Consider the following 72,089-nt stretch of genomic DNA (forward strand, 5'->3'; position numbering starts at 1 on the left):
ACCAAGTGATCACTGAAGCAATCAAAGGGCAAATCAAAAAATACCTAGAAACAAATGACAATGGAGACACGACGACCCAAAACCTATGTGATGCAGCAAAAGTGTTCTAAGAGGGAAGTTTCTAGCAATACAATCCTACCTTAAGAAACAGGAAACGTCTCAAATAAACAACTTAACCTTGCAACTAAAGGAATTAGAGAAAGAAGAACAAAAAAACTCCAAAGTTAGCAGAAGGAAAGAAATCATAAAGATCAGATCAGAAATAAATGGAAAAGAAATGAAGGAAACAATAGCAAAGATCAATAAAATTAAAAGCTGGTTCTTTGAGAAGATAAACAAAATTGATAAACCATTAGCCAGACTCATCAAGAAAAAAAGGGAAAGACTCAAATCAATAGAATTAGAAATGAAAAAGGAGAAGTAACCACTGACACTGCAGAAATACAAACGATCATGAGAGATTACTACAAGCAACACTATGCCAATAAAATGGACAACCTGGAAGAAATGGACAAATTCTTAGAAATGCACAACGTGCTGAGACTGAACCAGGAAGAAATAGAAAATATGAACAGACCAATCACAAGCACTGAAATTAAATCTGTGATTAAAAATTTTCCAACAAACAAAAGCCCAGGACCAGATGGCTTCACAGGCGAATTCTTTCAAACATTTAGAGAAGAGCTAACACCTATCCTTCTCAAACTCTTCCAAAATATTGCAGAGGGAGGAACACTCCCCAACTCATTCTATGAGGCCACCATCACCCTGATACCAAAACCAGACAAAGATGTCACAAAGAAAGAAAACTACAGGCCAATATCACTGATGAACGTAGATGCAAAACTCCTCAACAAAATACTAGCAAACAGAATCCAACAGCACATTAAAAGGATCATACACCATGATCAAGTGGGGTTTATTCCAGGAATGCAAGGATTCTTCAATATACGGAAATCAATCAACATGATACACCATATTAACAAATTGAAGGAGAAAAACGATATGATCATCTCAATAGATGCAGAGAAAACTTTCAACAAAATTCAACACCTATTTATGATAAAAGCCCACAGAAAGTAGGCATAGAAGGAACTTTCCTCAACATAATAAAGGCCATATATGACAAACCCACAGCCAACATTGTCCTCAATGGTGAAAAACTGAAACCATTTCCACTAAGATCAGGAACAAGACAAGGTTGCCCACTCTCACCACTATTATTCAACATAGTTTTGGAAGTTTTAGCCACAGCAATCAGAGAAGAAAAAGAAATAAAAGGAATCCAAATCAGAAAAGAAGAAGTAAAGCTGTCACTGTTTGCAGATGACATGATACTATACATACAGAATCCTAAAGATGCTACCAGAAAACTACTAGAGCTAATGACTGAATTTGGTAAAGTAGCAGGATACAAAATTAATGCACAGAAATCTCTTGCATTCCTATATACTAATGATGAAAAATCTGAAAGTGAAATTAAGAAAACACTCCCATTTACCACTGCAACAAAAAGAATAAAATATCTAGGAATAAACCTACCTAAGGAGACAAAAGACCTGTATGCAGAAAATTATAAGACACTGATAAAAGAAAGTAAAGATGATACAAATAGATGGAGAGATATGCCATGTTCTTGGATTGGAAGAATCAACATTGTGAAAATGATTCTACTATCCAAAGCAATCTACAGATTCAATGCAATCCCTATGAAACTACCACTGGCATTTTTCACAGAACTAGAACAAAAAATTTCACAATTTGTATGTAAACGTAAAAGACTCCAAATAGCCAAAGCAATCTTGAGAACGAAAAATGGAGCTGGAGGAATCAGGCTCCCTGACTTGAGACTATACTACAAAGCTACAGTAATCAAGACAGTATGGTACTGGCACAAAAACAGAAATATAGATCAATGGAACAGGATAGAAAGCCCAAAGATAAACCCACGCACATATGGTCACCTTATCTTTGATAAAGGAAGCAAGCATATACAGTGGAGAAAAGACAGCCTCTTCAATAAGTGGTGCTGGGAAAACTGGACAGGTACATGTAAAAGTATGAAATTAGAACACTCCCTAACACCATACACAAAAATAAACTCAAAATGGATTAAAGACCTAAATGTAAGGCCAAACACTATCAAACTAAAACATAGGCAGAACACTCTATGACATAAATCACAGCAAGATCCTTTTTGACCCAGCTCCTAGAGAAATGGAAATAAAAACAAAAATAAACAAATGGGACCTAATGAAACTTAAAAGCTTTTGCACAGCAAAAGAAACCATAAACAAGACCAAAAGACAACCCTCAGAATGGGAGAAAATATTTGCAAATGAAGCAACTGACAAAGGATTAATCTCCAAAATTTACAAGCAGCTCATGCAGCTCAATAACAAAAAAACAAACAACCCAATCCAAAAATGGGCAGAAGACCTAAATAGACATTTCTCCAAAGAAGATATACACATTGCCAACAGACACATGAAAGAATGCTCAACATCCTTAATCATTAGAGAAATGCAAATCAAAACTACAATGAGATATCATCTCACACCAGTCAGAATGGCCATCATCAAAAAATCTAGAAACAATAAATGGTGGAGAGGGTGTGGAGAAAAGGGAACCCTCTTGCACTGTTGGTGGGAATGTAAATTGATACAGCCCCTATGGAGAACAGTATGGAGGTTCCTTAAAAAACTAAAAATAGAACTACCATACGACCCAGCTATCCCACTACTGGGCATATACCCTGAGAAAACCATAATTCAAAAAGAGTCATGTACCAAAATGTTCATTGCAGCTCTATGTACAATAGCCAGGACATGGAAGCAACCTAAGTGTCCATCATCAGATGAATGGATAAAGAAGATGTGGCACATATATACAATGGAATATTACTCAGCCATAAAAAGAAATGAAATGGAGTTATTTGTAGGGAGGTGGATGGAGTTAGAGTCTGTTATACAGAGTGAAATATGTCACAAAGAGATAAACAAATACAGTATGCTAACACGTATATATGGAATCTAAGGGGAAAAAAAAAAGTCATGAAGAACCTAGTGGTAAGACGGGAATAAAGACATAGACCTACTAGAGAATTGACTTGAGGATATGGGGAGGGGGAAGGGTATGTGACAAAGTGAGAGAGTGGCATGGACATATATACACTACCAAACGTAAAATAGATAGCTTGTGGGAAGCAACCGCATAGCACAGGGAGATCAGCTCGGTGCTTTGTGACCACCTAGAGGGGTGAGATAGGGAGGGTGGGAGGGAGGAAGATGCAAGAGGGAAGAGATATGGGAACATATGTATATGTATAACTGATTCACTTTGTTATAAAGCAGAAACTAACACACCATTGTAAAGCAATTATACTCCAATAAAGATGTTAAAAAAAAAAGAGGAATGTGATACATTTAATATGAACACATAAGAGGAAATTCTTAAAATTTCACACAATTTGGGTGTAATATTTAATTTGTTTTTGATATTATTTATTTTCAAATTGTTTCCATTATGCTGAAAATTACCATTAATTATAAAACACTTTTAAAAATTTTATAATAGATAATAAAGTGATCGTAATGTTCTCTTTGGTGGGATAGTGTTTAGATAATAGTCAACAATGCATTGTTTATTACAGATAACGTCTTAAATGTTCTTAGATTTCCTATGGTCTGAGTATTTGCATGAATGATTTGTTTTTCTTGGTAAGTGGTATTACTAATGTAGTTTAAAGGGTTTATTCTCTAACTTTTTTTTTTTTAGCAGTGATGGGGGGCCTCTGTGTTTTGTTTTGTTTTTTTAATTTATTTATTTTTATTTATTTATGGCTGTGTTGTGTCTTCATTTCTGTGCGAGGGCTTTCTCCAGTTGTGGCAAGTGGGGGCCACTCTTCATCGCAGTGTGCGGGCCTCTCATCATCGCGGCCTCTCTTGTTGCGGAGCACAGGCTCCAGATGCGCAGGCTCAGTAGTTGTGGCTCACGGGCCTAGTTGCTCCGCGGCATGTGGAATCTTCCCAGACCAGGGCTCGAACCCGTGTCCCCTGCATTGGCAGGCAGATTCTCAACCACTGCGCCACCAGGGAAGCCCCATATTCTCTAACTTTTTGATATACATATAACATAAAATTTACCATTTTAACCATTTCAGTTGTACAATTTAGTGACACTAAGTACATCCACATTTTTGTGCAATCTTCACCACCATGCATTCCCAGAACATTTTCATTATCCCACTATGAAACGTCTCACCCTAAGAACAGTAATGTTCTATTCTTTCCTCCACACAGCCCTGCTACCATGATTCTCTCTGTCTCAATAAATTTATTTACTCCATGTACCACATAAATGTGGAATCATGCAATATCTTTCCTTTCGTGTTCATTTCATTTCAATAAGTGTTCTCAGGGTTCATCTATTTTGTAGCATGTATCAAAATTTTATTGATTTTTAAGGTCAAATAATACTCCATTGTATGTATATATACCATTTTCTTTATGCATTCATCCTCCTTTAGGCATTTAGGTTTTTTCCACCTTCTGTTTATGAAGAATTATGTTGCTATGAACATTGGTGTACAAATATCTATTCAACTTCCTGATTTCAATTATTTTTATATATACCTAGAAGCATAATTTTTGGATCATATGGTTATTCTATGATACACTTTTAGAGGAATTGCCATACTGTTTTTCATACCTGCTTACCATTTTACATTCTAACCAGAAATGGACTAAGATTTCAATTTCTCCACACTTTACCAACAATTGCTATTTCTTTTTTTTCTTTATTTCCTTTTTTGTTTTTTAATAATAGCTCTTCAGGTGTGAAGGGTTATTCCATTGTGGTTTTGATATGGATTTCTCTAATGACTAATGATTTTAGCCATCTTACCATGTGCTTATCTGCTATTTCTGTACATTCCTTAGAAAAATGTGTATTCAAATTCTTTACGCATGTTTTAATTTGGTTTCGCTGCTGTTGCTATTGTTGTTGTTTTCACAGAATTAGAACAAAAAATTTTACAATTTGTATGGAAACACAAAAGACCCTGAATAGCCAAAACAATCTTGAGAAAGAAAAACGGAGCTGGAGGAATCATGCTCCCTGACTTCAGACTATACAACAAAGCTACAGTCATCAAAACAGTATGGTACTGGCAGAAAAATAGATATATGTATCAGTGATACAGGATAGAAAGCCCAGAGATAAACCCATACACTTATGGTCACATAATCTATGACAAAGGAAGCAAAAATATACTTCCTTTGGAAAATGGAGAAAAGACAGTTTCTTCAATAAATGGTGCTAGGAAAACTGGACAGCTACATGTAAAAAAATGAAATTAGAACACTCCTTAACACCATAACAAAAATAAACTCAAAATGGATTAAAGACCTAAATGTAAGACCAGACACTATAAAACTCTTGAAGGAAAATATAGGTAGAACACTCTTTGACATAATTTGCAGCAAGATCTTTTTTGACACACCTCCTAGAGTAATGAAAATAGAAACAAAAATAAACAAATGGAACCTAATGAAACTTAAAAGCTTTTGCACAGCAAAGGAAACCATAAACAAGATGAAAACACAACCCTCAGAATGGGAGAAAATATTTGCAAAAAAAGCAACTGACAAGGGATTAATCTCCAAAATATACAAGCAGCTCATGCAACTCAATATCAAAAAAAAACAACCCAATCAAAAAATGGGGGAAAACCTAAATAGACATTTCTCAAAGAAGACATACAGATGGCCAAGAGGCACATGAAAAGATGCTCAACAACACCAGTCATCAGGGGAATGCAAATTAAAAGCACAATGAGGTATCAATTCACACCTGTCAGAATGTCTATCATCAAAAAGAACACAAATAACAAATGTTGTTGAGGATGTGTAGAAAAGAGGACCTTTATACACTGTTGGTGGGAATGTAAGTTAGTGCAGTCACTGTGGAAATCAGTACGGAGGTTTCTCAAAAAACTAAATTAGAAGTAGCATATGACCCAGAAATTCCTCTCCTGGGTATATATACACAATGGCATACTGCTCCGCCGAAAAAAAAAATGAAATTTTGCCATCTGCAGCAACATGGGTGGACTTGGAGGCCATTATTTTAAGCAAAATAAATCAGACAGATAAAGGCAAAAACTGTATGTCATCACTTTTATGTGTAATCTAATAAATAAAACAAACTATTGAATATAACAAAAAGGAGCAGACTCACAGTTAGAGATAACAAACTACTGGGTACCAGTGGGGAAGTGTAGAGGGGCAATATAAGGGTGGAGGAGTGGAAGGCACAAACTATTGAGTGTAAGATTTGCTCAAGTATGTTTTGTACAACTCATGACATATACTCAATATTTTGTAATAACCATAAATGGAAAGTAACCTTTAAAAGTTATATAAAAATTTAAAAGAATTAATAAGAAACATATAGCAATCAAACAATATGACCCTGGCAATAATATAGACACATAGACCAATGGAACAGAATTGAAAATCCAGAAATAAACCCTCAAAGGATCAATTAATATTTGACAATTGTTTCAAGAATACTCAATTGTAAGAGGAGAGTCTCTTCAATAAACAGTGTTGGGAAAATTGGGTTGCCCCATATTGAGGAAAAAAACTGGACCCCTATGTTACACCAGTCACAAAAATTAACTCAACATGGATCAAAGATTTAAGCATAAGACCCCAAACCATAAATTCCTAGGAGAAAACAAAGAAAATAGTCCTTTGTTCTTTGCAGTTTCCTGTATATGATACCTAAAGCTCATGCAACAAAAGCAAAAATAAATGTGTAACTACATGAAATTAAAAAGCATGCACACAAAAAGAAGCAATCAACAAAATGAAAGGTAACCTATAAAATGGGAAAACATATTTGCAAATCATCTTAACTGAGGGTTTGATATCCAAAATATGTAAACAACTCAATAGCATAAAATAAACCAATCTCATTTTTAAAAATTGTCAGAGGAACTGAATAGGTCTTTTAAAAAAAAAATGACATACAAATGACCATCAGGTATAGGAAATGGTACTTAACATCACTAATCATTAGGGAAATGCAAAACAAAACCATAAGGACATATCACTTCACACTTGTTCGAATGGCTATCATCAAAAAGATATGAGAGGGCTTCCCTGGTGGCGCAGTGGTTGAGAATCTGCCTGCCAATGCAGGGGACACGGGTTCGAGCCCTGGTCTGGGAAGATCCCACATGCCACGGAGCAACTAGGCCCGTGAGCCACAACTACTGAGCCTGAGCGTCTGGAGCCTGTGCTCCGCAACAAGAGAGGCCGCAATAGTGAGAGGCCCGCGCACCGCGATGAAGAGTGGCCCCCGCTTGCCGCAGCTGGAGAAAAAGCCCTCGCACAGAAACAAAGACCCAACACAGCCATAAATAAATAAATAAATAAATAAATAAATAAATAAATAAATAATTTAAAAATATATATATATAAAAATATAGTTTTTCTCACGTAAATCAAGAATCTGTAATGAACTTCTTTCTGCAAATAAAATACGTCCAAGTTATTTCCATGGCACATCAAAAACATTCACTGACTCACCCAGTGACCCATAGTTCTTACTTGCACAGAATTTTCTCCACTGGAAAACCTAATACATTCAATAAGTTCAAGGAGTTTTGCTTGTAATATACTAAGAGTACACCTCCTACTTATAATTTTCAGATGAAAAACTTCAATATTTTTACACAGAAAGTGTTTTTAATTCAAAGAATTGTTATATTTTCACTGAAAATGTTTTTACACTGAAATATAGAAACAGTTTCTCTTGTATTGATTTTTTCCCTAAGCTCTAAAGCTAAACATAGTGTTTCGACATGTATATCTAAGACACAGCCCTAAAAACCTTAAAAACATTATCAAATCCACTTACCCTTCCAGAGTAGTCTATTCCCTAGTCCTCTTCCCAATCTGCAGGGATTCTCAACACTCTCTTCAGTTTCTCAAGGAAAACAAAAACAAAAAAGAAAACCCTAGCCATTTGGACACTCTTTTTTTTTAATAAACTTATTTATTTATTTTTGTATGTGTTGGGTCTTCGTTTCTGTGCGAGGGCTTTCTCTAGTCGCGGAGAGCGGGGGCCACTCTTCATCGCGGTGCGCGGGCCTTTCATTGTCACGGCATCTCTTGTTGCGGAGCAAGGGCTCCAGACGCACAGGCTCAGTAGTTGTGGCTCACGGGCCCAGTCGCTCCACAGCATGTGGGATCTTCCCAGACCAGGGCTCGAACCCATGTCCCCTGCATTGGCAGGCAGATTCTCAACCACTGCACCACCAGGGACGCCCCGATTTGGACACTCTTAAAGCCTGACATTTTCAGTGCTTATTTTTCATTAGAACTATCTGGGACCTTTAGAATTACTGATGCTCAGCCCCATCTTGGATTATATACTAATCTCTGCAAAGGACCCTCCTCAGAATATTAAACAGTCTCCAGGAAGTTCTAATCTGCAGCCTGGGTGTGACTCACAGTTACCAGAGTCCCCACCCCCATGGTACAGCGTGAGGTGGGGGAGGACAAAGGAGACCCCTGAAGTCAGGTGCAGCTCATGGCAAAGCTTATGCTCTTCCTCAAGGCAGAGCTCAGCCCAGGTTGCATGTGAGAATCACCCAGGGAGCTTGTCACAAACACCGAGCCCTGGGTCCCAGCCTTGAATAATGAAGTCTGAATCACAGGGGTTGGCCTTTGAAATGCCTTCCAGCTGATCCACTGTAGAATCAGGAGTGGGAAGCTGTTCTACAGCTGAATTCACTTGCAGACAGGATCCATGATTTCACTGAGCTTAAAGACCAGTGGGAGAGCTAGACTTGACCTGACCCAGGAGTTGTATGAACCATACCAAGTGTGAGTCGAGTTTGAGGACTGAAAAGGGGTGACACCTATGAGGGGTGTCACCACCTGAGAAGGCCTCTGTGCACAGGGTGACTGACTAACAGACATCCTCAAGTAGTGCAAACCAGCCTGATGAATGGCTTTGGGGGATCATAGTAGGGGAGCATCTAACACAGAAGGAGCAAAGACCCCAAAACAAAATTACGCCCACTGTATTCAGGGAATGAGAAGGTAGGTATGGCTGGAGCCTGGATATCGAGAGAAAAATCATCTTGATTTGAGGCCATCAGTTGACAGGGTGTGAAAAACGTCTGCCCTGAAAAGTCATAAAAAGAGGTTTGGTCTGCATACCAAGTACAATAGAGCAGGGACACTATTAAAATGCTGTGGCCATTGTCTGTGGGAGTAACCATTAATGCCTCAGTATTTTAGATTCAATTTGAAAAACCAATTCATTTCATATATGTTTAGATGTTAGGAATGAGACATTCTAGTGAAGCGGATGCCGTGGGTAAGGGAGGAAAAGGATTCAGGAATTGGTCTTTATGAGGAGCTGCAGTTGTCCCCCAAATATGATCTGTATGGAGTGTCCTCAGGACCTGGATGGGAGCCCTGCACCCTGGTATCCCTGATACCACCCCTCCATGGTATCTCCATGCCTGTTTTCTGCCTTCTCCAAGCAGACCCACACACACAGTCACCTCCTCTGACTTGGATCCAGATCTGGAACTTAAAATTTGAATCTGATTCTCAAATCCACTTGAGAGACAAGGGATTTCATGACTTTCTCTTCCTCAAACCCAATGGAATGAAAATAAAATGTGAAATGAACTGGAGGATCCCCTAGTTCTGCCATGTGGTCAGGGCTTGGATGGGACTGCAAAATGTAGAGAGAGAAAGGAGCAGGGAGAGAGCTCGGCTTCCTGGAGACTTGGGACCTGTCATCCCTCTCACTCTCCTCTCCCCAACATTCTTGCTGCTTGAGGGTCATTAAGCATCAGGGAAAACTTGTAGATAAAGAATCAATGGGGTGGAATCCTGCCATCAGCATTCTCTGGCTGGGTGAGCAGAATCCTGTTATTTAATATTCCTGGACCTCAATTGCCTCCTTGTGAGGTTGCAGCTGATGCTTCTTACTTTAGCACTCACTTTTTGGATAATCTGAATATATGATTTATATTGGGTCTCTTAAACCTGTGTATCCACAGATCTTAAAAAAGGGTATGAATGAACTTATCTACAAAACAGAAATAGAGTTACAGATGTAGAAAACAAACTTATGGTTACCAGGGGGTAAAGGGGGTTGAAGGATAAATTGGGAGATTGGGATTGACATACACATTCTTCTATATATAAAATAGATAATAAGGACCTCCTGTAGAGCACAGGGAACTCTACTCAATACTCTGTAATGACCTATATGGGAAAATAATCTAAAAAAGAATGGAGATATATATATATATATATATACACATATATATCTGATGCACTTTGCTGTACACCTGAAACTAACACAACATTGTAAATCAACTATACTCCAATAAAAATTAAAAAAAAAAAACCTGTGTCTCCACATTTCCTGGGTCAAATTTATAAACATTATTTTACTTTTGTGTAGGTCCAAATTTCACAAATCTTTCCCTTGAACAACTTTTATTGTCATTTACACACATGTAACCTTATTAATTCACTTTTTTAACAATGACTAAAATAAGGCACAATAACTAGTACTGCAGGTCCTTGCACAATATTGCTTTCCCATGGAGAAGATAGGCTTGCTGAGAGCTCAGTTGGCTGATGGATCACTAGAGAAGCCCCATGATCTTGCCCCTGGGTAGAGTAGAACATTTGTGGCTGGGGGTGGGATTGGTTCAGAATCACTACTTGTATATCAACTCGCAAGCAGAGGGACACAGCCAGGACCCACTGACATGGGCAATCCACCCACACATCAGTCACCAGCAGGTGTGGGCATAGGCACATCTTCCTGGGACTGTAGCACCACCATCCCTTGACCAGGGACCCTTCCCCAGGGCAATCTCTTCTGTCCAGTAAAAGCCCCTGTAAGGAGATTTGGTGTGAACATCAAGGACTGTATGAGCAAGGTTGCCCCTGAGGATTCTATTGCTGTTGTCCACGGGAAAGACCCTTAATATCAGAATTATTTTAATTCCGGAGTAAAGAAAACCTAGCTCATTCCACAGTTTTATAGAGGCTGGGGTTCAGCACTTTCTTTTTGACTGGAGCTCTTTGTGAAGTTAAAGAATTCAAGAATCAGGGGTGTGCATTTGTAGAGATGAGACAGCTTATTTTGCAGGTGGGGTACAGGGCCTAGGATCCTTTAGAATCACTGCTCTAGTTGAGAGCAAGCACATCATCTCCAAATTATCCAATCTTACACTAGTTTAGGTACAGCTGAAGGGATTTGGCAGATGTAATCAATGAATCAAAAGGATAATGTACTGGATTAACCTGACTCAATCACTTGTAAGATTTAAGTCCCCTCCCTACCCCTCCCATTTCAGGGGAAGATACAAGGACTCAAAGAAAACATAGGATGTGCGCAAGATCACAGAGCAAGTTGGAGTGCTGAGGCTCAGTACTTTCATTGAAAACCAGAGCCTTGATTCCCAGTGCCCACTGTGGGTGGTGGCCAGTTCCTGGGCATTGGGGCCAGTTTCTGCCCTTAGGAGCTCCAGGTCCTGAGACTGTAACTGAGCAGGACCCTATGGGTCCTTCCCAGGACAGAAACGCCCCCATGTTCTCCACCTGCCTCTTATTATCTGTAGAAAAACTTTATCCTCCTAGGCCTTCCTCAAGTTCCAAAGAATAAATTTAATCAGAAGTGAGAGAATGCAGAAAGGAAAACAGCCAAGTAAGACAAAATAATGGTTTAGCCATTAAACAAAGTCAAGGACCTTTAGTTCCACCTCAAGGGCTATAGATAATTTCTAAGTCATGTCCTTTAAGCTGTTTTGCAGATGCTGAAACCCGCACCAGGTGGAAGAAGTTACCTGATATATATATATATATATATATATATATATATTTAGGTGACATGAAAAGAATCAAGGATGACTCTGGAACCACTACACACTGAGTTTGAGCTGATTTAAGATGGTATCACTCACTGTATATGCCCCTCCCCTGTCTTGTCATAATATAAACTCCATAAATCTGAATCATTGTGTAGATTTGTGTATGATTCTTAGATAGTTTCGAAGATTCAAAATTAATTCTGAGTAAGGCCCATAATAGCCTAGACTACATCTGAGATTCTGAGGGCAAAAAATTCTAAGCATTGTGTTGCCAACCTTCTTGGTGACAATCTAAGCACCTTCCTTCTCTCCCATCCTCAGTTGTCCCATCTATAAATCCCCCTCACATTCTCCCTCCATGTCCCTCCTTTAGCATAAACAATTCTCTTTGAAAAATGTTATCTTGTAAAAAGAAAAGCTCTGTTCTCTCCCTCTGCTCCCCTCCCTAAACCCTTCTTTCAAATTAAGTCCTTCATAAAGTGTCCCACATGCATCTCTAGAATTTGTGACCACCCTCACCAGCTGAGGCCTGGGCTCTTCCACTAACCCTCCACTGAAACCACCCTCTACATGACACACATAGTCCTTGAGCCAAACCCAAAGGGCTTCCCTGACCCTTAGCTCTAACTCACGGAGGGGAGGGTGGTTCATTTGTAGGAATGTCACAAACTCTCACCTTGCCTTTGAGGACACTGGGGCCTAGAGACCCTTGGAATCAATAATGGAGTTAATCCAGTATTAATCTGTAGTTAATCCTATCCCAGTTATCCAATCAAACTGTATTGTAGGTGCTGCATTAAAGGGATTTTGCAGTTGTAATAAAAGTACTAAATTAGTTTATCTTCAGTTAATCCAAAGAGAGTATACGGGTGTGTCTGATTCAATCACACCCAAGGTATTTAATAGCTGCTAGACCTCCCAAGAGCTTCAGAGACTGCCAGAAGCAGAGAGGAGCAGACACATTTCAGGAGACCACTTAATCTCCTGAATTCCAGCAAAGCAGAGTAAGTGCCAGCTGTCTTCAGCTCCTGGATTAGGCCCTGAGGCTGCAGAGAAAACTCAGAATAAAAATGGAGGTAAATTGGAGGAAACCTGATTCCTGTGTGTTTGTGGGAGTATGGCTGGGTTATTTGTCTTTCATTTTATTTCATAAGTACTTTTGCAGCCATTAAAAGGTACACGCATAACCTTCTCTGTTCTTTGCAAATATTCACTCATTTAATCCTCATAGAAAGCCTGATGGAAGGTGTTATGACTACACTCATCTCACAGAGAAGGCACTGAGGCACTGCATTGGCAACGACCCTGAACAGGGACCCACAGTTGTAACTTCAAAGCTAGGAATGAGAACCCGGCACTGTGGTGTCTGGGTTTATGACCTTCACAGATGTTCTAGGCTGCCACTTCCATGCTTGATGGATGTTTCTCACAAATTTATGGTTTTAATGGGATTATGTGTCTACTTTGATATTTCATTTAGGAAGAGTATTTCTCATCTCTAGAAGTTCCATATAGGCTGCTTATATCTTCCTATTATCTCCTTATGCTACTGCTTCTCCACACTTGATCACAGGGAGTCCATTTCTAGTGGCTGCTTTAAAGCCCTTCTCTACTAATTCTGCCATCTGTGTCACTTCTGAGTCTATGCATCAATTTTCTGCTAGTGACGAATTGTATTTCTGTTTTGTTGCATTCCAGGTAATTCTAAGTGGGAGATCCACATTGGGCATTTTGGGGTGCTGGATATTCTGTGTTCCTTGAACTAATGTTGGACTTTGTTCTGGTGCAGAGAAGGTACTTTAAAACAGTTTGAGCCTTTTGAGGATTGCTTTGAATCTTTGTTAGTTGGGACCAGAACAGGCTTCTGTCTGGATAATTTGGCCGCAGTACTGAGGCAGTACCCTTTCTGAGCAGTCTATGTATGGAAACCCTTGGATTAGGGTTTTTGTTTTCACTCTGGCTGCCGTGGACAAAGATTCTTCTTGGCCTGAGTGACCCCAGCAATCTCCCAACCTGCTCTTTTCCAGCGGCTCTTACCCAGTCCAGGCAGTTCCTGCCCACACAGGGCTCATATGTCCTTAGACAGGGGACCTCCCTGTAATCTTCAGCGTTCGCTTCATCTCTCTATCCCTGTCCGTCTGTCTGTCTCCTGTGCAGCTTCCTTGTCCTGTACTTGCCATTGTGATACGAGATATCCAGCAGCATTCACTCCTCCAAGATCTCAGCCTGGACTCCCAGGCCCCGTTTGGGTCCCTCTCCTTGCTCTAAGGTTTGGACATCCTGAGGGACTCTGTGTGGCCCTTGTGGATCCCCTTCACTTGTTTTTTTTCTTTCAAACCACTGTCCTGTGTTCCTGTTGTCCTGTGTCTGAAAACCTTTGGTTCAGTAGTTCCTCTGGCTTTCTCCTGGTTCAACGTCAGGGTGCATAAAGAAAGCACTCTGCTTTGTTTTGAAATAACTTATTTGTTAATAGTTTGCAACTAATATTCTCTGTTATTGCAGAATGTTTTCTAGATCTGTTCTTAAGATTGATTTTTATTTTCATTGCTGTGATTGGATAATTATTTAAGCAATCACAAGTAAGTTGTTAAGAGATTACCTACTGTGTCAATAGTCATCTTTTATTTTTATTTTTCATTAGAAAGTGACATTTCAGGCTGAAATTACTAGACATCTCCAGGAAGTAGAGAAGGTAAAAGAAACCCAGGGAGAAGAACTGCCCTCAGGTAAGATGTTCTCAGTCATGTTCAATTAGAGAAAACTTTCTGTCTCACCTCCTTCAGCTTCCCAGTCGGAACTGCTCATCTCAGGCCCCAGGGAGGACAGGGCTTCCTCAGATTCCTGGGACCTCTCTGTCCCCGCCCCCAGCCCTGGTGACCAGAGGCAGTGAAAGGCCCCCATTGGGGGGTGAGAAGTGAGCCCCTCTTCAGGAGAGCCCTCCCAGGAAGTAAATGAACCATCAAAGCCCTGTCAATATTCTCTGAAATTAATTTATGCAACTGGAATAACATCAGGCTCTCAGATACTTCCTGACCTGTTCCAGTGACTATGGCTTGGGCATTAGGACTCAGGTTGATGATGAATCCCTCAACATCTCATGTTAGATTTTGTCGCCTCCCACTAACTGGATAGAGTCACGTTTGGACCTATCAGTGTAGAGGGAGGGTCTCTGAGAAACTCTCATGTGTGCATGTGAGCTATGCCAGAGCATATCTACATCCCTCTCTCCTTTCCAGACCAGTGTGTTAAACCTTGGAGCAACCATGAGATTAGGAGTTTCCTACAAGAATGGGAACTCCTTGAAGACGAAGAGTTAAAGAAGAATTATCACATAGCATCAAGAATAATTGCCAGGCATCTCAAGCAAAGGGGCATAAATAAGAGCAGGAGAAAATGTCTCCAGATGCTAATAAACATGCAGGACTTATATTGGACCATTCATGAAGCCAACCAGAGACCAAGGAGTGAACCCTTGCCATGTCCTTATGGAGAGGCCCTTCACAGGATCCTAGAACACAGAGGGGAGAACAAGGACTTCTCAGGTTTGTCTCTTATATTCATCTTCATGGTTATTTAGTAAGTGGCATCAGCTGGCCCAGACATTGCACTGTCTCCTGAGAAGGGCAGCATGATGGGGCTGGTCCCTGCCCGCAGGTTACCCCCTGCGCACAGCACAAAGGACTTGAGGTTCTGAGCATCCACCTGCTCCTCTCTCTTATTTCTCCTCTTTGTCCCCAAAACAATGAGGGACTTTACTCATGGCCTGGTTTAGAATAGACATGGCCCCCTGGGCCAGACTAAGTAATAGGCATAGATTCAGGAGGAGGGTAGGTGATGTCCTCATGATGTCATGTCTCTCTCTCATGTCCTCCCTGTGCAGAAGTGGCTGATGTCCCACCACCCGAGTACCAGCCCCCTGCGTGTGCCATCCCTGATTGCTTTGAGGAGCTGCTGTGGGCTCCCCCACATATGATCTACATAGAGGATTCTCAGGTACCCAGATGGGAGCCCTGGAACATGTACCTTCCACAGTCAAGTCCATGCCTGTTTCCTGCATTTCTCCCCCTACACCCTGGCCCCCAGCAACAGTGGTCAACTCTCTCTGACACTGAGTCAGGTTGAGAACTTACAGTTGGAACCTGGATCCCAGTTTGATTCAAAGGGCAGAAAATGGACTAGTACAATTCTATACACTCATGACTTCTTTTTTCCTAGCCCAATGTAATGAGGGGAAAAAATGTGAAAATAAATGACTGTGACCCTCATCCCTTTCTGCCTTGTGCTGGATGCTTGGATGGGACCCAGGATTATAGAGCGTCCAAGGGGCAGGGGGGTGCTCACTTTCCAGGTGACTTGGGACCTGTTAACCTTTCTCTCTACTCTCTGCATCATGCTTCCTGCATGGAGGATCCTTTAACATCAGGGACAACTTAGACATTCAGAGATAATTGTGCTCAACCCTGCCTTCCTCATTTCCTAACTGTGTGATAACAGAACTTGTTTAATGTTTCTGAGCCTAAAATTCTTCCCATTAAAATGGAACCTGGTGTTTCTTATGTCAGAAGATAGTTTTAGGATATAAACACACACATGACAAAATCACCTGATGTTCCTTTTTTTTTAAGTAAAGGAAACTTTTTATTTTGAGATCACTGTAGTTTCACATGTTGTTGTGACAGATAATACAAAGAGGTCTCAGAGAGATCCCTTGTATCCTTTACTCAGGTTTCCCTCATGGTAACATCTCAGAAAACCAAAGTACAATAACATAACTAGTATATTGACCAGATTCAGCCAAAATACTGAATCACCACAAGATTCCTCATTTTGCCCTTTTATGGCCACACACATGACCCTCCCACACTCACTCCTTAATTAACTCCTGGCAATGACTAAGATGTGCTCCATTTCCATCTATCTACCTATCATCTATATATCATTTCAAGAATTTATATAAGTGGAATCATAGAGTATGTAACCTATGGGGATTGGCTTTTTTCACTCATGATAATCTCAGGATTCATTGAGATTTCTACTGCTGAGTAGTGTTCCACTAGATGGATGGATATTGTACCACAGTTTAACCATTCACCCATTGAAGATCATCTGGATTGTTTCTAGTTTGGAGCTATTGTAAGTAAAGCTGTTATAAACATGCAGGTACAGATTTTGTAACCACAAGTCTGTGTGGGATAAATGGAGTGCAACATCGATATGTATGATAATCACATGCTTAATTTTCTAAAGAAACTGACCATCCAGTTTTCAGATAACCATATCATTATATGCTCCCACCAGCAATGTATGAATGATTTTGTTTGTTTCCTCACCATTATGTGGTGTCACAATTTATATTTTAGCAGTTCTGACAGTCCTTTAGTGAGTGGCATCAGCAGACCCAGCCCATCATAGTGTACTCTGAGCAGAGCTTAGAATGAAGGGTTTGGCCTCTGCCCATAGGTTTCCCTGTATGTCATCCCAAAGTGGTGATATCTCATTGTGGTCTCAATTTGCAGTCCCTATTGACTAACAACATTGAACATCATTTCATGTGCTTATTTGTCATCTGTATATCCTCTTCAGTGATAGGTCTCTTCATGTTTTTGTTCCCTTTTCTAATTGGATTGTTTTCACTCTTATGAATTGAGAGTTATTTATTCTAGTCTACTATGAGATGTGCCTTGTGCAAATATTTTCTCCTTTGTGACTTTTTTTTTTTCTTTGTGAAAGCTCATATGGAGAGGATGAAAAGTTTTAAATTTTGATTAGGTCAAATTTATCAATTTTCTAATGAGTGATGCTTTTGGTGTCAAACATAAGAACACTTTTCCTAGACCAAGGATTTTCTCCTATATTTTTCAAAAAGTTTTACAGTTTTATATTTAAGTCCATGATACATTTGAGTTAAATTTTCATTAAGGTGTGAGGTTAGGTCAAGTTCATTTTTGTGTGTGTTGCTATAGATGTCAGTTCCTCCAGCACCATTTTTGAAGAGATTGTCGTTTCTCTTTCACTTTTGTCAAAAATTAGGTGGGCATATTTATGTGAGTCTATTAAAGGGTTCTCTACATTGTTCCATTGATATACATGTCTATCACTCTGTCAATACCACACAGTCTTGATTACTTAGCTGTATAATGAGTTATGAAATCCTGTAAATTGATGCTTTCCACTTTAATCTTTGATTTTCAAATATTGAACCAGTCTTACATCCCTGAAATACACCACTTATTCATCATACAATTCTTTTTACATATCGCTGGTTTTAATTTAACAATATTTTGTTAGTGATTTCTGCATTAATATTCAAGAGGGATGCTGTTTTGGAGTTTTCTTTTGTTGTACTGTCTTTGTCTGGTTTGGGGATCAAGGTATACTAGTTATATAAAATGAATTGGCAAGTGTTCCCTCCTGTTTTATTTTCTAGAAGATATTGTGTAGAATTGATGTTAAGTCTTTAAATGCTTGATAGAACTCTCCAATGAAACCATTTGAGCCTGGTGATTGATTGATTGATTGATTTCTTTCATCTTTTGAAATTTTAAAATAATTTTTTCAGTTTCTTTAATAGTATAAGGGTATTTAAATTAACTATTTCATATTAGGTGATTTGTGGTAGTCTGTATGTTTTTTACGAATTGGTCTATTTCCTCTAAGTTGTCAAGTTTTATGTGTATACAATCATTCACAGTATTCCATTGTTTCCTTTTTGCTATCTACAGGACCTGTAGTCATGTCCCTTCTTTCATTCCTGCTATTGATAATTTGTCTTGTCACTTTTTTCTTAGTCTTGCTCAAGGTTTGTCTACTTGATCATTTCAAAGAATCAGTTATTTGTTTCATTGACTTTTCTCTATTCTGTTTACAATTTTATTTCTGCTCCTATTATTATTCCCTTCCTTCCGCTTCCTTTGTGTTTAGTTTGCTATTCTTATTCTAGATTCTTGACGTGCTAGATTAGATTATTATTTGAAGACTTTTCCTTTTTTCTAATGAATGAATTTAGTACCATAAATTTTATTTTCACCACTGCTTTCACTGTGTCCCATGAATTTTAATATGTTGTATTTTTTATTTCAATTTTTTAAAAATTTCTCTTTAGACTTGTTTTTTGACGCAGGGGTTATTTAGAAATGTGTTATTGAGTTTCTAAGAGCTGGAGATATTTATGTTGTCATTGTGTTATTGATATTCTAGTTTGATTCCATTAAGACCAGAGAACATATTCCATATGATTCAATTTTTTAAATTTGTTGAGGCTTGTTTTATGGCCCAGGAGAGGGTCTGTCTTGCTATATGTTCTGTGGGCACTTGAAAAAAAAAGTATATCCTGATGCTGAATGAAGTATTTTATAAATGTTGATAAAGATCCTGTTGTTTGATAAGGTTGTTGAGTTCTATTTCCTTGCAGATTTTCTGCCTAGTTATTCTGCATTCTAATTATTAAGAGGGATGTCAAAGTGTTCATCTACATTTGTGATTTGTCTATTTCTCCTTTCAGTTTCTACAAGTGTTTTGCTTCCCATATTTTACAGTTCTGTGCCCTGGTATATCCACATTTAGGATTGCTATGCCTTCTTGTTGGATTAACTTTTTTTCTTTATGTAATTTCTCTGTGTCTCAAAATATTTTCTTGTTCTTAAGCCTACCTTATCTGATATTAGTCTCTCCACTCTTGCTTTCCTGGATTAATGTTTGCATCTTTTTCCACCCTTGTACTTTCAATCTACCTATATTATTACATTTGAAGTGAGTTTCTAGTAGACAGCATATATATGGATCATGTTTTTAAAGCCACTCTGTCAAACTATCTTTAATTGGTTTGTTTAGACCATTTACATTTAATGTAATTATTGTTAGGACTAAAGCCTGCCATCTTAATTTTCATGTGTTTGTTCTCTCTATTTTTGTTTCTGTTTTCTTTTTACTACTTTCCTGTGGGCTACTTGAACATATTTTTAGAATGCCATTTCCATTTATTTATAGTTTTTGAGTGTATTTCTCTTTATCTTTTTAGTTGCACTAGTATTACATAATATACACAACTTTTCATAGTCTACTGGCGTCACTTTACTTGTTTGAGTGAGGTTTAAAACTTCTCATTTTATGTCCATTTTCCCTCTCTTACTTGTAATATAATTATCTTAAAATGTTTTCTTTGCATATATTAGGATCATGTCAGACAGTGTTATAATGTTCACTTCAATCATAATTTTAGAAAACTCAAACCAGAAGAAAGCCTATTGTCATTATCCTCATTTCATTCTTGTGAAGGTAAATGTATAGGTTCTCATTCTGTCTTTGTTGGCATAAGTGGGAGTGCAGACATGGTTTTTTCTCTATTTGGAGGACTGGAACAGTCATTGTATAAAAGTTTTTCTGTCTGGAAATCCTGCCCCTTCCTTAGTCTTTTGACTAAAATAAAAAGACTTTGTTGGGGATTTTCTTTGGTGTTCATCCATTAGTATTTCTGGGTTGCCAACTTCTTTAGCTCCAACACTGGGATATATGAGGCAAAAAGAAAACCCATAGGGAAGACAATTGTAGCTGTACAATAGGAGGAGTCTTAGGAGAGTCTGGTGTCATTGAAAACAAAGCTTATAATAGCATAGTAGCAGTACAAGTGGGGAAGGTGCACTAGGAGAATTCAGTCCTACTCAGTTGATTCTTCCTGAATGTTGTGTGTGTTTCTGTATGCAAACAGATATCCATACATCCACACATATTTACATAAATGATAGATATGTCATAAATTCATATTACTATTTCCAATTCAAATTCAGAGCTACAAGGTATCTATATCATGCCTGCCTCTCTTTTCTTTCCCCTAGTGGCTCTATTCCTGGAATTCATAGGGTCCAGAATGCTTTAATGCCTTCAATTATTTCTGTGGACCCTGACTTCACTTACCATTGGAGTCAGCAAAGCTCCTCTCAATTTCACCTCTTCCCAAATTGTTCTGTGACTTTCCAGTGACCACCTTGTGGCTGTTTTGGGTCACCTCTTCCCCTCTTCTAAAGCTCCCCAGACAATCCATTGTTTCCCTCTAGTTTCTCCTTCATAGGTCATGATACAATGCAGGTATTGTGACTGTTAGTGATTTGTCCCCATCTACTTGTAGTTTGGGGCTTGTGTGTTGCCTTGTCATCTAGTTTCATTGTAAATGGTGGCCATGCCTGGTAGGAATGCCTGGTGGCCATGCTCTGGCTCTTTTTATGTGACACTGCTGCCATCTTCCCTGGATCCTCCTCTATATAGTGTTCATTTGCATTAATATTATCATCAGCTTCTTTTGTATGTTGGAGGACCATTTTTCCTTGTCATCTTTCTGATCAAATCTTTGCCCATTTTTCTATTAGGTTGTTAGCCTTTTTTCTTCTTAACTTAAAAAAATACTCCAATATTTGGAAGATCAGCCATTTTTGAAAAATGAATTGAAAATATTTTTTCTCAGTCTATTTTTTGACTTTTGGCTTTACTTATGGATAGTTTTTGCTATTCCTAAATAAATTATCTTTATGCAGTTGAGATTATCAGTGTTTCTATCTGAGCTTTTAAAGTATTTCACTATTTATTTTAAACAAGAACGACCACAACACCTGTCACACCTAACAGAAATTGAGAGTATGTCCTTCTTTTGTTCAAATATCAAGTCAATGATCAAATTTTCCTCTGTCTCATAAACAGGTTTCATTTTGTTTTTACATCTTGCCTGTGTGAACCAGAATCCAAAAAATGTTCATATGCTGTAGTTGACATATCCCTTAACCTTCTTTTAACCTATAGGATTTCCTTCAGTAATGGACACAGAAATATTAATACATAATATAAAATCACAGTTATGATTAAATCAGTAGGAAAAGGTCAGAGTGGGATATACTGAAGAATATATTTAGAATAAACTATTGAAAAATGTGAGTAGGAGAGCTGTGACCAAAAACATCAGTACCAATTTCAGTTGTTATAGAGGCCATCGACCAACTTACATATACTGCATACCAGCTGTGAATGAGCCACTGAACCCAGAATGATGAGAGAACAAAAGACATCTAAGCCTGGTTCCTGCTAAGACTCTAAAAATCCAGTGGGGTAGATGACATTAAACATTGAAAAGTTCTACAATACTTCAAGAATTAAACATTTTAAGACCAGGTTAAAAATGTTTAAAATTAAACATTTTAAACATGAATGTCCATAGATCACTGGACCATCTGTCATTTTAGATAATACTTTAGTTTTTTCTGGATGTAGACACTATAAGTTCTTTGGAAACAAGAAAATCTAGCCTAAATTCTAATCAGGTAGACACTATAAGTTCTTTGGAAACAAGAAAACCTAGTCTAGATTCTAATCAGGTAGTCATACCACCTGAGCAAAATAAGTGGTCCATTCACTTGGCCTGCATACTACAGTAACTTCTATTCAATAAGTGCTCTTGGAACAACCTCCCCATGACTTGCACTGTGCTAGATGATGAGAATGTAAGAACAGGGCTTGTAATATATTTCTTTCCTTACTCCTGTAAATTGTAATTAGACCAGTAGCCAAGATTTATAAGATAAAACTAGAGACACTGAGTTCTGAGAATTGTCAGAGAAAATAATTAGTCCCTGCTGTATACTGACCACCTAGCACAGTGCCTGGCACATAGTAGGGGCTCAGTAAGCACATTGGATGAATGGATGAGTATATATGTGAGTCTGTGGCAGATATCTGAACCTTCAAATCCCACTATTTGTATGCAACCCTAGCCTTTGCTTTCTTTGCTTAAATCTCAAAGCACTCTGAAAATATTTTGCAAAAGAATTTGTGTACTACAGACAACTTTAATGCCATTTGAAGTAGTATTGATTCCCTATACCTAGCTGTTATTCTTTTTCTCTGGGAAATTTTTTAAAGTTTGGTTACACTTTCACAATAATCAGAAAAAGTTGAGATAATTTACTGGTGGAAACTGTAACAGACTTGCAGGCAATGGTCTGAATGTGGCATGTTGATTAATTTTGTTTGGGCTGTTTTTGTTTATTTTTTGGTTTGGTGGTGTCGTTATTTTTAAATATCAGATATTAATTTTAGATAATTGTTGGCTTTTGAGTTTTGTGTGCTACTGTGTCCTAATCTTCAATTCAAGTTTATAAAAATTTTCTTCTTCAAGGTTTTCTACATTGTCGTGTTTTCATTTTTCTTTCATTTACATTATATATAATGAAATATATGTATATATTATGTGCATTATGTGTATATATGTAAAATATAGTCATATAATCAGCTTTGGTCAGTTTAGAATTCTAGAATTAAGTTAAAAGTAGTCTACACTTTTTCCCAAATGGGTAATCAGGTACAAGAAAGTTTTTTTTTTTTTTTAATAAATTTATTTATTTATTTATTTATTTTTGGCTGCGTTGGGTCTTCGTTGCTGCACACTGGCTTTCTCTAGTTGTGGTGAGCGGGGGCTACTCTTCGTTGCGTTAGCGTGGGCTTCTCATTATGGTGGCTTCTCTTGCTGCAGAGCATGGGCTCTAGAGTGCAGGGTCAGTAGTTGCAGCACACGGGCTTAGTTGCTCCGCGGCATGTGGGATCTTCCCGGACCAGGGCTCGAACCCGTGTCCCCTGCATCGGCAGGCGGATTCTCAACCACTGCGCCACCAGGGAAGTCCCAAGAAAGTATTTTTATAAAAGACAGCAACATTAGAGTGTTTTTATGCTGAGAAGCAGAATGTAAATGTAAAGAAGGTAAAGATATTGGAAATGGCATTTACTCTAAGTGCAAAAGGAAGACAAATATTTTGTGCTATTTTTTTATTGAGAAATTTTCCCTACATACACAAAAATAGGTTGTATACCAATAAACCTCAATTACCTAGTTTCGACAATTATATTGGAGGTTTTTAAGAAGGGCAGTGAGAACATGTAATGTATATTTTAAAACATCCTTTGTGTTGCTGTGTAGAAAATAGATTGTTTAAGAGTGTCAGCAGGCAAACCAGTTATGAGAACCCTGTGGTGTCTATGGGAGGGATAACAGTGAGTTAGATTGGATAACTAGCCATGGGAAGACTCCCTGAAGGACATGCTGATGGAGTGGATGAGGGATGTGAAAGAAGAGGGTGACTCTGTGAGCATGCAGGTAGAGAGTGGTGCCATTGCTGATGTAGGGAGACTGGGGTTCAACACACATATATCAGTTCCATGAGTCTCCTGGAGAATGTGTGCACTCACTCTGACATAATTGATCTGAAGTCTCCCAAGGAGCGAGAACCAAGTATTTTTGGTATGAGTTCTATGTAGTTGTAAAAAGGAATGAAGATGATCTTTGTAAATTTCAGTATGATGTCTAGAATATGTTATTAAGTGAAGAACAGTGTGTGAGCAATTCTATCAAAGAAAGAAGGGGACAGAAAAAATATGTATTCCTTTATAAAGGAAAAAAATAAAAACAATATCCATAAGGTGAGGGAAGGAAAAGGATGGAGGGGACAGGAATAAAATCCAGATTTCTCTAAAGGTCCTTTTTATTTATTTTTTTATAGTTTTGACAATAAAATTACAAAAAATGTTATGTAATTATGAAACAAGGAAGTAAAAATGAAAAAAAAATTTTTTAATCTTTTTTTATTCCTTATTCTTTTTCTTTCTTCTTTTTGAAAACTTAGAAGTTCTGAGAGATCTTCAAAGCAAGTTTGACTTTTGTAACTGCTAGATTGGAAAGTATAGCAAAATATTTTAGGAAGGTTTTCAACATAGGTTAAAATACAGGTGATTAACCAGGAAAGAATCACATTCTGTGAATATAATGTTTAATTAATGTTTTACTAATAATTATTATTAATAATTATTAATTATTAATATTATTAAACTAATTTAAATATTATCAATAAATATTATGGATAAATAATTATTAATAAATTAAGAATAGACATTATCATTAATGAATATTATTGATGATGTTTGTTAACAATAAATATAAATAATAAATATTATTAATGGATATTAATGATTATTGATAAATATTATTAATTTATTAATAATTAATGATATTGTTAATAAATATTAATAAATAATAAACAGATATTATATTTAATAAATACTTTGCTAATGCTAATTATTAATAATTATTACCCTGTAAAATTAACTGTAAGAATACCAACAATAAATCAAATCATTATAGAGGTTTCAGAGGGAAGGGATCCAGAGAACCTTATTAGACAGATGGAGAGGTCAAATAGAGTAAGAGTAGCTACTGGAAAGAGTCAATGAAGTAGTGAGAAAGAACAAAAACGTAGCATTTCAACAAAACTCTGTAAACCTTCATTTTCTTTATAAAATGAAGACAGTAAAAACTATCTCATTGGGTTGTTATGAGGTTTGAATGCAATGATATATTTAAAACTCTCAGCACATGCCTGGCAAACAGTGGATCAATGAATAATTGTAGCTGATATTATTAAGGATGGCCTGTGAACTCAGGGAATTAATAAACTTTGTTATGTTGTACACCAGGAGTCACCAAATTTTTCTATAAAGAACCAGATAGTAAATATTTTAGGCTTTTCAGGCAATACAATCTATGTTGTAGCTACTTGATTTTGCCCTTGTAAGAGAAAGCACATGCCAACAGTAATAAGCAAATGAGTGCTGCTGTGTACCAGTAAGTTTATTCACAAAAGCAGGTGGGATTTGGCCCACAGGACATAGTTTGCAAACCCCTGGTCTACATTCATAATTGAAGGAGATGCTAAATTTCAATTAGAAGTTAGTGCAGACAAAGATGTCATTTTTTCCTACAGTAGTCACAGATTCCCTGAATTTTATTTCTTAATGAAGTGTTCTTTAAAAGGACAAAATTACTGAAACAATATAATGATTTTTATTTTATAATATCAAGCAGTTTTTATTGGGGGAGGTGGAGAATTTGTGAGTAGATGTTTTATTTAAGAAGTCCTTCCCTGCCCCAAGGTCTAAGAAATATTTGCCTACTTTTTCTGCTAACAGTATTAACATTTTGTTTTTTACATTTACATTTTTATCTCAGTGGAGTTGTTTTTTTTAAATGATCTAACTTAGGGATACAATTACTTCTCTCTTTTCAAGTTCAGGTATAATTGATATTTAATATTATATTAATTTCAGATGTACAACATAATTTGATATTTATATACATTGAAAAATTATCACCACACTAAGTGTAGTTGTAAGTCACCATATATAATTAAAATTTTACTTTCTTATGATGAGAACTTTTATGATCTACTCTCTTAGCAACCTTCAAATATATATTACAGTATTATTAATTATAGACACCATGCTGTACATTATATCCCCATGAATTTCTTATTTTATAACTGAAAACTTGTACCTTTTGCTCCCTTTCACCCAATTCACCAACTCCCCACACCCCAACTCTGGTAACTATCAATCTCTTCTTTGTATATATGAGCTCAGATTTTGTGTGTCTTTTTGTTTTTGTTTTTTGAGTTGTTTTTGTCTTTTGGGTTGTTTTTGTTTTTTAGATTTCACAGGTAAGGGTTTCTCATTCTCTGACTTATTCTGCTTATCATAATGCCCTCAAGGTCCATCCACGTTGTAGCAAATGACAACACTTCCTTCCTTTTTATGGCTGAATAATATTCCATTGTGTGTATATACCACATTTTCTTTACCTGTTCTTCCATCGATGGTCACTTAGGTTGCTTCCGTGTCTTCACTATTGTAAATAATGCTGCAATTCAATATGGGGGTGCAGATATCTTTTCAAGTTAGTATTTTCATTTTCTTTGGATAAATACCCAGAAGTGGAATTGCTGGATCATATGGTGTCTGACTTTGGTGATGAGAAGACCCCAGTCCTTGTCTTCTTTGAAGAAGGAATTCCACAAAGAAATCAAGATTTTAAAGCAGGCACAGAGTTTATTAGAAGCACAGTATGTGTGGAAGAGCACACAAAGAAGCAATTTATTTCAGGCAAAAGTTACACACTCAGGGAAGAAGAGTGTGGGCATCCTCACTAATGAAGAGTGCAACAGGGACAGCTTAGGTTGTTAATACTGGATTAGTCTTCTGGGGTTTAGAGGAGAGTAATCCCCTTTTCCTTCCCCTAAGACTCTGATTGGTTGGTGGTGAGGTAATAAGGAGTTATCATCATCAACCGTCTGGTTCCAACCAGTTTGGGAGTCTACGTGCTTTGGGGCAGCATGCAGTTAACTTTTCCCACCTGGTGGCGGTTTTGGTATCTGCAAAACAGCTCAAAGGTAGTGGCTCAGAATATTATCTATAGCCCTTGAAGAGCAACTAAAAGTCATTTTCTCATTTCTCAGATTAAATTTACTCTTTGGAACTCAGGGAAGGCCTTTTTCATAGTTAAAGTTTCTTGCTCAGATGCTACAAAGTCTCTGTTTTAGATATCATTCCTCCATGCATCATGGTCTCATGAAGTGCAAAACAAGGAGGTGGCTTTACCTTTTGCCTAATGGTGGCTGTCCTTGGCCATGGCCCTGTCTTTCCTGCCTCATTTCTAATTTTTCGAAGAGCCTTCATATTGTTTTCCATAGTGGCTGCACCAATTTAAATTTCTACCAACAATGCACAAAAGTTCCCTTTTCTCCACATCCTCACCAACATTTGTTATTTCTTGTCTTTTTGGTAATGGACATTCTAACATTTGTGAGGTTAGATTTTATTGTGGTTTTGATTTGCATTTCCTGGATGACTAGTGATGTTGAACACGTTTTAATGTAATTTTTAAGGTGTACTTAAGATATCATTTTCTATCTTTTGGTTTCATTGTTGATGCTATGAAGTTAGCTGTCCACCTAGCTGCTGCTACCTGGAAGGTAATCTTTCTTATTTCTCTGGCAGCACATTTTCTCTTTATTCTTTTCAATATTTTTTCCTGTGTCTAGGTGTGGATCTTTCTTCATCTATCCTGATTGACATTCACTGAGCTTATTGTAATACATGGATCTCTGGCTAATATCATTTTGGAAATTTTCAGTGCTTATGTTTTCAAATATTGCCTCTGTTCTCATTCTTATACCTTGATTTCTCAGACTCAAACTACATGTACATTATACCGACTCACGATGTCATTTTGTCATCTACATTTTCTTTTGTGTATCATCTTTTATAGTTTTGTCTTACATATTTTCCAGGTCACAATTTTTAAATTTCTCAGTTATAGAATTTACATTTTTAAAATAATTTCTTGTCACTTTTTATGGCTTCTACTTTTTTTGGCCAAATTTCCAAGCTGAGCTATTGTCTTATTGAACTTACAAGCAAAGTTATAATGAATATATATCTGGAGTCTTTGAGGGTCTACTGTGGTTGTCTATTGTTTCTTCTTGTTTTATTCATATTGTCTTATCTTTAATAGTATATCAGTTATGGTACTTGAAAATCATTTATGGAAATAAATAAAAGCCAAGAGTGATATTATTATCCTATAGACAGTTAGTGTTGACTTCTGCCAGATGGCTGGTGGCATTAGGTCACCTTGATCAAATTTCAAAACTTGAGATGATCTGGGATACACAGGTAAGGGATTTTTAATTTTAGTTATGTATTCTAGTTACTCCTAGGGTATAATACAAAGTGGGTCACTAACCTCAGTGAACCCAGTACTTGTCCCTCTACCTCTTAAGAATGTCACAATTGTAGCTAAGCCTCTCAGATGTCTTTTTTTAATTGGCAACTACTGAAGCCCTCATGCCACAACTACTGAAGCCCATGCACCTAGAGCCCGTGCTCTGCAACAAGAGAAGCCACTGCAATGAGAAGCCTGTGCACCACAACGAAGAGTAGCCCCCGCTCACCACAACTAGAGAGAGCCCGCACGCAGCAACGAAGACCCAAAGCAGCCAAAAATAAGTAGATAAATAAATAAACAAATTTAAAAAATACAAACAGCAAATGTTGGCAAGCATGTGGAGAAAAGTGAATCCTCCTACACTGTTGGTGGAAATGTAAATTGGCACAGCCACAGTGGAGAACAGTAGGGAGGATCCTAAAAAACTAAAAATAGAATCACCATATGATCCAGAAATTCCACTGCTGGAAAAAAACAAGAAACAAAACCCAAAAACAAAAAAACAAAAAACAGAAACACTAATTCAAAAAGATACATGTACCCCAATATTCATAGCAACATTATTGCTATATTAATATTAATGATGATTAATAAAATCCCAATCAATATTTCAGCAGGTATTTTTTAAAATTCTACTAAAAGGGAAATTGATTCCAATCCTTCTCAAACTCCTTCAATAAAGTGAAGAGGAGGGAACACTTGTAAAACCATTTTATAAGGCTATGATACAAAAGCTGGATAAGGACACATAAGAAAAGAACATTAAAGGGCAATACCTTTAAAGCATATAGATGTAAACATTTTCAACAAAATAGTAGCAAAATGAATTCAACAATGCACTGAAAGGAGCATACCCCATGAGTAATTGGGATTTACCCCTGGGATGCAAGAAAGATTTAACATACACAAATCACTAAATGTGATACACCACACTAATAGAATGAAAGATAAGAATCACATGATCAACTCAATAGATGCAGAAAATGCATTTGACAAACTACATTCTTTTATGATAAAACTCTCAACAAATTGGGTATAAAAAAAACATACCTCAACATAATAAAGGCCATATAAGACAAGGCCACAACTAACACCATACTCAACAATGAAAGATTGAAAGCTTTTTCTCTAGAATTAGGAGCAAGACCAGAGGGCCCACTTTTACCACTCATATTCAACATAGTACTGGAAATATTAGCCAGAAAAATAAGGCAAGAAAAAGAAGTAAAAGGCATTCAAATCAGAAAGGAGAAGTGAAAGGAGAAGTGAAATTTCTTTGTTTGCATATGATATAATCTTATATATAGAAAATCCTAAAGACTCAACAAAAAAACCTATTGGAACTAATCAAAAATTCAGTAAATTTGCAGGATATAAAAACATACAGAAATCAGCTGTTTCTATACACTTATAACAAAATATCTGAAAAAGATAAAATAATTCACAATAACATTCAAAACAATACCTTGGAATAAATTTAGCCAAAGAAGTGAAAGATCTGTACAATGAAAACTACAAGATTTTGTTTTAATAAATTGAAGAAGACAGAAAAAAATGGAAAGATATCTTGGTTCATGATCAGAAAAAAATATTGTTAAAATGTTCATAATACCCAAAGTCATCTAATGATTCAATGCAATCCCTATCAAAATTTCAATGGTACTTTTCAGAAAGGAAAAAAACACAATGCTACAATTTGTATGGAACCACAATACACTCGTAATAGTCAAAACATCTTGAGAATTAAGAACAAAGCCAGAAGCATCACACTTCCTGACTTCATACTATACTACAAAGCTATAGTATTATGAAACAGTATTGTACTAGCATAAAAACAGAAGCATAGCCCAATGGAACAGAATGGAGAGCCAAGATATAAACCCCCATGTATATGGTCAGAGGCCACTGATGCCTCCTCACCAACTTCTCACTGCAGTGGACTCATGTGTTCCAGGTCAGCCTTGGGAGTAGACCCTTGTGGGTGGCCCTCAGGCAGAGGTGGGGCTGAAACCACAGCTGAGCCCCAGGAGCATGCAACTAAGGAAGAAAAACTGAAATCTTTCCTCACAGCTGAACAAACCGTGAATTGACACCCAGCAACTGGCTTTGTAAAGTCAGTGTCTACAGAACATCTGAACTGATGAGTGTTCCCACAGCCAAGATGGATCTAACTTCAGCAGTTGTAGGTTTTGTGGGCACATACACATTGGGGTTGGGCCAGGCTAGAGTCTGAACTTCCCCCATAACACCCACAATGAGTCCAGATCCATGATTACTACAATCCTGGGACCTGACTTCAGCAGATCTATGCTGGTGGCCTGGTGAAAACAATGTCTGAGAGACACCAGGGCCAATTGTTGGTATACCCATAGTTAACATGGGGCTGAGAGCTGTGCCAACAACAGTGTAATTTGAGAGCTCACACAATGAGTGAAACGTGACACAACAGAGCACACCCACAGGTGAACATCTCCAGAGGTGAAATACTCAGCGGCTTCCCTCCCACTGGGAGTACTCCAATCCCACCTACCTCACACTGCAGATTAGACACAGCTAAGAAACAGATCTGGGTGCCCCTACAACAACTAGGGAGCAGACCCCACATTTGACAGGGCAGTGACAACCACAGAGCAAAGGGGAGGCTCTCTTGAATATAAATTGCAGGTTCTGGTCACCACAACATCAGTCACACCTCCAATCAAAGGGATAATGGCCAACATACACTGAGGAAAGAGGTGGCAGACTATACTATAAAAAGCTCTTGCACCAAAAAATATTAAACCCATGCAGGCTACACAGAGACATTCCCACATAAACTAGCTCTCTAAGACAGTCTGAGAGTCTGAGAACAGTAGGAGTTCCCCAGGGCTGGGAGAAACAGAGACTCCACTCTTGGAGGGCACACACTAGGTCTCACGTGCGGTAGGATCCAGCACAAATCAGCACCTCCATAAGAACCTGGGCTACACATACCTAAGGTTCTCCTGAGGAGGCAAAGTTTGATGATAGCTCACCGTGAAGGGAAGGACACTGGTACTGGAAGCCCCAGGAAATATTGATCAGAGTGAGCTCTCCCAGCGGTCCCCATTTTGGCACCAGACCCAGCCTCACCTGAGAACTTGCAGGTTCCAGTGCTGGAAAACATCCAGCCAAACAAGCACCAAGATAGGAACACTACCCCACCCAACAGAAGACAGGCTGCTTAAAGTCATACTGAGCTCACAGCCACCTCAAAACACACCCTTTGATACAGCACTGCCTATCAGAGGGACAAGACCCAGCTCCACCCACCAGAGGGCAGGCACTAGTCCCTCCCAGAAGGAAACCTGCATGAGCTCCTGAACCGACATCACCCACCAGAGGGAAGACACCAGAAGCAAGAGGAACTACAATCCTGCAGCCTCTGGAAAGGAGACCACAAACACAGAAAGTTAGACAAAATGAGATGACAGATAAATATGTTGCAAATGAAAGAAGAAGATAAAAACCCACAAGAACAATTAAATGAAGAGGAGATAGGCAATTCACCTGAAAAAGAATTTAGAGTAATGGTAGTAAAGATGATCCAAAATCTCAGAAAAAGACTGGGGTCACAAATCGAGAAGATACAAAAAATGTTTAACAAGGAGCTAGAAGACTTAAGGAACAAATAAACAGAGATGAACAACATAATTACTGAAATGAAAAATACACTAAGGAATCAACATCAGAAAAACTGAGGCAGAAGAACAAAAAGTGAGCTGGAAGACAGAGTGGTGGAAATCACTGCCAAAGAACAGACTAAAGAAGAAAAAATGAATAGAAATGAAGACAGTCTTAGAGACCTTTGGGAAAACATTAAATGCACCAACATTCACATTATAGGGATCTCAGAAAGAGAAAAGAAAGAGAAAGGGCCTGAGAAAATATTTGAACATATTATATCTGATAATTTCTCTAACATGAGAAAGGAAGCACACACTCTAGTCCAGGAAGCGCAGAGTCCCATAGAAGATGAACCCAACAAGGAACATGATGAGATACATATTAGTCAAACTGACAAAAATTAAAGACAAAGAAAAAATATTAAAAGCAACAAGGGAAAAGCAACAAATACCATACAAGGGAGTCCCCATAAGGTTAACAGCTGATCTTTCAGCAGAAACTCTGCAAGCCAGAAGGGAGTGGCAGGACATATTTAAAGTGATGAAGGAGAAAAACCTACAACCAAGATTACTCTACCCAGCAAGGGTCTCATTCAGATTTGATAGAGAAATTAAAACCTTTACAGACAAGCAAAAGCTAAGAGAATTCAGCACCACCAAACCACCTTTACAACAAATGCTAAAGGAACTTCTCCAGGCAGGAAACACAAGAGAAGGAAAAGACCTACAATGATAAACCCAAAACATTTAAGAAAATGGTATTAGGAACATATAAATCAATAATTACCTTAAATGTAAATGGATTAAATGCCCCAACCAAAAGACATAGACTGGCTGAATGGATACAAAAACAAGACCCGTATATATGCTGTCTACAAGAGACCCACTTCAGACCTAGGGACACATACAGAATGAAAGTGAGGAGATGGAAAAAGATATTCCATGCAAATGGAAATCAAAAGAAAGTTGGAGTAGCAATTCTCATATCAGACAAAATAGACTTTAAAATAAAGACTATTACAAGAGACAAAGAAGGACACTACATAATGATCAAGGGATCGATCCAAGAAGAAGATATAACAATTGTAAATATTTATGCACCCAATATAGGAGCACCTCAATACATAAGGCAAATACTAACAGCCATAAAAGGGGAAATCGACAGTAACACAATCATAGTAGGGGACTTTAACACCCCACTTTCACCAGTGGACAGATCATCCAAAATGAAAATAAATAAGAAAACACAAGCTTTAGATGATACATTAAACAAGATGGACTTAATTGATATTTATAGGACATTCCATCAAAAAACAACAGAATACACTTTCTTCTCAAGTGCTCATGGAACATTCTCCAGGATAGATCATATCTTGGGTCACAAATCAAGCCTTGGTAAACTTAAGAAAATTGAAATTGTATCAAGTATCTTTTCGACCACAACACTATGAGATGAGATATCAATTGCAGGAAAAAATCTGTAAAAAATACAAACACATAGAGGCTAAACAATACACTACTAAGTAATCAAGAAATCACTAAAGAAATCAAAGAGGAAATCAAAAAATACCTAGAAACAAATGACAATGAAAACACAATGACCCAAAACTTATGGGACGCAGCAAAAGCAGTTCTGAGAGCGACGTTCATAGCAATACAATCCTACCTCAAGAAACACGAAACATCTCAAATAAACAACCTAAACTTACACCTAAAGCAATTAGAGAAAGAACAACAAAAAAACCCCAAAGTTAGCAGAAGGAAAGAAATCATAAAGATCACATCAGAAATAAATGAAAAGGAAATGAAGGAAACAATAGCAAAGATCAATAAAACTAAAAGCTGGTTCTTTGAGAAGATAAACAAAATTGATAAGCCATTAGCCAGACTCATCAAGAAAAAAAGGGAGAAGACTCAAATCAACAGAATTAGAAATGAAAAAGGAGAAATAACAACTGACACTGCAAAAATACAAACGATCAAGAGAGATTACTACAAGCAACTCTATGCCAATAAAATGGACAACCTGGAAGAAATGGACAAATCCTTAGAAATGCACAACCTTCCGAGACTGAACCAGGAAGAAATAGAAAATATGAACAGATCAATCACAAGCACTGAAATTGAAACTGTGATTAAAAATCTTCCAACAAACAAAAGCCCAGCACCAGGTGGCTTCACAGGCAAATTCTATCAAACATTTAGAGAAGAGCTAACACCTATCCTTCTCAAACTCTTCCAAAATATAGCAGAGGGAGGAACACTCCCAAACTCATTCTACTGGGCTAACATCACCCTGATACCAAAACCAGACAAGGATGTCACAAAGAAAGAAAACTACAGGCCAATATCACTGATGAACATAGATGCAAAAATCCTCAACAAAATACTAGCAAACAGAATCCAACAGCACATTAAAAGGATCATACGCCATGATCAAGTGGGGTTTATCCCAGGAATGCAAGGATTCTTCAATATAAGCAAATCAATCAATGTGATACACCGTATTAACAAATTGAAGGAGAAAAACCATATGATCATCTCAATCGACGCAGAGAAAGCTTTCGACAAAATTCAACACCCATTTATGATAAAAACCCGCAGAAAGTAGGCATAGAGGGAACTTTCCTCAACGTAGTAAAGGCCATATATGACAAACCCACAGCCAACATTGTCCTCAATGGTGAAAAACTGAAACCATTTCCACTAAGATCAGGAACAAGACAAGGTTGCCCACTCTCACCACTATTATTCAACATACTTTTGGAAGTTTTAGCCACAGCAATCAGAGAAGAAAAAGAAATAAAAGGAATCCAAAGTGGAAAAGAAGTAAAGCTGTCACTATTTTCAGATGACATGATACTATACATAGAGAATCCTAAAGATGCTACCAGAAAACTACTAGAGCTAATCAATGAATCTGGTAAGGTAGGAGGATACAAAATTAATGCACAGAAATCTCTAGCATTCCTATACACTAATGATGAAAAATCTGAAAGTGAAATTAAGAAAACACTCTCATTTACCATTGCAACAAAAGAATAAAATATCTAGGAATGAACCTAGCTAAGGAGACAAAAGACCTGTATGCAGAAAATTATAAGACACTGATGAAAGAAATTAAAGACGATAGAAATAAATGGAGAGATATACCATGTTCTTTGATTGGAAGAATCAACATTGTGAAAATGACTCTACTACCCAAAGCAATCTACAGATTCAATGCAATCCCTATCAAACTACCACTGGCATTTTTCACAGAACTAGAACAAAATTTTTCACAATTTTTATGGAGACACAAAAGACCCCGAATAGCCAAAGCAATCTTGAGAACGAAAAATGGAGCTGGAGGAATCAAGCTCCCTGACTTCAGACTATACTACAAAGCTACAGTAATCAAGACAATATGGTACTGGCACAAAAACGGAAATATAGATCAATGGAACAGGATAGAAAGCCCAGAGATAAACCCATGCACATATGGTCACCTTATCTTTGATAAAGGAGGCAAGCATATACAGTGGAGAAAAGACAGCCTCTTCAATAAGTGGTGCTGGGAAAACTGGACAGGTACATGTAAAAGTATGAAATTAGAACACTCCTTAACACCATACACAAAAATAAACTCAAACTGGATTAAAGACCTAAATGTAAGGCCAGACACTATCAAACTCTTAGAGGAAAACATAGGCAGAACACTCTATGACATAAATCACAGCAAGATCCTTTTTGACCCAACTCCTAGAGAAATGGAAATAAAAACAAAAATAAACAAATGGGACCTAATGAAACTTCAAAGCTTTTGCACAGCAAAGGAAACCATAAACAAGACCAAAAGACAACCCTCAGAATGGGAGAAAATATTTGCAAATGAAGCAACTGACAAAGGATTAATCTCCAAATTTTACAAGCAGCTCATGCAGCTCAATATCAAAAAAACAAACAACCCAATCCAAAAATGGGCAGAAGACCTAAATAGACACTTCTCCAAAGAAGATATACAGATTGCCAACACACACATGAAAGAATGCTCCACATCATTAATCATTAGAGAAATGCAAATCAAAACTACAATGAGATATCATCTCACACCGGTCAGAATGGCCATCATAAAAAACTCTAGAAACAATAAATGGTGGAGAGGGTGTGGAGAAAAGGGAACCCTCTTGCACTGTTGGTAGGAATGTAAACTGATACAGCCACTATGGAGAACAGTATGGAGGTTCCTTAAAAAACTAGAAATAGAACTACCATACGACCCAGCTATCCCACTACTGGGCATATACCCTGAGAAAACCATAATTCAAAAAGAGTCATGTACCAAAATGTTCATTGCAGCTCTATTTACAATAACCAGGACATGGAAGCAACCTAAGTGTCCATCAACAGATGAATGGATAAAGAAGATGTGGCACATATATACAATGGAATATTACTCAGCCATAAAAAGGAACGAAATGGAGTTATTTGTAGTGAGGTGGATGGAGTGAGAGTCTGTCATACAGAGTGAAGTAAGTCACAAAGAGAAAAACAAATACCGTATGCTAACACATACATATGGAATCTAAAAAAAAAAAAAAAAAATTGGCCATGAAGAACCTAGGGGCAAGACAGGAATAAAGACACAGACCTACTAGAGAATGGACTTGAGGATATGGGGAGGGGGAAGGGTAAGCTGAGACAAAGTGAGAGAGTGGCATGGACATATATACACTACCAAACGTAAAATAGATAGCTAGTGGGAAGCAGCCGCATAGCACAGGGAGATCAGCTCGGTGCTTTGTGACCACCTAGAGGGGTGGGATAGGGAGGGTGGGAGGGAGGGAGACGCAAGAGGGAGGAGATATGGCAACATATGTATATGTATAACTGATTCACTTTGTTATAAAGCAGAAACTAACACACCATTGTAAAGCAATTATACTCCAATAAAGATGTTAACAAAAAGAATTGTACAGCATTAAGAAGTGGGATTTATCCTAGAAAGGTATGCAAAGCTGGTTCAACATTTTAAAACTGATTAATGTAATCAAAAAAACCAGTGTAAAGGTGTTCCCTTTTCTCCACACCCTCTCCAGCATTTATTATTTATTATTTTATTTTCTCCACACCCTCTCCAACATTTATTATTTGTAGACTTTTTTGATAATAGTCATTCTTTTTTAAATTTTATCAAATCTAGTTGATTTACAATGTTCTATTAATTTTAGCTGTACAGCAAAGTGACTCAGTTATACATATATGTGTTATTTCTTCATATTCTTTTCCATTATGGTTTATCACAGGATATTGAACATAGCTTCCTGTGCTATATAGTAGGACTTTGTTTTTCATCCATCCTATATATACTAGTTTGCATCTGCTAATCCCAATCTCCCAATCCTTCCCTCCCACCACCCCCACCCCCCCGGTAACCAGAAGTTTGTTTTCTATGTCTGTGAGTCTGTTTCTGTTTCATAGATGATAGTCATTCTGATCGATGTGAGGTGATACCTCACTGTGGTTTTGATTTGTGCTTCTCTAATAATTAACAATGTTGAGCATCTTTAATGTGCCTGTTGGATCATCTGTGTGTCTTCTTTGGAGAGATGTCTATTTACATCTCCTGCCCATTTTTTGATTTTTTTTTTTTTTTGGAACGTTGAGTGTATGAGCTATTTGTTTGTTTTGCATGTTTATCCCTTGTTAGACACATCGTTTGAAAATATTTTTTCCCATTCACTGGGTTGACTTTTCCCTTTTTTGATGGTTTCATTTGTTGTGCAAAAACTTTTAAGTTTCATTAAGTCCCATTACCTCATTTACTGTGCCTTGGGAAGCAGATCTAAGAAAATATTGCTATGATTTATGTCCAATAATGTTTTGCCTATGTTCTTTTCTAGGAATTTTATGATGCCATGTCATAATTAGGACTAAAACATTTTGAGTTTATTTTTGTATATGGTATGACAGAATGTTCTATTTCATTGATTTACGTGTAACTCTCCAGTGTTCCCAACACCACTTGCTGAAGAGACTGTATTTTCTCCATTGTGTATTCTTGCCTCCTTTGTTGTAGATTAATTGACCATAGGTGTGTGGGTTTATTTCTGGTTTCACTCTTCTGTTCCATTGATCTATATGTCTGTTTTTGTGCCAATACCACACTGTTTTGATTACTATAGCTTTGTAGTATTGTCTGAGGTCTGGAAAGGTTCTGCCTCCAGCTTTGTTCTTTTTCCTCAGGATTGCTTTGGCAATTCTGAGTCTTTTGTGTTTCCATATAAATTTTAGGATTATTTGTTCTAGTTCTGTGAACAATACCATGGGTATTTTGATAGGGATCTGATTAAATCTACAGATGGCTTTGTGTTGTATGGCCATTTTAACAATATTGTTCCAATTCAAGAACATGGAATATCTTTCAATTTCTTTGAGTCATATTCAAATTCCTTTATCAAAGTTTTATAATTTTCAGCATATAGGTCTTTCAGCTCCTTGGTTAAGTCTGTTCTTAGGAATTTTGGTTTTTTGATGCAATTTTAAACAGAATTTTTTTTAACTTTCTCTTTCAGATATTTCATTGTTAGTGTAAAGAAATGCAAAAAGTTTCTGTATACGAATCTGGCATCCTGCTATCTTTCTGAATTCATTTTTTAGTTCTAATAGTTTTGTTTTAGGGTTCACTATTTAGAGTATCATGTCTGCAAATAATGACAGTTTTACATCTTCCCTTCCAATTTGGATACCTTTTATTTCTTCTTCTTGTCTGATTGTGGAGGCTAGGACTTCCAATACCATGTTGAACAGAAGTGGTGATAGTGGGCGTCCTTGTCTTATTCCTTAATTTAGCAGGAATGCTTTCAGATTTTCACTGTTGAGTATTAGGTTGGCTGTGGATTTGTTGTAAATGGCTTTTATTACGTTGAGGCATGTTCCCCCTACACTCACTTTGGTGAGAGTTTTATCATAAATGGAAGTTGAATTATGTCAAATGCTCTTTCTCTGTCTATTGTTTTCAGTCATAATTTCTTCAAAAACAGTTTTGCTCCTCTTATCTCTCTCTCTTCTCCTGCTCAAACCCCTATTGAGCATGGTTTGGCATGCTTTATATTATGCCACAAATCTCATATGTTGCTTTCATTTTTTCATTTGTTTTTCTGTCTGCTGTTTTGACTGGGTGATTTCCATTTTTCTCTCTTTCAGATTACTTATTTATTCTTCTGCATTATTTAGTCTGCTATTCTTTGCTTCTAGCTTGGTTTTTATATTGGTAATTGACTTCCCTAATTTTGATTAGTTCCTCTTTATAGTGTCTAGGTCCTTGTTACTGTGATCTGTATTTCTATCCATGATCTTTGTTAATTATTTTATTAAGCATTTTATGACCTCCTCTTTGAACTCAGGTTCTAGTAGACTGGTGAGGTCTGCTACATTATCTGTTCTTTCAGGATATTTATCTTGTTCTTTTAATTGGAAGTTAGTTCTTTGCATTTTCATTTTACATAACTTTCTCTGTCTCTATGAATTTGGGAGAAATGGTTATCTACTCTGGTCTTGAATGGGTGTTTTTATATATGAGTATCCCTGTGTAGAATGAGTGAGTCCAATATTTTTGGTGAGAGGACTGTTTTTGGTATGGATGATGGCCATGTCTTTCCTCAGAGTTTGCTGGTCATTATCCCCTTGTTAGGGTTGTGATTGGTATTGTGGAAAAGAAATTTGTTAATATGATAGTATCTACAAAACAAACAAACAAAAAACCTCAGCAAGTTTTTTTAGCCCAAGTCCTCTTGAATCCAAACCTCATGAACTTGGCCAAATTTTAATGCTTCCTTTTCAAATAAATCCAAAAAGTTGAATACAGCTGGAGAGTAGCATGAAAGGGTAAGGAAAAATAAACAAACAACAAAAAAGTGAACAAATATCTAAACACTTGAACTAAAATGATAAAACTCCCAGGAAATAAACAGTGAAAAGCCACATGGCATTGGATATTGATCTACTTTATTGGATATGGCAACAAAATAATAGACAACAAAAACAAAAAATATATAAACTGTACTATATCAAAATTAAAGAGCAAACAAACAACTAAATGTCTGCATTAAAAGACACAGTCAACAGGGCTAAAAATGAGCCTATGTAATTTCAAAAATATTTGAAAATTCTATATCTGCTGAGAGGTTAATATTTAGAATTTGCATAAAAAACTCCTACAACTCAACAACAGATAAACAAATAACCCAATTAAAAAATTAGCAAAGGATTTACACAGACATTTCTTCTAGGAAAATATACAAATATCCAACAGTCATAAAATGCTGTTCGACATCACTAATCATTAGCAAATGCCAGTCAAAACCACTATAAGGTAACGTCTCATTCCAAGTAAGACGGCCCCTATTTTAAAAAAAATGCCAAAGATGTAGAAGAATTGGAACGCTTGTACACTGTTGTTGGGAATGTATAATAATGCAGCTGCTATGGAAACAGTATGGAAGTTCCTTAAAAAATTAAAAGTGGAATTACTCTATGATCCACTAATTCAACTTTTGAGTACGTATTCAAAAGAAATGAGAAATGAAAGCAGAGATCCAAAGAGATATTTATACACATGTGTTGTAGTATTATTCACAATAGCTAAAAGATGGAAGGACACAAGTGTCCAAAGACGGATGAATGAATAAACAAAATGTTGTATATACACACAATGGAATATAATTCACCTTTAAATAGGAAGTAATTCTGACTTATGCTATAAAATGGGTAAATATTGAGGACAATATGCTAAGTGAAATAACCTGTCACAAAAAGACAAATATTTTATGATTCCACTTATATGAGGTACCTAGAATTTTCAATATCATGGAGACAAAAAGTAGAAGCTGATAGTCAAAGGCTGGGGAAGGTAATCATGAGGAGTTATTTAATGTGTATATGGTTTCAGTTTTGGAAAATTAATCATTCTAGAGATTTGTTACACAACAATGTGAAAATGCTTAACAAGATCTGTACACTTAAAATTAAGGTGGTATATGTTATTTGTATTTCACAATTATATATAAAAATGTGATATATGAAAATATTAAATATAAGTTATCTCTAACCAACAAAAGCAGGAAAGTTTGAAGTTCAGTACTCAAATAAACTGAAGCTCAAGAGGAATGTATTATCATAATGTAAAAATAATTCAAAACAAACTTTTCAAGTTTGATTTTCCAGAGATACACTGTAAATCAAATTTTGCACTCTAATTTATTTTTAGAGAAAACTCTTTTTTCTCATTAATTCACTCCATCATGTTTTCCTAATCATTTACTAATGAATTACTAATTTACAAAATATCAATTTACTAATTATGAAATAAGAACTAGTAAGAATGTGAAGTCCCTAAAAGACAAAGGTGTATATGTATGTCATTCCTTTCTTCAAAAAATCCATAATGGGAGAGAGACAATCAGATCATTATTATTTATCATGGAAAGTATATTTACAGAGATAGCTACTGGGTGTATTGTGTCTAAGAGGCTGTTCAATTAACCCAGTCAGCAATGGCAAGAGTGAAATTTAAGGGAATATGGAGTAGCAGGTATCAGGGGAAAATACTACGGAAGATGTAACACCTAAGCCAGGTTCTTAAAGATGACTCACATTTAGAGTTAGGCAAAGATGTGAAGATATTCCAGGCAAGTTAATATTCTGGTAGCCCTCAACTCAATAGTGAAATTATCCTATATTTATTTAAAGGAAAAACGTGTTATTACAATGGGATATTCATAGAGAAAGAAGGTTACTAGAGTACACAAATTACTTTAATAAGGAGCAATTTAGCTCTGATCTCATATTTCCATTTCTAATTTCTCATATGCAAAACCATACAAACAATAACAACAAACTCAGCAGTTAATTAGAACCTGTGTTTTTAAAAGGATCTGGTGGTATGTCAACTCCTTTGGATAGCCTCTACTCTGACGTGACACCACTACCTACTTACATACCTCAACAAATTACATTTTTCATCTACAGTCAACAGTCTTCATAGCAGATATCCTGATGAATAAGTATTCTCTCCACTACAAAGCAATCATAATAATTTTATTATGACTAGATATATTGATATCCTAGATATCTCCCCAGCTGTTCTACATCCTAGATCTACTCTGCAGAGAGTTAAAATTATGAATGGCAGAAGGGTTGATGTTATTTCAAATACTAGCATGTTTGATCACAGAGCAACAGTATGGTAACATAAAAGATTAAGAAAATATGATCATCGTGCCTCAAAATGCTATGCAGATAAGCACATAAATATATTGAAGAAGCCAGATGTGTGCACTTATCTAGCAACCAATACTTCTATATCATAAAATTTTGTTGAGAAAATTAGTTTTCCATGACGTTCTGCTTGGTATGGTAAACATAATGCTACTAATATAGCTCCACTATTCTGTATGTAAAACCGTTTCTTAGTTTTCTTCTTAATAATTTAGTTTGTGTACAATTGTTATCGGCACAGTACTGATCTTCTAATCTATGACCATGGAGCATCTTCCCATTTAGGTAGGTCTTTCATTTCTTCCAGCAATATTTGTAATTTTCTGTATATAGGTCTTACACATTTTCTAATAGAATTGCTAGCAGTTATTCATATTCTAAATGCCATTGTATATTTAAAATTGTATTTTCTAATTTATGCTAATTGATTATTCACCTTGTATCCAGTGCTCACGTTACATGTTCTTCCCTGTTCTGTTTATTCTATGAAATTAGTGAGCTTCTGGTGTCTGGTATGGTTAAACTAATGGGAGAAAGTAGCAGGGTATTTGACGGTAATGGAACCACAGCCCACAAAGGACAGATTATAAACTCTAACCTGAACAAAACAAAGTTAGTGGCGTGCTTAAACAATACAAAGCAAATCAAAATGCATGTGTGTGGTGAATTAAGAAAAGACAGAGGCCTACCAGGAAGATGGAAGAGCCCCCTAAAAGGCATCTTACTCATACTTAAGTCATTGGCATAATATTTTCAAACCATCCTCAAGTGTGCCAAAATTAGTAGATATATTTTTCTATAGTTAAAGATAATAAATTTCCTGGTGGCATAAAATATAACCTTCATATAAAAATACATTTGTGTTTGCACATTTGTCATGGTATTAAACAAGAATCATAACATAATATTCAACATATATAATTCAAACTATATATGCAATAAATCTTGCTGCTAGCTTCATATTGATGAGAATGTCTATTTCTACTCTACATTCAGGAATTAAAGAAGTTACTACAGTGTGATGTCATGAACACAATATCCCCACCAAAATATATCCAGGTCAAGACTCCATTTATCGAAGGAGAGTCAAGATGGCAGAGGAGTACGAGGACATGGAGTTCACCTCTCCCCACAAATGCATCAAGAATACATCTATGAAACAATTCTCACAGAGCACCGACTGAACACTAGTAGAGGACCTCAGACACCTAAAAGGACAAGAAAGATCCCTGTATAACCGGGTATGACAAAAGAAAGAAGAAAAGAAGAGGAGTGGAAGTGGGGTGAGACCTGTGTCCCTGGTGGGGGAGCTGAAGGAGAGAAGAGGTTCCTGCATGTGGGGAAGCTCCCTCACAGGCGGGGAGATCAGCTGGGACAGAAGTGGAGCCTTGGGGGCTATTGGAGGGGATCCCAACAACCAGTCTGTGGCAGGAAGGACAGAGTGAGACCTACACAGAAGGTCTGTGCCACAGCCCTGCTTGCCTCAGCCTGAGACATATATCTGCTTGTGCAGAGAGTGGCTAGGTGCTGGAATGTGGGGTTTGGAGAGCAAACCCAGGGAAAGGACTGTTGTTGGCTGTGAGGAGACAGCCTGAGAGGATGTAAGTGAGGAAATCTGCAACCAGGAATACTTGTGGAGGAAACCCGGACTGCCAGAGAAGCAAAGCACCATTGCTGAGTGACATGCAAGGGGCAGGGCCACCATTGCAACCTCTCTCCCCACATTCCCACCTCTGCCTCCTCAGGCACTTAGGAAGGGCCCTTGCCAGGGCAGGCTCTCTTGCGCCTGTGACCTCTGGCTCCCCGACATGCCCTGTCACTGCCAAGGCCAGCTCTATTGTGCCCGTGGCCACCGGCTACCCTGTGTGCCCTGTCCCCACTGGGGCTTCTGTGACCCTGGCCACTGCAGCCTCCATGCCCCCTCCTCACCAGGGCAGACTCATGTGCTCTAGGACAGCCTCAGGAACAGATACCTGTGGGTGGCCCACACACAGAGGTGGGGCTGAAACCAGAGTTGAGCCCCAGGGGCTGTGCAACTAAGGAAGAAGAGCTGAAATCTCTCCTCGCAGCTGTGCAAACCATGAATTGAGACCACTATGACTAGCTTTGTAAACTCAACTCCTACAGAACATCTGGACAGACAATGAGTGCTCCCACAGCCAAGACAGGTCTAGCTTTAGCAGCTGTAGATTTTGTGGGCACATATACATGGGGGTTTGGCAAGGCCAGAGACTCAGCTGCTCCCATAGTGCCCACAGTGGGTCCAGATACATAATTAATGCAAACCTGGGGCCTGACTTCAGTGGGTCTATGCTGGTGGCCTGGTGAAAACAACATCTGAGAGACAGCAGGGTCAATTGCTGCATACCCACAGTTAAGGTGGGGCTGAGAGCTGTGTCAACCAGAGTGTAATCTGAGAGCTTGCACAGTGGGTAAAAGGTGACACAACAAAGCACACCCACAGGTGAACAGCTTGAGAGGAGGAATACTCAGTGGCTTCCCTCCCAATGCAAGTGTTCCAATCCTGTCTACCTCACACTACAGATCACAGATAAGCTAAGAAACAGATATGGGGTCCTCTACTCCAACAACTAGGGAGCAGACCCCACTTCTGACAGGGCAGTGACAGCCACAGAGCAAAGGGGAACACAGACCTGCCCATCAGCAGACAGGCTGTCGAAAGTCATACTGAGCTCACAGTCACCTCAAAACACACCACTTGACAAGGCCCTGTCCATTAGAAGAGCAAGACCAAGCTCCAACCACCAGAGGGCAGGCACCAGTCCCTCCCACCAAGAGGACTGCACAAGCACCCAGACCAACCTTACCCACTAGGGGGCAGACACCAGAAGCAAGAACTATGATCCTGCAGCCTGAGGAAAGGAGACCACAAACAGAGAATGTTACACAAAATGAGACAATAGAGAAATATTTTGCAAAGGAACACAATAAAAACCCACAAGAACAACTAAATGAAGAGGAGATAGGTAATCGACCTGAAAAAGAATTTAGAGTAATAATAGTAAACATGATCCAAAATCTCGGAAAAAGAACGGAGGCACATATCGAGAAGATGCAAGAAATGTTTAACAAGGAGCTAGAAGATATAAAGAACAAACAGTTGAACAATACAATCATGGAGATGAAAACTACACTAGAAGGAATCAATACCAGAATAACTGAGGCAGAAGAACAAATAAGTGAGCTGGAAGACAGAGTGGTGGAAATCACTGCCACAGAACAGAATAAAGAAAAAAGAATGAAAAGAAATGAGAACACTCTCAGAGACCTCTGGGACAATATTAAACACACCAACATTTGCAATATAGGTGTCCCAGAAGGAGAAGAGCAAGAGAAAGGGCCTGAGAAAATACTTGAAGAGATTATAGCCAAAAACACTCACTCAAGTCCAGGAAGCACAGAGAATCCCCTACAGGATGAAGCCAAGGAGGAATGTGGCAAGACACATATTAATCAAACTAACAAAAATTAAAGACAAAGAAAAAATATTAAAAGCAACAAGGGAAAAACAACAAATAACATACAAGGGAATTCCCATAAGGTTATCAGATGATTTTTTTCAGCAGAAACTCTGCAAGCCAGAAGGGAGTGACATGATATATTTCAAGTGATGAAAGGAGAAAAACCTACAACCAAGAATACTCTAACCAGCAAGGCTCACTTCAGATTCGATGGAGAAATCAAAAGCTTTACAGACAAGCAGAAGCTAAGAGAATTCAGCACCACCAAACCACCATTGCAACAAATGCTAAAGGACTTCACTAGGCAGGAAAGAGACCAGCAATTTATAACAACCTTGTAAATATATAGATTGCTATATCAAAGCCCCATGGGAACAGCAAACCCAAAAACTACAATAGATACACAAGCAAAAAGGAAAAAGCAACCCAAACACAACACAAGAGAAAGAAGAACAAACAAAGCCTAAAGTTAGTAGAAGGAAAGAAATAATAAAGATCACAGCAGAAATAAATAGAGGCAAAGTAAACAATAACAAATATCAATGAAACTAAAAGCTGGTTCTTTGAGAAGATAAACAAAATTGATAAAGCTTTAGCCAGACTCATCAAAAAAAAGGGAGAGGACTCAAATCAATAAAGTTAGAAATGAAAATGGAGAAGTTATAACTGGCACCACAGAAATAAAAAGGATCCTAAGAGACTGCTACAAGCAACTGTATGCCAATAAAATGGACAACCTAGAAGAAATGGACACAATCTTAGAAAGGTACAACCTTCCCAGACTGAACCAGGAAGACATAGAAAATATGAACAGACAAATTATAAGTACTGAAATTGAAACTGTGATTTAAAAACTTCCAAGAAACAAACGTCCAGGACCAGATGGCTTCACAGGCCAATTCTATGAAACATTTAGAAAAGAGTTAACACTTATCCTTCTCAAACTCTTCCAAAATATAGCAGAGGGAGGAACACTTCCTAACTCATTCTACAAGGCCACCATCACCCTGATACCAAAACCACACAAAGGTATCACACACAAAAAAAGGAAAATTACATGCCTATATCACTGATGAACATAGATGCAAAATTCCTCAACAAAATACTAGCAAACCGAATCCAACAACATATTAAAAGTATCATACACCATGATCAAGTGAGATTTATCTCAGGTATGCAAGGATTCTTCACTATACACAAATGAATCAATGTGACACACTGCATAATAAACTGAATAATAAAAACCATACGATCATCTCAATAGATGCAGAAAAGCTTTTGACAAAATTCAACACCCATTTATGATAAAAACTCTCCAGAAAATGGACACAGAGGGAACCTACCTCAACATAATAAAGGCCATATACGACAAACCCATAGCAAACATCTTTCTCAATGGTGGAAAACTGAAAGCATTTCCTCTAAGATCAGGAACAGAACAAGGATCTCCACTCTCTCCACTTTTATTCAACATAGTTTTGGAAGTCTTAGTCACAGGAATCACAGAAGGAAAAGGAATTACAGGAATCCAAATTGGAAAAGAAGAAGTAAAACTGTCATTGTTTGCAGTTGACATGATACTATACATAGAAAATCCTAAAGATGCTACCAGAAAACTACTAGAGCTCATGAATGAATTCGGTAAAGTTGAAGGATACAAAATTAATACAGAAAAATCTCTTGCATTCCTATACAATAACAATGAAAGATCAGAAAGAGAAATTAAGGAAACAGTCTCATTTATCATTTCATCAAAAAGAATAAAATACCTAGGAATAAACCTACCTAAGGAGGCAAAAGACCTGTACTCTAAAAACTATAAGATGCTGATGATAGGAATTGACGATGACACAAACAGATAGAGAGATATACTGTGTTCCTGGATTAGAAGAATCAATATTGTGAAAATGACTATACTACCCAAAGCAATCTACAGATTCAATGCAATACATATAAAATTATCAATGGCATTTTTCGCAGAACTAGAACAAAAAGTCTTGTAATTTGTATGGAGACACAAATGACTGTGAATAGCCAAAGCAATCATGAGAAAGAAAAAATGAGCTGGAAGAATCAGGCTGCCTGACTTCAGACTATACTACAAAGCTACAGCCATGAAAATAGTATGGTACTGGCACAAAAACAGAAATATAGATCAATGGAACAGGAGAGAAAGCCCAGAGATAAACTCACACACCTATGGTCACCTAGTCTATGATAAAGGAGGCAAGAGTATACAATGGGAAAAAGAGTCTCTTCAATATGTGGTGCTGGGAAAACTGGACAGCTACATGTAAAAGAATGAAGTTAGAACATTCTCTAACACTATACAGAAAAATAAACTCAAAATGGATTAAAGAACTAAATGTAAGACCAGATACTATAAATCTTTTAGAGGAAAACAGGCAGGACGCTATCTGACATAAATCTCAGCAAAATCTTTTTAAATCTGTCTCCTAGAGTAATGAAAATAAAAACAAAAATAAGCAAATGGGACCTAATTAAACTCAAAATTTTTTGCACAGCAAAGGAAACCATAGCAAAACAAAAAGACAACCCACAGAATGGGAGAAAATATTTGCAAACAAAGTGACCAATTAGGGATTAATCTAAAAATATACAAACAGTTCATGTAGCTCAATATCAAAAAACAAGAACCCAATGAAAAAAATGAGCAGAAGATCTAAATAGTCACTTCTCCAAAGAAGACATAAAGATGGCCAAGAGGCACATGAAAAGATGCTCAACATCACTAATTATTAGAGAAATGCAAATCAAAATTACAATGAGGTATCTCCTCACACCAGTCAGAATGGCCATCATCAAAATATCTACAAACAATAAATGATGGAGAGGGTGTGGAGAAAAGGGAACCCTCTTGCACTGTTGGTGGGAATGTAAATTGGTACAGCCACTATGGAGAATAGTGTAGAGGTTCCTTAAAAAAAATAAAGTGCCATATGATCCAGCAATCCCTCTCCTGGGCATATATCTGGAAAAGATGAAAACTCTAATTAGAAAAGATACATGCACTCCAATGTTCATAGCAATGCTATTTACAATAGCCAAGACATGGAAGAAACCTAAATGTTTATCGACAGGTGAATGAATAAATAAGATGTGGTATATATATATATATATATATATATATATATATATATATATATATACACAATGGAATACTACTTAGCCACAAAAAAAGAATGAAATAATGCCATTTGCAGCAGCATGAATGGACCTAGAGATTATCATACTAAGTGAAGTCAGACAGAGAAAGACAAATACCATATGATATCACTTACATGTGGAATCTAAAATATGATAAAACGAGCTTATTTACAAAACAGAAACAGGCTCACAGACATATACAATAAACTTATGGTTGCCAAAGCATATGAAAAATTATCAATGAAAATATCTGAATCACTTTGCTGTATACCAGAAACTAACACAATATTGTAAATCAACAATACTTCAATAAAAACTTTTTTTAAAAAGAGTACGTTTTTCTTGCCTTTGATGTGCATTATTTTCACCAATAACCAGTGATAATTCAATTAACGTTTGTTTTTTTTTTGTCACAGTATAGTCTGGACTACCTGTTCCATCTTCCACTGGCAATTATTGTACCATTCTATTGTCATCTGATCAGATTAGGAGATCAATTTCCAATTCCTATTTTTGAATTTCTATCTCCTAGCACATTTTTTGGCAAAAAAAAAAAAAAAAAAAATGCTGTGTATAAAGCATTTGTATTATATTGTAAATAGAATTCACTCATTATTTTCCAGGTATAATTGATTTTACCATAGGAAATTAGATGCTTGTTTATATTTTAGAAGGGCTGGAAGAATGAAGGCAATTTTGGGGTGGTCTTAGAAACTCACTTGGAGGGTGCTACAAATCTCAGGATTTGTGTGATGCTCCTACAGATGGTCTCAGTCTCTAGCACCTATGTAGTATATTTCCTAGAAGCTCACCAGGAAGCTAATTAAAACTCATGTCTGCTTATACATCTGCCTTCCTCAGATAATAACGCCTTTTATTCTCTTCTATTTTTCAAATCATGTGTCAATTCCTCTCATTTGTAAATGTTAGCCATGAACCATACAGGTAATGGTATTCTGGGAAACATGGGTCGAGTGGATGACAACCTAATAACAGAGAGCCTGGTATATGAAGATTGTTACTCATGTTAGAAGTAGTGTGATTTTTTGGACTTTATGCTTCTTTAATAGAAAGGAGATCTTACTGAATAGTCCTTATATTCCCAATTATTTTCATTGATAACAAAACTAGATTAAAACTTTGAGTTATCTTTAAAAAATTCTAAAGTATTATTGTGCATATGCTATTTTAAAGCCCAAAGGAAACTTTAAAAAAAGACTGAATTTAAGAGAAAAAAAAATATATTAATTCCAAAATTGTTTTTACACTTTGCCCTTTTTAGTAATTATAATGCTAATAATTGGGGTTTTTTACCCTTTTTCTGAATATTTTGGTAACTTTTGCACAAATGAGCACAGTTGTGAAAGGAGAGATGGGCTTTCTAATTACATGGGCTTTCTAATTACATGGCTGTTGTAATGATTTTGAGGTGTGTTGAAGTCCCTCTCAAATGCTGATTTCTGTTGAATTTAGATTTTCACACTATATTTAAAATTTTTCTGAGTAAAAAATTCGAAATCAAAACTTTAGTGATATTAAAGTTGTGTGGATGTAAAACATGGTGGCTATGATCACAGGCACTGAAGCAGTGTTATTCACAGTGCCTTACTGGCAGGGACATTAGCAGGCCTGAGGATTTAATATAAAGGTAAAGTACTTAGAATTCTGGTTGACACATAGAAAGTAATCAATAAATAATAACACAAGTTTGATATACAAATACACATTAGAAAAATCCAATGGCTAACACTACAACCAATACTACATCAAACGAATCTCACCATGTGACCTAACCTAACTAACCTCACAGTGTAACCTAATTATCTCCCCAGTAACTAAAATTCAGCTAGATGTATCATTCCCAAATTAAGCTCAACTTCTGAGAAACATTATATATGCCTCTCTATATATAGAAAAATGAGAATAATTTTGCAATTAGAGTGCTCAGGGTTACTTTAATAAGATATGTGCAATAGTATCACAAATGTACAAAATTCACAAAGGTAGATGCATATTTCTAGTTGAAAAAGACCCAGAAACTTAATGTACATGGGTGATATAATATTAAGGAAATAGAGTCACACATGTAGTTCATTAAAAATATATGTTGGCTGTTACATAAGTCTCTAGTTTGTGTGTGTGATATGACCAGAAGGTAAAACAAAACTATATAGATCAATTCATAGTCCTAATTATATTTAGTCATAAAATTCAAGCTCAACTCCACATTGTGAAACTTTTATTCTCTCCTGTGCATCTTTCACTGTCCTAAGAAATTTGCAATAATTAATTAACATTATCCTCACAAAACCCTATACATGCATCCTCTTATTATCCCATTTTATACATGAAAAACCAAAGGTCAAGTAACATATCTGAGGTCACTAAACAATGGTGAAGTCAGGAAAGAAGTACACTTGCTCTGGATCTTAAATGACAGATATTCTATAGTCACATCTATTAAATTCTGAACTGGGATATTGACATGGCAATTTTTGAACTGTCAAGGTGGAGAAATCTTGTGCCGATAAACAAACGATTATGAAGTTGACTGATATTATTGTTTGTTTCTAAGGGGACAGACTTATTTATTTGGGTATTTGAAGGACAACAGAATGATTATGCTACTGTCTACCTAAAGGAGGAGAGAGGCAAACAAGGGACATTTTCTCTGAGGACAGTACAGGTGGAATTATAAGTTGTCACAACTCATTATGGTAGAGAGATTTTTGTGGGCTATTTAACCTCCTTAGTTCATTGATAATGTATGGACCTGACATCAAGAGAAGATGAGTCACTCTGGATATTTCTATGTGCAATGCTTCCGTCTACATAAAGAAATTTCTGGTGATATTTTGAGGGAAAAAATTACAATTTATAGCTAGTATTTCTGAAAAAAAAATTGGATTTATTTGATGCCAAATAATTAGTTGAAAGGCTTGATGTTGACCAGGCACTTTTCTTTACAAGACACAACATCAGCCTTGTTTTGCAATACAGGCAAAAATAAAATTACAGAATAATTTATTCAAAATTGTAATTCAATATAAATAATAAGTGAAATAGAGCAATACTTTTAAATACCAGATTTATGTACTTACCACATGTATCTGATGTGATATATCCTTCCATTAAAAAACAGAAAAGAGGGCTTCCGGTGGCATAGAGGGAGCTATGGCTAAACATCACCCGGACTTGATCTTTTGCCGCAAGCAGGCTGGTGTTGCCATTGGAAGACTGTGTGAAGAACGTGATGGCAAGTGTGTGATCTGTGACTCCTATGTGCGTCCCTGCACCCTGGTGCACATATGTGATGAATGTTAACTATGGCTCTTACCAGGGACACTGTGGGATCTGTGGAGGCCCCGGGGTTTCGGATCCCTATTATTGTAAGGAGTGCACCATCCAGGAGAAAGATAGAGATGGTTGCCCAAAGATTGTCAATTTGGGGAGCTCTAAGACAGATCTCTTTTGTGAACGCAAAAAATATGGCTTCAAGAAGAGGTGATTGGTGGGCTGCCTCTTCCTCCCCCCGTCAAGCTGCTGCAGCTGCCAAAAGAAACGCCTACAGAAAGGAAATGGAGCACACAGCGTCACCTGAATTGCCTATAGTACACTGGCACCTTTCCACCCTTTCCTCTCCTCTCACCCAGCCATGGTAGGAATGGAAAAAAAAGATTCTTCGCAGAGCACTCTGGCAGACTGTACCACAGACAAATTAATAGATTGGTTCATGGCATTCCTTAAATTCAAGAAGCAGGTCTGTGTTAATCCACATCGAGAAGTTTTGTACACCAAAAGCTGCTAAAACAGGAATGATATATCATTTCAGTCTTCTGTTTGAGGAGCTGGCTGTGAGGCCGGCTGCAGTGAGAAGCATGGCCCTGCAGCAGCTCTGACGGCAGCTGTCCTTGAGGAAACATCTGCAGCGCGGTGGGGGCTCTCAGAACAGTCAGTGTGGGCATTTCATCTTGTAACACCCACCAGGTGGCGCTGCATCGTGTGATGTTTCTTCTAAAAATTGGAAACCCTTTCTGTTGCTATTGTATTCATAAAGTAGGCGTTTATTTTCTGGTAGTCAGCCCCTTCCCGATTTAATTTTAACTCTAGGAATTTTAATCATCCAGGAATTTGTGATTCAAAATAAAGGTATTGGGATTCATTTAAAAAAAAGAAAACAGAAACTTGGCTCAATTTTTGAATTCCAAAATATACATACCCAGAATGTATAGCCATTGAATATCTTTTAACATGGACAGTGGGATTTATCTATTTGCTTACTTACTTACTTATGGATTTATTTGCCTCTGAAGATTCAAATTAGGAATCTTTTTAAAATTTGTAAGTGTAAAACTTTTGACTTTATCAAAATAAATGTAACAATTTAATATATTTTGTTGAAAAAAGATACATTAGGGAAAATGCATCTTTTACTCCTAGTCTTAATTAAGCACAAAGGACTGCATATTTGATATGCTTGTTATTCATAATACTTAAACAGTGTAAAAGGTAAGTACTTGAGTTAAAACTGGTTAAACTTTGAGCCGTTTGGATTTTAAGATCCTACTAGTTATTTCAGTTGAATAAATTGACTCTTCATGTAAAAAAAATCTATGCAGTTTCTTAATAAGTTGTCAGTCACATCTGTAAATGTGTTTTTAAAAAGTCTTCAGTACTTAAAATATTGAAAATATAATTGACATATATACACTAATATGTATAAAATGGATAACTAATAAGAATCTGCTGCATAAAAAATTAATAAAATAAAATTTTAAATTAAAAAAATTTTTAATTAATTAATTTTAAAAAAAGAAAATATAATTTTCACCAAATTATGGACTATAATATAAACTATCATTTGTGGAAATCATTTGAACAACATGAGGTAAAATAACATTTTATATTAATACTAAAACAACAGTCTATGACTATGTCTACTTTCTTGCATGTTAATTTTCACTTTGGAGTGGGTAAACGGAACCAAATACTCACTTCATGTGGTCTTGGACTTCAAGAAATCACATACCAAGTTGTTTGGTTGTAAACAAGAAGAGCAGCCAATTGGAAGTAACTCAAAATTTCAAAATTCTTACTGAGTGTCTAAAGTCTTTATGGCGCTGTAATAACACTATCTGTTCGAGGGAGAACATCACACTAAGAGAGGATCACCTCCATACTCCTATGAAATTTCTTCTCAGTTAACTTTCTTTGATGGACCTCTTGTATATCTCTACTCTTGTCTGGAAGAAACAACATTTCCTATACTAATTGTGTAACTCAGCTCTTCCTGTTCATGACTCTTGTGGGAGCAGAGTGCCTTCTCCTGGCAGTCATGGCTTACGACCGCTATGTGGCAATATTCCATCCCCTCCACTACTCAGTTCTCATGTGCCCTACAGTTTGTATTTTCATGGTGGCTGGCACCTGGCTGGATGCACTTCTCAATGCCTTCATCCATGTTGTCTATGTTTTGAATCTTCCTTATTGTGGCTCCCGGGAAATCCATCATTTCTTTTGTGAGATCCCAGCTCTCCTGAAACTTGTTTGTGCTGACACTTCTCTTTATGAAAATGGTCTTTTTGTCAGTGGTGTTGTATTTCTCCTCTTTCCAATATCTGCCATCATGGCTTCATATGGGCAGATTCTCTACACTGTTTTGAGATTAGGATTAAACATGGGGATGAGGAGGACTTTGGCAACGTGTTCTTCCCATATGATTGTGGTGACTCTCTTCTATGGAATAGTCATCATCAAGTATTTTCTCCTCAAAGCCTATCACACTGCTGAGCAGGACAAAGTGGTCTCTATCTTTTACACCATCCTCAATGCTCAATCCCCTCATCTACAGTCTGAGAAACAGAGATGGCTGGAGCCCTCAGGAAAGTCTTCAGAAGACAAGTAACCTTACAAAGTTGATATCTATTGAGAATAGGAGAAGAAAGGATAGACCTTAGTTACAGAAGGATTTCACTGTAACAGAGATGAGCAATATACAGCCAGCAAATGGTACTTTTCTGTAGACATCTCATGGCCAAACCACTTCACCCTATCCCCTGTGGACTACTAATGAAACAGAGCCTGGCTTCCTGCTATGCCTCATAAGATCTTCACAAATTTATTAAGAAAAATGCCATGTCAGAAATCTGCCAGTCGACAATCAATATAAAAAACAACTTTTTTTTTTTTAATTAGGGAAGAGAAAAAATGTGAATCCTAAGTATTATTGACTCTATACTACATTTTAAACTAATTTTCCCTAAACCACTGTATTGTAACAATATTTGTCAATACTTATAATACATTGCTCAGAACTTTGTTTTCCAATTCTTATGACAACATATTTAATTTTGAACATATTATTCAAGTGTGGCTCACAAACACAAAATTTTCTTCTTGTTCTTACCACTTTATATTGGAAGTGATGTTGTATGTTTGTTTTGTTTTGTTTTGTTTTACTAATTTCTAGAACCACAATAGTATAGCTTTGATAATATTTATCTAATCATCTATAGTAGTTTGACTTTAATTATAGCAGTTTATTTAACTATTTTTTAAATTTATCATACCATTTCCTTCCAATTTATAAACTTCTTTCTATGAAAGGCCCCACTTTGTGAAAAATACTTTTTTCTTGCTAAATCTTCAAAAGTGAAAATAATGGGTCCAAGGGAATAATTATTTTTTGATGTTTTTTTCTTATCAAATTGATGAGTCATGTACATTTATAACATAACAAATAGATATGTATATGTGTGTGCATAGTTTATGTGTATACAAACCAATTCATAAAATTGGTATATATGATTTTATGCTTTTTATTTTATTGAGTTAGTAAATGATGAGTCCTCAATGTAATTGCAATATATATTTATTCATTTAGTTTCAATTGATTTTGAAAATTTTTCTTGTGTGTGTGCTATATTAACATTCTTTTTTTTTTTTTTTAATTTATTTATTTATTTATTTATTTTTGGCTGTGTTGGGTCTTCGTTTCTGTGAGAGGGCTTTCTCCAGTTGCGGCGAGCGGGGGCCACTCTTCATCACAGTGCGCGGGCCTCTCACTGTCGCAGCCTCTCCCATTGCGGAGCACAGGCTCCAGACACGGAGCACAGGCTCCAGACGTGTAGGCTCAGTAGTTGTGGCTCACGGGCCTAGTTGCTCCGTGGCATGTGGGATCCTCCCGGACCGGGGCACGAACCCGTGTCCCCTGCATTGGCAGGCGGATTCTCAACCACTGCGCCACCAGGGAAGCCCTATATTAACATTCTTGTTTTGGATTTTTTCATGCTACACTTACCCATTTATTATTTCTGATTTATATTTTTTACATATTTGACTTATTGACATATTTGACCTTTAACAATTTATTTTTAAAAATCCATTAATTCTCTTATAGTTCAATGCTGTGGCCATAAATTACACATTTGAATTTATACAGCTTTCACTGAGTAATTTTGGTTATTAAGAAATATTATCACTCCACATAATTTGTTTTGTACTTTCATTTATCTTTTTACTGGTTGTTTTTGTCTTTTAAATGTAACTTAGAATTACATCTTCAACTAGATTAAAAATATTTTATCCTTGTGTCTACATATAGTCCTGCAGCTGTATTTAATAAGCAATAAATTGTCTCTCATTCTGAAAAGATACTTAATTAGATATTATGTTCTCAGCTAGACCTGATTCACCACAGTAATGAAAGTAAATATAATTGTTTTCCAGAGATAACAACTGTTCTCATTCTTATAGTTTTATAATATACTCTAATATTTGATATTTTTTTATCCCTGCTTATATTTTTAATAAACACACTCTATTAATTGCATGATAATGGGTCCTATGGAGATTTTCAGGCGTAAGTAATGATTCTTCAATAGAGAAAATCTGACAGGAGATGTTTAATAAATAGAGCAAAAATAAACTGAAATGAATGTAAAAAGTGTGCATGTAAAAATTATTTCTTTGTATTAGGTGGCCATCTTTGTTCACTTACTTATTTAAAAGAGAATTATTTCTCTTTTCTCACTTTTCTAGATAGCCAATATTTTCAAACTGTGATTTTTTCAGGTAACAAAGCACCAGAATTTCATAAACTAATATACATTAAATTGTCCCAGTATTTCAGTCACCCTATAGATAAATGTTTTACCTCTCCCATAGGTTTAACCTACCCCATAGCATATCTGGACTCTCTACTTCAGGAAAATGAACTATACAAATTGGGTATATTGAACAGATAACCCCTTGTTGCAATATTTCTGGTAACCACACATCTGTATATTCAGAAAATACATCTCCTTCATTTTCATTGTCAGGGTCTTGACTTGTCTGTCCATCACAGTATCCTAACCCTTAGTGATATGTACAAACATGTAATTCAGGCCCAGACAATATTGCTCCATCTCTCTGGCCACAAATACTGACCCAGCAATGTGCATACATTCAAATCAGGATCACCCATTCTCTTCCTTTCGATTTTTGGAAGTTAATCTAGTTGGCAAATCAAGAAGCCACAAATTTCTCTTTCAGGTGAAATATTCAATTTAGCAAAGACTTCTGTTACTCTTCATAGTGTTTGAAAACCCATTGAATCTATATTTAAAATTACTTGTCACATACAAATATTAATACTAATAGAAAAATCCCTAGATTTTGAAATAACAAACATACATTTTCCCATGGATTATCAGATGGAGCTGAGCCACTCCTGTGTTTCTCACCCAGGAATGGCTTTCTACCATTGGCCACCCTTCTCAACTGTACATTTTCATTTATGTGCATTAGCAGACAGGTCTCTGTGAATACTGAATTTGCTATTCTTTTAAAGAGAAGACTTTACTATGTCCTTAGTAACCATTCATATAGTTTAACTAGGGAGTGTTACTATATGTATAATGTTAAGATTTTTGATACCTATGTACAAGAAGACTGAAATTGTATATGGATTTATAATCCATTTACCAATGTACAAGAATGTGCATTCTCCTTCCTGCTTTGCTAACATTGTCCAGTTAGTTAACTTAAAAAATATTTTACTTACCTTGTACCAATGATGAGAAATTTTTAAATGCATTTTTCTACATTTTAGCATTGTGTTCTTGAACTTAATCAGTCTTTATATTAGAGTGTTTGTATCTTTTTTGACAGATTATTTTTTTAACATTGAACATATTAAATTATTTCATATGCATATGAGAAATTGTGTTTATTTTTTCTGCTACCTCATAGTATTTCATGTGTCAGAATTTGGAAGTAGCAGAGATAAAAGCACTGGATTACAAAAATAGTAAGTTGTGTTTATTATGCATATAAAAATGGTTTATTACCTAGGAGATTTTAAACTAACAATGGAACGAGGCTCAGAGGAATATTGTTATAAGACAGCCTATAGAGTGTGAGCACAGAGGCTGTTTATTATTTACAGTGATTGGTTATAAAATTAGAGCTTTCCAAGAGGTAGATAGAGGATTGGTTAAAGTGGTTACCTCATAGCTATTTGGGGGAACAGTTTGTTTTGGTTATGATTTCCAGAGGCATTTAAAAGAAGTGGTCTATGATAAGTTTTCCTTGCTGTGCAGAATAAGCTAAGTTAGGTTTTGCTTGTATGTCTTAATTGGTTTTGCCTGCTCAGGTAATTTTCAAGTCTGGTATCTATTTGTACTTGATTTTAACACTTGGTTTGACTTCAGATATGGGCAAAAGGCCACCAAAAATATATTTACAAGTTATTACAAAGAAATAGCTTAAGAAATAAATAAATGTGAGCTTAAGAGATTCTCTTTTTACCCATAACTTAGATATAAAGAAAGAAGAAAATATCAAATCTTAAGAAGAGATTGCTGAATCTTAACTATCATTTTACAATGCCACCACTAAGTGAACACAAAAAAATTATATGCATTCATGCTTAACAGTGCGGGCACTTAATTGTATTTAAAACGTTAACATTTAATCACACTCTGAGTCATATCATGTAGGATGACCAGTGTTCAACATATGTTCAAACTAAGATTTATCTCTCTGGAGAGTATTTTGTTCCATTTAGTTTTGAGTATCTTATTGTTAATTTATTTGGGTATGTTTTGAAATTTCTCTTCTCTAATTTGGATGTTGACACATCTGCTTTTGCTATTATTTATTTTTGTTTTATAAAAGGCTATTTACCTAGGTACAGCTTAACTGTGACCCTTTCATTTTTATATATTGCTTTGAATTAACTCCTTAGTCCATAGATATGTAACTATGCCATTAAAAGTTATTACTCTTTTACTAGAAAACTTTTACAGAGAGTGTTTTTAATTTTTAAGATGTTGACAACTTTAAACTTCAAATTTTTACTTGGGAGAAATGTTCACCATGTTTCTGTCTATTCATGCAGTTTATAACTTTATAGTAAAATAATGTGACATGAATTATAATAATTTGTTGAGAATTTGGAAAAAATAAACAATTCATTTTTGGTGAATATTTCTTAGATGTTAGAAAATATACAACTCCCATTATTTTACAAAATGCTTATGATTTATTATTCATTTTGTGTATCACTTAAAACAAACTTAATAATTAGATAATTTAAGAATTTTTCATTTATTTTGCCTTATTTTTCTGCCAAACACAATTTGGTTTAACTCAATGTCTCCCACTTGAATAAGCAGTTTTTACTATGCACATTTAATATGTTACATGAATTATTATTTACAGATAAATATTTTTCCAAACTGATAAAAATAATATAACACCATGGAATCACAATTCACATCAAGCATTAGAATTATATTGATACACATAATACTTTGTATATTTATTCTTAGTGGGAACACCTCCCCTTTCCCATACATGTAATGGTTACACTAAATCTTATGTAATTATTTTCTTTCTTTACAAAAATTATCAGTATTATTTACAATGCTAAAATGTTCACCACTTTTATTTACCATTGTATTGGCAGTCCTAGACAGAACAGCTAGGAAAGAAAAAGAATAAAAGGCATCTTAATTAAAAAGGAAGAAATAGAACTATCATTATTTGCATATGACATGATTTTATATATAGAAAACCTTAAAGACTCCACCAAATACTATTAGAAATAATAAACAAATACAGTAAAGTTGCAGAGTACAAAATGAACAAAAATCTGTTGCATTTATATACACTGATGATGGTATAGCAAAAAGAGAAAGTAAAATCCCATTTACAATCACAACAAAAAGTATAAAATACCTAGGAATAAATTTAGCCAAGGAGGTGAAAAACTTGGTCACTGAAAACTATGACATTGCTGAAAGAGATTTAAGAAGACACAAATAAATGGAAAGATATTCTATGCTCGTGGATTGGGAGAAGTAATATTGTTAAAATGCCCATAGTATCTACAGATTCAATGCAATTCTTATCAAAATTCCGAGAATATTTTTCAGAAAAACAGAAGCAAAAATTCTAAAATTTATATGGATTCACAAAACACCCTGAATATACAAAGTAATCCTGAAAATAAAAAGAACAAAGCTGTAAGTATCACACTCCCTGATTTTAAGCATATTACAAAGCTATAGGAATCAAAATAGCATGATATTGGCCAAAAAAACAGATATACAAATTAATAAAACAGAATTGAGGGCTCAGAAATCAACCCACACATATATGGACAATTATTTTATGATGAAGGAGCCAAGAACATAACAATGAAGACAGGATAGTCTCTTTAATAAATGATGTTAGGAAAACTGGACAGCCACATACTAAAAAATAAAACTAGACAACTATCTCACACCATATACAAAAATCAACTCAAAATGGATTAAAGACTTGAATATAAAACGTAAATTTTAATTTTTAACCAAATATAAATTGAAAATATATGTATCTATTCTGTCTTGTTTCCTTCTATTTAACATTTTGCTTGTGAAATTTTCCCCAAAGTTTTTATTTTAATTATAATTTATTTTTACCTTTATAAAGCTTTATAGCATTAATATACATAAATTATTCAACTTTCAAATGTATTGGACTTTGGAGTGTTTTCTGTTCTTAACTACTGTGAACAACTTCACTATCAATACTCGTATACATATATCTTGGTACAAATAAACATGAATTTTAAAAAATTATGCCTGTGAGTAGAATTGCTAGGGAGAAGGTATGCACATCTTAAAATTTATGATGTGTATTAAATTTCTAAGGTTACCATAAAAAATCAACACACACTTTGATGAATTAAAACAATAGAAATTTATTCTCTCACAGTTCTGTAGGCCAGACATTCTATTTCAAGTTTTTTGACAGGGCCAGGCTACATGTAAAAGTTCTAGGTGTCTATCCTTCTTAGACTCTTTCAGCTTCTGATTGTTCCTCATGTTCCTTGGCTTGTGCAGCATAACTCCAATCCGTCTTTTTCTTCACATGGTCTTCATTCCTCTGTACATTTTAATTTGCTTTTTTCTCTTATGAAAACATTACTCATTTGATTTAGAACCCACTCTAAATCCAAGATGATTTCCTCTTAAGATCCCAAAGTAAGTACATATGCTAAGCCCTACTTCCAAAGGTCCCATTCTCATGTTCTGAGAGAACATGAATTTTGGGGGGACGTATTTCAACCCACTATACTAGGTAATATCAAACTAGTTTTCTAAATTGTTTTACTAGTTCAACACATTCTAGCATGAGTTCCTTTTATTTCACAACCTTAAAACATGCATGATTTTTAAAATAATATATTTCTGCCTATATAGTGAGTGTATTTGTATGATATTGTTGCTATTTATTTTGCCTATTTTTGATTACTAGTGAAGTTGTGCAATTCCTCACATGTTTACTGTACGTTTTTATTTCATTGTTTCAGAGTTGCATTTTAAACAGTTTGCCTTTTTTTATTTTTTAATTCTTTTTTAAGTTTTTAATTAATTTTTATTGGAGTATACTTACTTTACAAAGTTGTGTTAGTTTCTTGCTGTACAGCAAAGTGAATCAGTCATACATGTACATATATCCACTCTTTTTTAGATTTCCTTCCCATTTAGGTCACCACAGAGCACTGAGTAGAGTTCCCTGTGCTATACAGTAGATTCCCATTAGTTAAATATTTTATACATAGTAGTGTATATATGTCAGTCCCAATCTCCCAGTTCATCCCACCCCCTTCCCCCCTTGGTAACCATAAATTTGTTCTCTACATGTGTGACTTTATTTCTGCTTTGCAAATAAGTTCATTTCTACCATTTTTCTAGATTTCACATATAAGTCATATTATATATATTTTTTCTCTTTCTGACTTACTTCACTCTGTATGACAATGTCTAGGTCCATCAAGTCTCTGCAAATGGCACTATTTCATTCCTTTTTATGGCTGAGTAATATTCCATTCTATATATGTACCACATCTTCTTTATCCATTCCTCTGTCAGCTGCTTCCATGACCTGGCTATTGTAAATAGTGCTGCAATAAATATCAGGGTGCATGCATCCTTTCGAATTATGGTTTTCTCAGGATATATGCCTAGGAATGGGATTGCTGGGTCATATGGTAACTCTATTTTTAGTTTTTTTTAAAGGAACCTCCCTACTGTTCTCCATAGTGGCTGTACCAATTTACATTCCCACCAACAGTGTTGGAAAGTTCCCTTTTCTCCACACCCTCTTGTTTGTACATTTTTTGATGATGACCATTCTGACTTGTGTGAAGTGATACCTCACTGTAGTTTTGATTTACATTTCTCTAATAGTTAGTGATGTTGACAATTTTTTCATGTGTTTGTTGGCCATCTGTATGTCTTCTTTGGAGAAATGTCTGTTTAGGTCTTCTGCCCATTTTTGGATTGGGTTGCTTGTTTTTCTTTTGATATTGAGCTGCATGGGTTGTTTGTATATGTTGGAGATTAATCCCTTGTCAGTCACTTCATTTGCAAATATTTTCTCCCATTCTGAGGGTTGTCTTTTTATTTTGTTTATGGTTTCCTTTGCTGCGCAAAAGCTTTTGTTTCATTAGGTCCCATTTGTTTATTTTTGTTTTTATTTTCATTACTGTAGGCAGCGGGTCAAAAAAGATCTTGCTGTGATTTATGTTAAAGATTGCTCTGCCTATATTTTCCTCTAAGAGCTTTATAGTATCCAGCCTTACATAAAGGTCTTTAATCCATCTTGAGTTTATTTTTGTGTATGGTGTTAGGGAGTGTTCTAATTTCATTCTTTTATATGTAGCCGTCCAGTTTTCCCAGCACCACTTATTGAAGAGTCTGTCTTTCTCTAGTTTATATTCTTGTCTCTTTTGTCATAGATTAGGTGGCCATAGGTGTGTGGGTTTACCTCTGGATTTTCTATCCTGTTCCATTGATCTATATCCCTGTTTTTGTGCCAGTACCATACTGTTTTGATGACTGTAGCTTTGTAGTATAGTCTGAAGTCTGGGAGCCTGAGCTAATCTCCCTTAACATGTATGTGCCTATCTATGTGTGGCAAATACTGATAAAACTGCAAGGAGAAATATGTGAATCCACTATCATAGTTGGAGGTTTTAACATGCCTGTCTCAGAAAGGGAAAGGTCCAGCAGGCAGCAAATCAGTAAGGACTTAGTTGAACTCAATAACAGCATCAGTCAACTGGATATAATGGATATCTACTGATTACTTCATACAACAACAGCAGAACACACGTTTTTTACAAGCTCATATGGAACATGAAGCAAGATAGACCACATTCTGCAGTGTAAAACACACATAAGCTAAAGAAAAACTGCATATTAAATCCAAAGTAAGCAGAAGAAAATAAATAATTAGAATCAGAGCAGAAGTCAATAAAATTGAAAATAGAAGATCAGTAGGAAAGGTCAATGTAACCAAAAGCTGGTTCTTTGGAAAAAATCAATAAAACTGATAAGCCTCTACTTAGGCCAACTAAGAAAACATAGTGATACAGACATTATTAATATCAGAAATGAAAGAGCATAGGGCACTGCTATAGAGCCTATGTACTTTAAAAGAAGAATAAAAGAATACTATGAACAACTCTATGTCCACAAACTTAATAACTTAGATGAAACGGGCCAATTCACTAAAAGTCACAATTTGTCAAAACTCATTAAAAAAAGAAATCAACAGTCTGAATAGACTTATCTTTGTTACAGAAATTGAATCAATAATAAATAACCTTTCGAACTGCAAAGCAGCAGACCTAGACAGGTCCGCTGTTGAAGTCTCCCAAACATTTAAGGAATAAATTAGACAGGTTCTCTACAATCTCTTTTAGAAGGTAGAAGCAGAGATGATACTTCCGGGGACTTCCCTGGTGGTGCAGTGGTTAGAAATCCTCCTGCCAATGCAGGGGACATGGGTTCGATCCCTGGTCCGGGAAAATCCCACGTGTAGTGGAGCAACTAAGTCCATGTGCCACAACTACTGAGCCTGTGCTCTAGAGCCCTTGAGCTACAACTACTGAGCTCACATGCCACAGCTACTGAAGCCCACATGCCTAGGGTCTGTGCTCCACAACAAAAGAAGCCACCGCAATGAGAAGCACACGCACTGCAATGAAGAGTAGCCCTTGCTCGCCGCAACTAGAGAAAGTCCACATACAGAAATGAAGACCCAATGCAGCCATAAATACATAAAATAAAATAAATAAATAAATAAAAAGTGATGATACTTCCTACCTCATTCTATGAAGCCAGCATTACCCTAATACCAAAACCAAAGATGCTACAAGAAAAGAAAACTTCATATCTCATGAATATAAATGCAAAAATCCTCAAGAAAATATTAGCAAATTAAATCCAACAATGTATAAAAAGAATTATACACCATATCCAAGTGAGATTTTCCCAATTTATGTAAGGCAAGTTCAACTTTTAAAACATAGTTAATGTAATCCATCATACCAACAGGCTAAAAAAGAAAATCACATGATCATATCAATAGATGTGGGAAAAGTATTTGACAAAATCTAACACACATTCATGATAAAAACTCTCAGTAACTAGGAATACCTTGGCTTACAGAATACCCACAAAAACCTACAGCTAAAATCATACTTTATGGTGAGAAACTTGAAGCTTTCCCAGTAAGATCAGGTATTAGAAAAATGATGTCCCCTTTCACAACTTCTTTTCAACATTATACTGGAATTTCTGCTTAATGCAATAAGACAAGATAAGAAAATAAAACGTATCGGGGAAGGAATAAATAAAAATACATTTGCTACAGATGGCATGACTGTCTCTGTAGAAAATCTGAAAGGATTGACAAAAAAACCTTTTGGGATGAAGAAAGGTTTTTAGCATGGTTACAGGATAGAAGATTGATATAAAATGTGGATTGCTTTTTATATACCAGCAGTCAGCAAGTAAAAATTTAAAACACAGAACCATTTACATAAGTACCCAAAATGATATACATAGGTATACATCTAACAAAATATGAACAGGATCTGTAATAAGGAAGCCTACAAAACTCTAATGATTAAATCAATGAAGAACTAAATAAATGGAGTTATTCCACGTTCGTGGGTAGGAATACTCAATATTGTCTTGATATTAGTTTCTTTCAACTTATTTTCTAGATTCAGTTAAATTTCGATCAAAATCCCACCAAGTAATTTTGTAGATATCAACAAACTAATTCTAAAGTGTATGAGGAGTGACAACAACTTGATGGCAGTGTAACACATTCATCCTTTTTGTTCCCCCTAATAAACAAGTAATTCGACATCTACCTGCAAAAGAACGTGCTCCTGTGGGAATTATGGAATCCAGCACCATATGCCAAGGAACCCAGGAGGAGTCTTGCCCACCTGTGCATCCAATAATAGGCAGACAGAACTCAGTACAGGCTGTAGAACCAGTGGAGTCAGAAAACACCTCAACCACTCTCATTCACAGTTGGGAAAAATTTGGAGAATGCTGACTTGGGAAGATACCTATGGATGAGTGAGGCTTTGTGGAAGTCCAACCTTACTGAACGGATATTCCAGCACAATATGGAGCAAAACATGTATAAGTATATTATACATTTGTATATGTATATATACATATACATAAATATATATATATTTGAATGCAATGGAGAGGGTAAAAATGAGCTTTGCCAGTAAAAGTGAGCACTTACTATAAGCCAGGCAATCTTCTATGCTTTTTACATTTATTTACTCACCAACTCTAAAAAGAATGATTTGAAGTTGGCACTCTTATTATCCCTGACTTACAGAAAAGGACAATGAGGCAGATGTATGTTAAGTAAATCATCGTATTCTAGGAGTAGAACTAATTTTGAAACCCAGGAAATGGGGCTTAGAGTCTTTATCCTTCACTGCTGATACTGCCTCTAATTCCAATGACAGGAAAGATAAATCACAACCCAACTACTGATTCTTCTCAAGACACAAGTTCTTAAGCTCCTGCTAAAACCTTAAAGGCCCCAAATGAACTCCACGAATAACCATTCCATAGTATTTATATGCAGAATACTTATCTACTCTTTATCTCAAACACACACTTCACTCATTTGATCATTATTCTTGAGGTAATTTTAAAGTATCTGAGTAGATAAGTAATGTATGGGACGATAAAATATTACTAAAGCAATGTGCACATAAAGTTAATCTCTCCCCCCACCCTCTCTCTCCCTCTGTCTCTGTCTCTCTGTCTCTGTCTGTCTGTCTGTCTGCATGTGTGTGTCTCTCTCTCAGATAGGTCTGGTACAAAAGAAAAAACTTTTTTTTCTTCCAAAATACTATATACTGCTTGAGGGGAAAAAATCATAAAATTTTATAATGGATAATACAACCTGAATGCAATAATTCACATATATGTTCAGAAACCTCTATTAAATTGCAATTCCAAGAACATATCACATCCAAAGCAAATTATGTTTGAGGACACAAACCACAAGTCTTACAGGCAGATACAGAGGAGTAGATTGAAAACATCTTGGGCTACAGTCCCAATCTCCCCTGTCACAATCCCGTAGCCAACAAGATACAATCACAAGATCTTAGAAAGCTCACTTACCTTTACATAGTTTTCTTATCTAAAATGATAATACTCAAACTACTTTACAGATATGTTTTAATATTTTATTAATATGAAAGAAAGTTGGTAAATATAAAAGTTTATATGTATGTTACATAAAACTTATATGACATACAAATGGAATGGGAAAATAAGCCCATGAGACTAGGCAGGAAAATTCTGAAGGAAAAAAAAAAAAGTCTAATGAGAAGAAATTATCCTTAACATATATCCAAACATACACTAAAACTTTAATAATTAAAACATAACCATTGACAAGGCATTTGGGGTTGGGGAGTGTGGATCCCTAAACTACTCCATTCACCAAAACTAATTACAAATCAAATACTTAAAAACGTTAAAAAATACAGCCACTATAAGAAAGCATGATCATTGTTCAATACATCTCTCTCTCTCTTTCTCTCTCTCTCTTTTTCTTCCTGATCATCTTGGATTTAGGTAGATCTCACTAGGCAAGTTGCAATTTTTGAAAGCTATGATGCAAAATATAAATGAATTTGATTCCATATTGTTTTTCAAATCTCTACTATAGAAAGATGACGAACAAAGTCGAAAGACTAATGTCAGTACTAGAGAAATTCAACATGAAAATTGAAAGGCTACCTTGTTTAATATTTTTTTCAAAAATGGAAAGAAAAGATGTAACAAAATAAAAGAAGGTAATGCTTGAAGAGCAGTTCACAGAAAAACAATTATTTACAACAATGTGACTTAAAAACATCAGAATTGTTCTCACTTATGATTGAGTATATAAAATTAAAATGTAAATATATATGTTCTTTTCTTCTAGATTATTTATTTATTTATTTATTTTTGGCTGTGTTGGGTCTTCGTTTCTGTGCGAGGGCTTTCTCTAGTTGCGGCAAGCGGGGGCCACTCTTCATCGCGGTGCGCGGGCCTCTCACTATCGCGGCCTCTCTTGTTGGGAGCACAGGCTCCAGACGCGCAGGCTCAGTAGTTGTGGCACACGGGTCTAGTTGCTCCGCGGCATGTGGGATCTTCCCAGACCAGGGCTCGAACCCGTGTCCCCTGCATTGGCAGGCAGACTCTCAACCACTGCGCCACCAGGGAAGCCCAAAATGTAAATATAAAGATATTTGCTTTTTTAGATATGTAAGTATTTAAAGGTATGATATATACAGAGCTGGGAAACGTGTGGGGAAGTGAGCTCATTAATTCTTGATAGGAATTTAAATTGGTATAGTATCTTTCACAGGATCTTAGAAAAGAAAATTAATAGCAAATAACATATATTTTGACATTCTTCATGTTATTTTAACAAAAGAAACATCTATCTTCCATAAAATTACATGTTTAAATTACATGTTTAAATTACATGGTTTTTTTGACCCATTAATTCTGCATATTGAACTCTTTCCTGCATTTATTATTGCACATGTAATATAAATCCTCCATAATCTTCATTATAGCATTGATTGAAATGGATAATACTCAGAAACAATGTATATGTTCAAAGTTATTGAAATGATTTTATAAACGATTTAATAAATAAACCTTATGAGCTGGAAACAAACAATTACTAAATGAAAATAGTATATGTTATGTGGCTTCACTTGGAAATTTTTCCCAAAGTCTTATTAATTTCAAACAAGGAGAAGGCAAAATATAATATACAGTGAGATTTTATGTAGTGTGATAAAAACATGATAACCCATGTTTTTGGTCACAGAATCTCTCTCTATATGAATACTTATATTAAAATAGAAACAATATCTAGAAGTATATAGACTGAACTGTCAAAAAGACTCACTTCTAGAGCATGAGATGGAGTTTAAGGGAGACTTTAATGTGTACCTATCCTTCGTTTATAAAATAGTAATCAATAATCATGAGTCATTAAGAAATTAGAAAAGAATACATATACATGTATGCATATGAGATAATATTTAGGAAATTTCCCTATGAATGATTTTCTGTCTTTTTAAAAAATCTCTTAATATATCTTTTTAATTTTGTTATTCCTTCTTTACAGAAATCATTGCCTCATCCCCCTTATTTTTTAATTTTATTTATTTTTTGGTAATTATCAAACTGAAAGGGAGAAAAGTAGGAAGAAAGACAGGAAGTTAGGAAGGAAAAAAGACTGAAAGGAATTTTCAATCTCCATTGTAACACCAGTGTTTTAAAACAAACTGCTGCACAATTTCACAGTCTTAAAACTGTAAATCCCGTGAAAGACGAGAAAATTGAGAATGTGGAGCTGAAAATGAGCCAAATGCAGTGGAAGGGCATGAGTTTGGTTTTCAAAAGAACTGGAGTTCCAATCTCCTGAATCGTTTTCACGACTTTGATGTGGAGGTGAGAAGGGCTTCTTCACGGGAAGGTTTGAGACAATTGAAAGAAAACGTTCTTGCTAATAATTCACAGCTTGCCAGGTTTTAACCAAGGTGTTGCCCCTTTTCTCCTCTTGGAAGAAGACTGGAGCACTTGTCTTAACCACTGGGGATCTGGGACGGAGTGTCCTCAAGCCATGCTTCCAGCACACACCTCTGTCCATGGAAGAAACCCGTCTCTCAGATGGGATACAGAGTACCTTCACTTTCTAAATGGCTCTGGGAAGGGACAAATAGTTTCTCCCCTTAAATTAAAACTTTGGAAGGAATATAATCAGTTTTCTTTTCTCTGTTTGAGGTCCTTCTCAGCATGCTGTTCCAGTATTAACCCTTTCCACTTCTCCACCTGCAGTTTACACTTCATAAGTACCTTCTATAGCCCCGTGAATATCTTCATATTTAATTTAATTGTGCACTTGTTCTTGCACACAATGAATTTTACTGTATGTCATGTGGATCTGTCATCACTCTCTTGGTGAGGGGAGAGATTGGGCAATAACCATTCTTTCATCTTATATACATGGGCACAGCTTGGAAGCTCAAAGAATGAACAATTAGGGAACTTCCCTGGTGGTCCAGTGGTAAAGAATCTGCCTTACAATGCAGGGGACGTGGGTTCGATCCCTGGTCGGGGAACTGGGATCCCACATGCCACAGGGCAGCTAGGCCTGCACACCACAACTACTGAGCTCGTGCACCTCAACTAGAGCCCGCATGCCGCAAACTACAGAGCCCATGCGCTCTGGAGCCCGTGCGGCACAACTGCAGAGCCCACGCGCCCTGGAGGCTGCGTGCCACAACTAGAGAGAAGCCTGCGCGCTGCAACTAAAGAGAAAACCATGTACCACAATGAAGAGCCCGCGCACCCCAGTGAAAGATCCTGCATGCCTCAACGAAGATCCCGCGTGCTGCAACTAAGACCCGACACAGCCAAAAATAAATAAATTAAATAAATAATAAATAAATCTTTTTTAAAAAAGAATGAACAATTAATTGCTTAATGTGGTAGTACAAGTCTTCTCAACCTTGGGGAAACACTTCCTCTTCATTGCTCAAAGTTAGAAAAACTGAAAGGCGGTAACAAGTGCTAAACTGGAGAGATCTGAGCTCTCCCCACACACATGGGCAATGACTCATGGAAAGGTCAGGAAATGAATCCAATGACTGACAACTCACAGTTTTTCAGATATGATTTTGCATGAGTTGGAGACAGCAGAGCAGATCACCTGCATGAAGACTATTGATTTGTAAAACATTTAATTTGTGTATTTCGGAAAGTGTGTGCTAACAGTGTATCAAAAGGTAAACTTTATTTTCCCTGTAGATGCTGGTCAGAGTGTGAGCACTGTTGTCCCCAAATGCACCATTCCACCTCAGAAATGCCCACACTCAAACAACAAATCAAAGAAATTATTTTGCATTGGTAAATTTATTGCTTTCTTGTGATTAAAAATATGAGTTTTATGTATGTATTTGTCTATAGATTTGTGTCTTGGTATATCAGTCATAATCCATAAACTTTCCAAGAGCAAGGAGGATGTTTCTCATTTTCTATTTTTCTATTTCTTTGATGCATTTCCTATTTTTTTTTAAACTTAACAAAGCAACAAAGAAGCGCAGACTTATGAGTAGAGCTCCTTTTTTGGAGGTTCTGAGACCCAGTTTCCAACATGGTGGATGGGGAGGGTCCCCACAGCAACAAACCTTGGACAGCAGCAGTGTGTCTAAGAGTGCAACCCAATTCTGACACTAACTACCCAGAGAAAGTATCAGATTCCGCAGGTTAAGTGTTCAGTCCTATAAGATTTCCTCAACCCCCTAACCACTTCAGAAGCCAGTTGCAAGCCCAAGCTGTTACCTGTGCTTCTGACCAACTGGCTACAGGCTGGAGGTTCCATCAATCCCCTCCTTGGACTTCAGATTCCAGCCACAAGTCCAGGTTGTTACCTGTGCTTCTGAGCAGCTGGCTATAAATCAGAAGTTCCCACGACCCCCCTCCTCAGGTTGGATTAATTTGTTAGAGTGACTCATAGAACACGGAAAAAGATTTTACTTACTAGGCCACCAGTATATTTTAAAAGGATGTAACTCAGGAACGGCCAAGTGAAAGAGGTGCATAGGGCAAGGCATGTTGGAAGGGCATTCTCCCTGTATCTCTATGTGTTCACCGACCCGGAAGCTCTCCCAACCCTGTCCTTTTGGGGTTTTATGGAGGCTTCATTCATAGGTATGATTGATTGATTACATCATTGTCTATTGGCTATTGATTCAACCTCTATCCCCTCTCCCCTCCCCAGAGGTCTAGAGGTGAGACTGAAAATTCCAACCCTCTAATCACATGGCTGTCCATTGGCAACAGTCCCCATCCTTAGGTGCTTTCCAAACTCACCTTGTTAATATAACAAAAGACATCTTTATCACTCTCAACACTTAGGAAATTCCAAGGGTTTGGGAGCCGTGAGCCAGGAACTGTGGACGAAGACCAACATATGTGAGAAATATATGTTTGGTCATCTGAATGACCAAACATATATTTCTTACAAGTCACAATATCACAGCTCCTAAATCCAGAAATCTACTCACCATTTTTACTTGTATGCCACCAGGTATGATTAAAAATCAGAAGTCAAAATGTGTGGATCTAATGGGA

General features: G+C 36.4%; 1 protein-coding gene and 2 pseudogenes across 1 annotated transcript; all 3 read left to right on the top strand.

Moving 5' to 3' along the window:
- The first annotated feature begins 9,390 nt into the window (after positions 1 to 9,390).
- On the top strand, positions 9,391 to 27,856 carry LOC132363447 (putative uncharacterized protein MSANTD5). Its single transcript, XM_059919144.1, has 6 exons — positions 9,391 to 9,510; positions 14,568 to 14,652; positions 15,163 to 15,468; positions 15,792 to 15,945; positions 26,437 to 26,445; positions 27,826 to 27,856. The coding sequence occupies exons 1-6, from the start codon at positions 9,391 to 9,393 to the stop codon at positions 27,854 to 27,856; spliced, it is 705 nt and encodes a 234-aa protein (XP_059775127.1).
- Positions 27,857 to 52,220: 24,364 nt separating this feature from the next.
- Positions 52,221 to 52,835, top strand: LOC132363973 (PHD finger-like domain-containing protein 5A; annotated as a pseudogene).
- Positions 52,836 to 54,060: 1,225 nt separating this feature from the next.
- On the top strand, positions 54,061 to 55,019 carry LOC132363448 (olfactory receptor 2T7-like; annotated as a pseudogene).
- The last annotated feature ends 17,070 nt before the right edge of the window (positions 55,020 to 72,089 follow it).

This window comes from Balaenoptera ricei, chromosome 3 (genome assembly GCF_028023285.1).
Source record: "Balaenoptera ricei isolate mBalRic1 chromosome 3, mBalRic1.hap2, whole genome shotgun sequence".
In the NCBI taxonomy this organism is placed as follows: Eukaryota; Metazoa; Chordata; class Mammalia; order Artiodactyla; family Balaenopteridae; genus Balaenoptera; species Balaenoptera ricei.

What these genes read in the sequence shown, in the direction of transcription:
- LOC132363447 (XM_059919144.1), top strand. Translation starts at nt 9,391, where the DNA reads ATGCCGTGGGTAAGGGAGGAAAAGGATTCAGGAATTGGTCTTTATGAG. An exon ending in GGGAGAAGAACTGCCCTCAG is followed by an intron (nt 14,653 to 15,162) that starts GTAAGATGTTCT and finishes TCTCCTTTCCAG; the next exon opens with ACCAGTGTGTTAAACCTTGG. An exon ending in GGAGAACAAGGACTTCTCAG is followed by an intron (nt 15,469 to 15,791) that starts GTTTGTCTCTTA and finishes TCTCTCTCTCAT; the next exon opens with GTCCTCCCTGTGCAGAAGTG.